Raw genomic sequence first — 72089 nt, forward strand, 5'->3', positions numbered from 1 at the left:
CCGTATTACTTTGCTATATGAGGATCGTAATTTTGGCCAGACGAAGTTGCTCTTGAAGCTAATATTAAGAAAAGCGACAAAAACCAGAATCGTGTAGCGGGCAGACACTTATTAAGTCTGGTATATACGACACTTTTAAAATAAAAGATGAAGAAATAGAAATAAGAGTTTGCAAGCTATAAAATTTTAAACCCGTAGTTACGACACTTTATTACTTTCACCAAAATGAACAAGATAAGTTCCACAACTATACAAAATGGACAGGATGTTGCTTTATTTTTATATAGTCTACATCATATTAGAAAAATATAAAGATTACGACTCATCAAGGTAAAAGCGAAAAAGTACTTCACTTCATGCTTTATGAATACTGTGACTTATTATAACACAATTACATTGTTAGTTACACCTATTACAAATATAATGGATTTAGAGTCTTAGAGATTATTACTATTCACCAGATTCTCTGTAAGGTTAGTAAACCTTCTATATCTGAATTGACCATCTAGTCATGGGCTAACAGTTTTAGAAGTTTTGGTTTACCTACGACATTTTCTATCAAAGGAAGACAGCAACTCAGATAGGAGTCATTTGGCAATTAAAACAGGAACAAAAATTCACAGATTTTGCAACATGCGCAACCATCATAGGCGTATTGAAAATACCAGACACAAGTCGGCGGTTGTCGGCTATCACCTGTTTTTTTTACATTTCATATTAATTTGTGACGTCATTTGGAAGAGCTCAATAGAAATATAAAAGAACTAAACCTTGTTTGAAAAGCAATTTGACATTCGTGACGTCAGCACTCCGGCAGTCTATGGTGCGTCCAGACCTGACGAGCCGAGCGCGAGACGAGAGCAAGACAAGAGCTAGACAAGAGCGAGACGAGAGCGAGACATTTTCTATCCATTTTTTACGCAAACCTGCCACGAGACAAGCCGAGTGGGATCATAGTGAAAGGAAGCCAAACACATATTAAATTGTAATTGAATATAACAAACGATGGCCAAATAATAACGCATACAGTAATAAATTTTTGTATCTTTAATATGGTATTCGGTCTTTAACATGGTATTCATCGTCAGTTTTCCCCCTTTTGGCTGTTTTCCCCTTTATCCCTTACACGACGTTTTTTACATAATACGTTTTTTAATGTTTTTAGAACAAAATGTTAAATAGAAAAGTTATTGGTAAGGTTAAGTAGCACATTTTAACATTACTATAGAGTATACAGGGTACTTCAAAAAAGTGTTGCGGATATATAATATATTTTCTACTGGGAATACCCTATTTTTTATTTTATTATTGGGTTATACATACGTACAATTCGGTAACTTTTCTTGCATTTTTTGATATTATATATCTCAAATTAATAGATGTTGTAATAATTCTATTTGTTTAAAGAAATGTTGGATTTCGGTAGGGTAAAAATTATCAGTGACGCAAAATTTGTAAATTCTATCAGAGAAAATGATAATACATACGGTGTACGATTTAAAAATTTGAGATTACTTAATTTTAAACAGTCGAAATTTATAAATCAGACCTAATATCTCGCAGTCGGGCGAGCTTACCAAAAACACGTCCAGACTTTCGAGCTTTCTTTGATCGGCCGTTGAAAAATCGACAGGGGACGGATAGCAACGAGGCTCTGTAGGTTGACTCGCGAGGCTCTCGCGAGACTCGTCCACACAGCGAATTTGGATGCCTCCATAGGTCTGGATGCACCATCGTATCGCTGATCGCCATTCGCAAATATATTCCAGATACGTATAGTGAACAAGTTCGCAACGTTAAATAATTTTGATATTTAATTTTTATCGTGATGGCTTTTTATGAAAGTGTATACTTAGAATTAATTGCATTAATTTGCAATAGCACCTCGAACCCACAGTTTTGTTATGGAGCCAGATTAAACCAATCAGAATGAGTATTATGTTACCGTAAATGCCCGAATATTGGTTAAACGTAGAGTTGCCCACGTAGGAGCCCGAAATATACCAAAAAGTGGGTCAGTTTCGGTTAAGTTTAGACTAGGTCTATATTTTTATTAATTCAAAACCAACTAAACCTAATTCTACTCTAACATAAACTCACCCCTTCTTTTGCATATTTCCGGCTATTACCTGGGTATTCCTAGGTTTAACTAATGTTCGAACTTCCGGTGTAAATTTATTGAGGGCCCATAAATTTAAATTCGCCGTACAACAAAATTTCACCATTTTTCTCAATAAAAATTAAAAGTTGTAAATCATACTATTTTTATAGAAATGATGGAGTAAGGGTGAACGGGGTGTCGGTAGACCAAGAAGATACTTGGAACGTAAGTGTTAATTTATACTTGAATTGAGTTGCCTCACAGTATAGGCATATTTTGAACCCTTACCGTGCATAGTTACTGTAGATAAAAATAAATTAAAATATTGTTGGCTCCAACGATAATTTAGTTTGCAGCTTCTTTTCATCATACCTAATAAAAAAACCGTGACAACCACTATTTATAGTATGTACCTACATATGTATTTTTAAAAATCATTATGAGATTTAAGTATAAAAAGGTGCCCATAATGTGAGTAGCGGTATTGACGGGGTTTTGTTATGAGTAAAATAAGCAGCAAAATATATTATCGATTGCAGCAACTATGTATACCTAGTTTACATTCAGTATGTCCAATTAACATTTTCTACCATTATATTTTGATAGTTGAGTTTTGAAATTATTTATTAGCTTCTTAAACAAAACAGACCCATAATACTTAAAATCTTTATCATCCAAGGCTTTCAAGAATTATTAAGTAATCTCACGTCAATTTTTTTTAAATTATTGCATGCCTTAAGTATTTGCAAAATTAACAAAAATATTTCTTTGCATACCTTGCAATTAATATATTTGGTCTAATTTATCAGTTCTGCATCATATCCGAAATTAGATTGTGTGTGACACAACGAAGAGTCAACGTGCAATGTAAAAGACAAGAAAAATGGCAAGTAAAAAAAATGTAAAGTTTTAATTACTAATTACACAGTCCTTCCCTTGAGTTCTTCTGCCTAAAATCTGTATTGCCTCCCTAAGATTTTAAATATAAATGATTGAAACTCATAACAAGTTTACCACAATTTAAACTTAAGATAATTATTTAATTATTAAATCCATAATTATATTAAAATAAAAAAAAAACGGCGTCCAGTTGGCTTGGAAATGATGATCGATGACATTTCCCATATAATTTCACATATAAAATGACAGCGATCTTCATTTCATAGCCATCGCTGACGCCGTTGTTATTCGATCATACGGTATTAAAATGTAACACTTACGAAGTTAATAAATATTAACTATTTCTATTTAATCATTTAATAATTATTCTGATAAAAGCACGCTTGATTTTTTATTTTAGAAATCATACAGGCTATAATCATTAATATGACTATATTAACAATACTTAAATTAAAATTTATTTGAAGGAATGCTACTTGAAGTATTAACTCCAAATAATTATTAAAAACTGCTCATTGCGTTATCGATGTCGGCGTCTTGTCACTGTTATCTGGCTGATTGGCCGTTTAGGTACCTATAGTTTGATTTCAGATAATGCAGATTTTAATGTGCCATTTGTGGTTTTTTTATTGGATTTTTTTTACATATTTGGTATACTCTATGAAGTGCTCATGTCCATTTTTCAATTATTAAAGTGCCTATTTAGATACATTTAAAATTAATTAATTAATGTATAGTAATTGAATTATGGGTTTGTTTATTTTTTATGAAATGTATTTTTTTCTATTAAAATAAACATAGCTTTACTTACAACATCCGTAGCTAGCCATTTTTAAATACAGCTGTTAATTAAGTATCTGGCCAACTTCAGAAGGTGATTTTTTGTGTTTTTAAGGTAAAAAGTTAATATAAACATGTGTCCGGAAATGCGTAATTTTAAAGATACAGGGTGTCAGGTCCTAATAGACATTTCTTTATTAATATCTCAAAGATCCGTTGGCCGATTTTGTTGAAATTTCGCCGTGTTGTGAATTTTGATAAGTTAGCACTAATTAAATGATAATAATTATTATTTACAACAATATTCAAAAACGTATCAATTTATCCCAATAAATATTTGACAACGCTTTGGATTCATTTGTTTTAACGCCTGTTGGCGGTGGAAACCATGCAAGCTTTTTCTTTGTCCTAAGTTGTTAATTAGAAAAATAATAATCATATAAAAAAATATGGTAATTAGTCTAAATTTATTATTTATGTGATTCTGCTCTTTCTCGTATAATTTGCTCCTTGTTTGTCATAGGGAAATAGTTCGATTAAAATAGCCAAACTGTACCTAACAACCCATGCCTTGACATATTTTCTTTTAAAATAATATCGCTTTCTTTATCCGCCGGTCAAGATTTGAACGGCCTTGCCCTGTTCGCTCATCAATGCAGGCTCTATCGACATAAGTACGTGTTGACAGGCAGGTTATTGAACCCATGTTGTTTCTAGCATGTCGTTTTTTCAAAGATGGGTCCCATATAAACGCGGCCAGAAGTATTTTCAATACTAAAACGAGAAATGAGTCAATAAAAGTTATAAAAGGAGGACAAAAAAAGAAATGTAATGTTCCGATATCACCTCGAAGGGAATCTTAAAATTCAAATATTCTTAAATTGTTTTTCTCAAAGCCCGAGACTGCATCATTATTCCGCACATATTAAAAATGGAAAGCGAAGCATATGTCTTATGATGGAGACTGGGAAAACCTCTAAGCATCAAGATGAAAAAGTCGTTTTTCGCGTCTAAGGAAAGTCATATTACTTTGTTATATTATGATCGTAATTTTCCCCAGACGCTGCTACTCTCGAAACTAATGTAAGATTTTTTTTTTGTTTACTTTCTTTATAAAATAATAAACAATCTAAACAACTTGGAGGCGTACTTTAATACCTGTCATAATTAAAAGTAAGGATAAGTGTCCAGTTCCATAATTCCGACCTATTTAACTGCTATATGCCGATATTGTTTTTGCCTCTTAACTACCTATTATTTATTTTCTATTTATCTTTTACTTTAGATGGACTAATTTATCTCTGTCTCTCCAATACAAGATTTTACAAACATATTTTCCAAATGCATTCGTTTTGGCCTTCCGCCCACGCAATTTCTGGATGGCGCGGACTCAGAGGCAATCAGCCGCACGGGCAACAGAATAAACACAACATATCGATCCCGAGATTCGAGGGACCCTGGGGCCTGTTCCCGCCGCTGAAGACCCGGAGGTACTGTCCCAGACATAATAATATCGTCTGTTGTCACACGGCGTACGGAATCCCAGATCCCTGCCGTGTGCGACGTTGCGACATTGAGGATTCGCGTCCCTGCTTACTATGACATTACGGATCCAGATCCTGCCAAGCAACATTAATGGGCCTTATCCTTGCGCTTCCTCAAGCTAAGCAGTACTAACTCTACTGAGAACAGAAATTACTAATCCACCTAAAGCTTACATGGCTATCATATTAATCTACACTAGGTACTTTATAAAAAAGAACTATCCAATCTCTCTCTTTGATTACAAATTGATTTATCTCATCAAATACTAACGTACTGTCTTTGCCCCCTGTCCACGCCCCCCGTGGCACGGTCTAGACGAACCAGAAGACCTCGATACAGCGGCTGAATCTCGGGGTCCCGCTCCCGCAGTATCTGGTTACGCCCAGAGGCACAATAATATAAAAACCGGTGATAACCAGGATTTTACTCCCTACACCGTTGCGACATTACGAGGAATCGCGTCCGCTACTATGACATTACGGGATCCCAGATCCCGCTTTCAAGCAACATTAACGGGCCTATCCTTGCGCTCCTCCCGACTAGACAGCACCGACTCTTACAGAGTAAAGATTCAATAGCCTATCTAAACAAAGCTCACGTATTGCCGCATCGGTATACCGCCGCATTACTTAATTATCCCTATCTAACTTCATATTCTATATTTTGACTCAGCATGTATACGGCGCAGTTATTTAATGTAATATTTAATAATATGTACGCAAATTATATCTAACAAAAACGGTCAATATATTTATCAAAAATATTCATGATCTAATTAATTAATAAACTACGACACTTAGTGAGATGTGTACTCTCACCCCTGCTTTCTGCTTATATTTCCACTAACTAACTAATTAACTTTACTTTAACTGACACATTATTCACGCCACCGCACTCAAAACTGTACTGTGCGTCGGAATATGTGTGTGTATTTTTCTGCATTAGGTAATATTCTCAAACTCTCTTTTTCGAAACAGAATTGCTTCGACCAATCATCGTTCGGATTTTTTGAACGCTTTTCTAGGAATACTTTTACCCCTAAATCGGAGCGCAGGACGCCCATAAAATCAGATATGGCGTGACATGCTTGAGACGCAGAAATACTTAGCAGGCACAAACTCTTAATATGTGTCGTTTTAAAACCTATGTTAAAAGAAATATTATTGGGAAAATAAACTCACGTTATATTCGGCCATCCTGCAACGGACTCGCCCCGAGTCTCCCGCAGGACACTCAGCAGTCGTCGCTGCTATCGCTGACGTCGTCAACCGGTACGCCATCTGAGCCGCTACCTGCGTCGGTATCGTCTGATACGCCGCCTGGTTGCTGCCATGGCTTAATGTGATCCACAGCGACTACATTCTCATATGTCCGTTTATTACGTGTGCGGTGCGAATTTGACATATCACAAACTACGTATCTATCATTAGGCAATACTTTCTTAATGACCATTGGTCCACTATACGGTAAATTCATTTTACGCGACCCTAACACAAAGTCTTGTTTTTGTATCACAACTAAGTCACCTTCATTATAGTTTTTCGGCTTTTTACGCGTCTTATCGTACCTTAACTTTTGCTTACTAGCTTCTGTCTCTATTCTGTTACCGATTTTCTCTCGAATAGTCACTATATTTTTTAACACTCTCGGTAATTGTCTGACTTCGTCTATTAACTCAGAGTCTATTCCGCTCCTAGGACGAACCTATGTAATAGTTCACTTGCAGTTAGTCCCGTAACTTCATTTCTTTTTACATTGTTCATCGCAAACTGAATTTTTAGATAAATATTCGTCCCATTTTATCTTCCTCGCAACAACTCGTCAATAGCGCAGATTTAAGAGTTCGATTAAACCCGCCTACTTGGCCATTAGCCCTAGGTGTGCATGCTACCGCATTAAGAATGTGTTTTAACTGTAACTGTTTACAATAGTGAACAAACTTTTCGATGTAAACGCACTTCCTCTATCAGAAATCAACACTGAGGTTTTCCGTATATCGTAAAAATTTCCTCTAAAAATCGTATCACATACTTTGTATTTGTAGATCGCACTGCCTTTTAGAAAAGTAAACTTTGTAAAGGATTCTATTTGGCTACAATTATATGCACATTACCTTTTCTAGTCTTAGGTAGAGGTCCATAATGGTCTATATGTAATGTGTCAAAAGGCTCAGACTTTTTAGGTATAGGATTAAGAAACCCCTCTTTCTTTCCACTGGGCTTTTTGCCAAGTAAATGCACGGCAAACAACAACTTATGTATTTTTCAACATTAACTTTCATACGTGGAAACCAGTAGTGTTCACACAATCTAAGTAGTGCCTTTTCCGCAGCAAATGCTGCCCTAGATCATCATGTGCTGCTCTTACTACCTGTTGTCGCATTCTTTGGAACAACCCACTGTATTCCTTTTACAGTTATTCTATAAATACGCCCATCTCGTAACGTGTAATTTTTATAGATTAATTTGTCCTCATCTGACTCGGGTGGCTTTGATAAAACTTCACGGATTTTCTGTATCTTTTCGTCCGTTAGTTGTGCAGATAACACCCAATCTGCCTGCTCTATTCTCATTACAATCTCTTCAGCAGGTTTCTCAGATATAGATGGATTTCTACTGAGTGCATCTACGTGTTTCATTCGATCGCCGGGTCTATACTGAACTGTAAATGTATACTCTAAGAGTTGTAACCACCATCGCGCAATTCGCGGTATTAATTGTTTCTTATTGCTACTGGCTTTCAATGCATTGCAATCAGTGACTACCACACAATCACGGCCCACTAAATATGCTCTATACTTTTTAAGAGTCTCCACTACAGCTAGCGTTTCTAATTCATAAGAGTGATATTTTGCCTCTGTCGGGCATGTCTTTCTACTAAAATATGCTACTGGGTGTAATTTGTCGTCATTTTGTCTTTGTAGGAGTATACCTCCAAGTCCTATAATAGCGCTTGCATCTGTATGTACCTCGGTATATGCTTCTTGATTAAAAATATGTAATATAGGGCGCTCTACGAGCATTCTCTTTAACCTTTCAAATGCGTTATTCTCTTTTTCACCCCAAACCCACTCTTTATTCTTTTTCGTTAGCTCTGTAAGCGGTTTCGCAATAATAGAATAGTTTTTTTTACAAAGTGTCTAAAATATCCAGTTAAACCTAAAAATTGGCGAATGTTATGAACACTTTTGGGAGTAGGAAATTCTTCGACTGCTCCCGTTTTAGCCTTCCTGGGTTTTACTGTACTGTCACTTATTTCAAAACCTAAATATTCTACGGATGTCATTAAAAATTTGCATTTTTCGGGATTAAGAGTCAAGCCTTCTCTCTCTAGTAAAACTAAAACTTGTTCTAAATTATTTAGAGCTTGCTCACATGTTTTAGAATATATTAAAATGTCATCTAGATAGATCGCAGCTATATCTCGTGCTGGTCTTAGAATTTTATTCATTAAGCGCTGAAAAGCACTAGGTGCGTTTGTTAAGCCAAAGGGAAGTCTGTTATATTCATATTGAGATTCGGATGTTACGAAAGCAGTGTATTTCCTAGAATTTTCCTCTATAGGTATCTGATGATAACCTGATCTTAAATCTAATGTGGTATAATAAACACTACCTTGTAATTTATCAAGTTGATCATCAATTCTAGGTAGTGGGTACCTATCTTTTACAGTTAAGTGGTTTAATTTCCTATAATCTATGCACATTCGGTTTTCACCATTCTTTTTCTTTACTAATAACACTGGCGATGAATAGGGTGAGCTCGATTCACGAATGATATTATTTTTAAGTAAATCAGCAACGATTACACTTACTTCCTGTTGTTCGCTTTTAGACATGTGGTATGGTCTATAAACGAATGGGGTATCTTGTTGTAATTCAATAGATATTTCCGCAGATCTTGCACACCCTAGTTCGTCAGTGGTCTTAGCAAAACACCCTCTATATCTATTTAATAATTCTAGTAATCTATTTTTATTCTGATCTTGACCGTGACCTATAGTGATGTCATCAAAGGTCAACGGTGACAGATTCATAATATCTACACGCTGTACTGTAGCTTTAGAGTCATTTACCTCTTTTATGCACGGCCAGCCTCTAGCAATAGGTCTCTTTTTGCTTATCTCTACGCTACGATTAGACAAATTTGTAACAGGAATAACCGTGGATTGATCACTACTAACTCTTAGTATAGTATGCGGTATACAATATTATTGCCCTTCGTTCATACGGATACTAGCCTCTATGTATAGATCTCCGACAAAGTCAGTGCTAACAGGAATATGCGCCCAGAACCCTGGTGGAATTTCGATGTTAGATTTGGGCCATATTTTAATTTTTTGTAAAGTTTCGCCAAACTGTTCAATATCGGGTAATTTTGAAAATAATTTTAAAGTTTCGGCATCTTTAAAAATAGCAATGTTTTTATCTTCTGAAACTGGATGACCAATTAAAAGTGGGGTCGACTGAACAAAATCGGGCACTACAAAGGCCATTGTTTTTAATTTTATATTATCTATATCAAGATTAAATTCAACTGTTCCTTGAGATGTAACAATTCCCCCTCCAAAGCCACGAACTGATGTAGCCTGGGACTTATCACATCTCAAACCTAACTCTTTTGCATCAGTCGCCCTGATTGTATTGCATGTACTACCAAGGTCTATAAAAGCACGTAAAGTGCGGTTGTTTACAGTGACATATTTATAATATTTTTCACCGCTGGTAGTACTATGCACTGTGTCCTTAACTAGTCATTTTGTCTCGTGATATTTACGACGTTTTGGGCAAAAACGCGCGTAATGACCTGTTTCTCTACACAAATAGCACTCGCCAGATGTTTCACGCCCCCGATTATTATCGGTCTTATTGTTGGGGCAATCCCGTCTTAAGTGACCGTACTTTTCACAGTTATGGCAGTAAATTTTGTTTACATTTTTGCCTACAATAAATTTACGTTTTCTAGTTAGATTTTGATCAAAATTTTTCTTAAAAGGTGGTTTAAATTTAATCGTGCTATCATCATTTAAATTACGTAAATATTCAAACAAGCTTTCTGGGTCGTTACAGTTAGCAGCTTTAGCCCCTATACGAATTTGTGTATCAAGTATCCCGCCTATAATACATGATACAGCCTCTCGCCCTGTAATATTGCAAGCATTTAAGAGAGCCTGCTTTTCATAGAAATACTGTGAGAAAGTTTCGTCAAACTTTTTCTTACGTTTCATCATTTCCTCTAGGAGGTCATGATAGTCTCGCTGAGAGGGAAACGCACGACGAAGTTTTTGTTTCCACTCCTCCCACGTAAAGTTTATAGAGCGTAGACCTTTATACCATACGGACGCTAACCCTTCAAGCTTAGAAATGGCATTAAATATTGTGATTTCTTCAGACCAACCGAACATATTTCTAATTTCGTCGACCTTTACGCACCACGCATTAATGTCTTGGTTAACGTCTTTCGGGTTAAACGGCGGCACCACGTCACCCCGTGTCATCGACGGCCTCCCCGCAGGGGTCGATGGTAAGTTACGCAGGGCCGTACTTAGCGCGCTCGCTAGGCGATCTACTACGTCATCGCTGCTTGTACTAAGATCGGGCGACACTATAGTTTCACTATGTCTTTCGTCTTTTTCTGATAACCGCGACATTTCCCAGCCGGAGCTACCCGCTTCGTTTGCCCTACTCGGTTTCATTTTGTTAGTGATATGTCACGCAACACGTTCTGGACACTATCCGCAGATTTTTTTTGAGAAGTTTTAGATTTGTTAACTTGAGTCTGATGAGTCTGAATCTTGAATCTGAATTATTAGTTTGAATCCTAATTTCTGAAATTTAGCTAAAGATTTTTTTTTGTTTACTTTCTTTTATAAAAATAATAAACAATCTAAACAACTAACAAAACCATAACTCGTGACAGGATAATTAAAATGTTTTAAAGTATTATATTGTCAGAAAACAACATATAATAAACCAAGACTCACCAAATAATCCCTGAAGCATTGACCCTGAGCGGAGGCGTACTTAATACCTGTCACAATTAAAAGTAAGTGGATAAGTGTCCAGTTCATAATCTGACCTACTTAACTGCTATATGCCGATATTGTTTTGCCCTAACTACCTATTATTTATTTTCTATTTATCTTACTGATGGACTAATTTATCTCTGTCTCTCTCAATACAAGATTTACAAACATATCTATGCAAATGCACTGCTTGGCCTTCCGCCCACGCACCCCCTGATGGCGCGGACTCCAGAGTAATCAGCCGCACGGGCAACAGAATAAACACAACATATCGATCCCGAGATTCGAGGACCCTGGGGGCCTGTTCCCGCCGCTGAAGACCCGGAGGTACCGTCCCAGACATAATAATAATGTCCGTTGACACCCGGCGTACGGAATCCCAGATCCCTGCCGTGTGCGACGTTGCGACATTACGAGGATTCGCGTCCCTGCTACTATGACATTACGGGATCCCAGATCCTGCCAAGCAACATTAACGGGCCTATCTTGCGCTTCCTCAAGCTAAGCAGTACTAACTCTACTGAGAACAGAAATTCACTAATCCACCTAAAGCTTACGTGGCTATCATATTAACTAATTAGGTACTTTATAAAAGAACTATCCAATCTCTCTCTCTCTCTTGATTACAAATTTACTTATCTCATCAAATACTAACGTACTGTCTTGCCCCCGTCCACGCCCCCCCGTGGCACGGTCTAGACGAACCAGAAGACCCGGATACAGCGGCTGAATCTCTCGGGGTCCCGCTCCCGCATCTGGTTACGCCCAGAGGCACAATATAAAAACCGGTGATAACCAGGATTTTACTCCCTACACCGTTGCGACATTACGAGGAATCGCGTCCCTGCTACTATGACATTACGGGATCCCAGATCCTGCCAAGCAACATTAACGGGCCTATCCTTGCGCTCCTCCTGACTAGACAGCACCGACTCTACAGAGTAAAGAGATTCAATAGCCTATCTAAACAAAGCTCACGTAGCTGCCGCATCGGCATACCGCCGCATTACTTAATAGCTAACCCTATCTAACTTTCATGTTCTATATTTTGACCTAGCATGTATACGGCGCAGTTATTTAATGTAATATTTATTAATATGTGTACGCAAATGATATCTATCTAAAACGTATCAATATATTTATCAAAATATGCATGATCTAATTAATTAATAAACTACGACACTTGGTGAGATGTACTCACCCTGCTTTCTGCTTATATCACTGCACTAACTAACTAATTAACTTTACTTTAACTGATACACTATTCACGCCACCGCACTCAAAACTATACTGTGCGTCGGAATATGTGTATTTTTCTGCATTAGGTAATATTCTCAAACTTTCTTTTTCGAAACAGAATTGTTTCGACCAATCATCGTTCGATTTTGAACGCTTTTCTAGGAATACTTTTACCCCTAAATCGGGCGCAGTATCTATAAATCAGATAGGGCGTGACATGCTTGAGACGCAGAAATACTTAGCAGGCACAAACTCTTATCAATATGTGTCGTTTTAAAAACCTATGTTAAAAAGAAATATTATTGGAAAATAAACTCAATGTTATATTTCCGCCATCCTGCAACGGACTCGCCCCCGAGTCTCCCGCAGGACACTCAGCAGTCGTCGTGCTGCTATCGCTGACGTCGTCAACCGGTACGCCATCTGAGCCGCTACCTGCGTCGGTATCGTCTGATACGCCGCCTGGCTGGGCGCCATGGCTTAATGTATCCACAGCGACTGGGCATTCTCATATGTCCGTTTAATACGTGTGCGGTGCGACTTGACATATCACAAACTACGGCATCTATCATTAGGCAATTTCTTTAATGACCATTAGTCCACTATATTGTAAACTCATTTTACGCGACCCTAACACAAAATCTTGTTTTTGTATCACCAAGTCACCTTCATTATAGTTTTTCGGCTTTTTACGCGTCTTATCGTACCTTAACTTTTGCTTACTAGCTTCTGTCTCTATTCTGTTACCTTTTCTCTCGAATAGTCACTATATTTTCTAACACTCTCGGTAATTGTCTGACTTCGTCTGTTTAACCAGAGTCTATTCTGGCTCCTAGGACGAAACCCATGTAATAGTTCATTTGCAGTTAGTCCTGCAACTTCATTTCTTTTTACATTGTTCATCGCAAACTGAATTTTACAAATATTCGTCCCATTTATCTTCCTCGCAACAACTCGTCAATAGCGCGCAGATTTAAGAGTTCGATTAAACCGCCTCTACTTGGCCATTAGCCCTAGGTGTACATTACCGCATTAAGAATGTGTTTTTAACTGTAACTGCTTACAATAGTGAACAAACTTTTTCGATGTAAACGCACTTCCTCTATCAGAAATCAACACTCGAGGTTTTCCGTATATCGTAAAAATTTCCTAAAAATCGTATCATACTTTGTATTTGTAGATCGCACTGCCTTTAGAAAAGTAAACTGTAAAGGATCTCTACGGCTACAATTATATGCACATTACCTTTCTAGTCTTAGGTAGAGGTCCATAATGGTCTATATGTAATGTGTCAAAAGGCTCAGACTTTTAGGCATAGGATTAAGAAACCCCTCTTTCTTTCCACTGGGCTTTTGCCATAAATGCACGGCAAACAACAACTTATGTATTTTTCAACATATTGTCCTTCAGTGGAAACCAGTAGTGTTCACACAATCTAAGTAGTGCCTTTTTCCGCAGCAAAAATGCCCTAGATCATCATGTGCTGCTCTTACTACCTGTTGTCGCATTCCTTTGGAACAACCCACTGTATTCCTTTTTACAGTTATTCTATAAATGTCGTATCTCGTAATGTGTAATTTTTATAGATTAATTTGTCCTCATCTGACTCGGGTGGCTTTGATAAACTTCACGGATTTTCTGTATCTTTCGTCCGTTAGTTGTGCAGATAACACCCAATCTGCCTGCTCTATTCTCATTACAATCTCTTCAGCAGGTTTCTCAGATGGATTTCTACCGGAGTGTCTACGTGTTTCATTCGATCGCCGGGTTTATACTGAACTGTAAATGTATACTCTAAGAGTTGTAACTACCATCGCGCAATTCGCGGTATTAATTGCTTTATTGCTACTGGCTTTCAATGCATTAAAATCAGTGACTACCACAAAATCACGGCCCACTAAATATGCTCTATACTTTTAAGAGTCTCACTACAGCTAGCGTTTCTAATTCATAAGAGTGATATTTGCCTCTGTCGGGCTTGTCTTTCTACCAAAATATGCTACTGGGTGTAATTTTGTCGTCATTTTGTCTTTGTAGCAGTATACCCAAGCCCTATAGAGCCTTTCGCATCTGTATGTACTCAGTATATGCTTCTCTTGATTAAAAAAAAATATGTAATATAGTGCTCTACGAGCATTCTCTTTAACCTTTCAAATGCGTTATTCTTCTTTTTCACCCCAAACCCACTCTTTGCCCTTTTTCGTTAGCTCTGTAAGCGGTTTCTGCAATAATAGAATAGTTTTTAACAAAGTGTCTAAAATATCCAGTTAAACCTAAAAATTGGCGAATGTTATGCACACTTTGGGAGTAGGGAAATTCTTCGACTGCTCCTGTTTTAGCCTTCCCGGGTTTTGCCTGTACTGTTACTTATTTCAAAACCTAAATATTCTATTGATGTCATTAAAAATTTGCATTTTTTCGGGATTAAGAGTCAAGCCTTCTCTCTCTAGTAAAATTAAACTTGTTCTAAATTATTTAGAGCTTGCTCACATGTTTTAGAATATATTAAAATGTCATCTTAGATAGATCGCAGCTATATCTCAGCTGGTCTTAGAATTTTATTCATTAAGCGCTGAAAGCACTAGGTGTTTGTTGCTCAAAGGGAAGTCTGTTATATTCATATTGAGATTCGGATGTTACGCAAAGCAGTGTATTTTGTAATTCTTTCCTCTATAGGTATCTGATGATAACCTGATCTAAATCTAATGTGGTATAATAAACACTACTCCTTGTAATTTATCAAGTTGATCATCAATTCTAGGTAGTGGGTACCTATCTTTTACAGTTAAGTGGTTTAATTTCCTATAATCTATGCACATTCGCTTTCACCATTCTTTTTCTTTACTAATAACACTGGCGATGAATAGGGTGAGCTCGATTCACGAATGATATTATTTTGGGCAACCAGCAACGATTACACTTATTTCCTGTTGTTCGCTTTGTGACATGTGGTATGGTCTATAAACGAATGGGGTATCTGGTTGTAATTCAATAGATATTTCCGCAGATCTTGCACACCCTAGTTCGTCAGTGGTCTTAGCAAACACCCCTATATCATTTAATAATTCTAGTAATCTATTTTTATTCTGATCTTGACCGTGACCTATAGTGATGTCATCAGTATTAACGACAGATTCATAATATCTACACGCTGTACTGTAGCTTTAGAATCATTTACTCCTTTTATGCACGGCCAGCCTCTAGCAATAGGTCTCTTTTTGCTTATCTCGCTACGATTAGACAAATTTATAACAGGAATAACTGTGGAATGATCACTACTAAATCTTAGTATAGTATGCGGTATACAATATTCTTGCCCTCTGTTCATACGGATACTAGCCTCTATGTATAGATCTCCGACAAAGTCAGTGCTAACAGGAATATGCGCCCAAACCCAGTGGAATTTCGATGTTAGATTTGGGGCCATATTTTAATTTTCTGTGAACTTTCGCCGAACTGTTCAATATCGGGTAATTTTGAAAATAATTTTAAAGTTTCGGCATCTTTAAATATAGCAACAAAGTGATCTTCTGAAACTGGATGACTAATTAAAAGTGGGGTCGACTGAACAAAAACGGGCACTACAAAGGCCATTTTTAATTTTTATATTATCTATATCAAGATTAAATTGTCCATGTCTCCTTGGAGATGTAACAATTCCCTCCAGCCACGAACCATGGCCTGGGACTTATCATGACCTAACTCTTTGCATCAGTCGCCCTGATTGTATTGCATGTACTACTGTCTATAAAAAGCACGTGTAAAGTGTGTTGTTACAGTGACATATTTATAATATTTTTCACTGCTGGTAGTACTATGCACTGTGTTCTTGGAATTCAATGGCTTGTCTCGTGATATTTACGACGTTTAAAACGCGCGTAATGACTCTGTTTCTCTACACAAATAAATAGCACTCGCCAGATGTTTCACGCCCCGATTATTATCGGTCTTATTGTTGGGGCAATCCTGTCTTGTGACCGTACTTTTCACAGTTATGGGTAGTAAATTTTGTTTACATTTTTGCCTACACAAATTTTACGTTTTCTAGTTAGATTGTGATCAAAAAATTTTTCTTAAAAAAGGTGGTTTAAATTTAATCGTGCTATCATCATTTAAATTACGTAAATATTCAAAACAAGCTTTCTGGGTCGTTACAGTTAGCAGCTTTAGCCCCTATACGAATTTGTGTATCAAGTATCCTGCCTATAATACATGATACAGCCTCTCTGCCCTGTAATAAGCCAGGCAAAAGCATTTAAGAGAGCCTGCTTTTCATAGAAATACTGTGAGAAAGTTTCACAAACTTTTTCTTACGTTTCATCATTTCCTCTAGGAGGTCATGATAGTCTGCTGAGAGGGAAACGCACGACGAAGCTTTGTTTCCACTCCTCCCACGTAAAGTTTATAGAGCGTAGGCCTTATACCATACGTGACGCTAACCCTTCAAGCTTGTAAAATGGCATTAAATATTGCGGATTTCTTCAGACCAACCGAACATATTTCTAATTTCGTCACCTGCCGCACCACGCATTAATGTCTTGGTTAACGTCTTTCGGGTTAAACGGCGCACCACGTCACCCCGTGTCATCGACGGCCCCCGCAGTGGGGTCGATGGTAAGTTACGCAGGGCCGTACTTAGCGGCGCTCGCCAGGGCGATCCAATTACGTCATCGCTACTTGTACTAAGATCAAGGACACTATAGTTTCACTATGTCTTTCGTCTTTCGATAACCGCGACATTTCCCAGCTGGAGCTACTCCGCTTCTGCTCGCCCTACTCGGTTTCATTTTTAGTGAGTGTCACGCAACACGTTCTGACACTATCCGCAGATTTTTTTGAGAAGTTTGTAGGATTTGTTATCTGAATGAATTGAATCTTGAATCTGAATTAGTTTGAATCCTACCTCTGAAATTTAGCTGTAAGATTTTTTTTTTTGTTTACTTTCTTTATAAAATAATAAACAATCTAAACAACTAACAAAAAACCATAACTCGTGACAGGATAATTAAAATGTTTTAAAGCATTATTTATATTGTCAGGAAAACAAATATATAATAAAATCACAGACTCCACCAAATAATCCCTGGAAGCATTGACCCTGAGCGGAGGCGTGTACTTTAATACCTGTCACAATTAAAAGTAAGGATAAGTGTCCAGTTCATAATTCCGACCTTACTTAACTGCCATATATATGCCGATATTGTTTTACCCTAACTACCTATTATTTATTTTCTATTTATCTTACTAGATGGACTAATTTATCTCTGTCTCTCTCAATACAAGATTTACAAACATATCTATGCAAATGCACTGCTTGGCCTTCCGCCCACGCACCCCTGATGGCGCGGGACTCCAGAGTAATCACCAGCCGCACGGGCAACAGAATAACACAACATATCGATCCCGAGATTCGAGTACCCTGGGGCCTGTTCCCTGGCCGCTGAAGACCCGGAGGTACTGTCCCAGACATAATAATAATGTTGTCACACGGCGTACGGAATCCCAGATCCCGCCGTGTGCGACGTTGCGACATTACGAGGATTCGCGTCCCCTGCTACTATGACATTACGGGATCCCAGATCCTGCCAAGCAACATTAACGGGCTCTTAACTTTGCGCTTCCTCAAGCTAAGCAGAAAATTAACTCTGAGAACAGAAATTCACTAATCCACCTAAAGCTTACGTGGCTATCATATTAACTAATTAGGTACTTTATAAAAGAACTATCCAATTCCTCCTCTCTCTCTCTTGATTACAAATTGATTAACAAATACTAACGTACTGTCTTTGCCCCCGTCCACGCCTCCCCCCGTGGCACGGTCTAGACGAAATCCAGGAAGACCTTCGGATACAGCGGCTGAATCTCTCGGGGTCCTGCTCCCGCATCTGGTTACGCCCAGAGTAGCACAATATAAAACCGGTGATAACCAGGATTTTACTCCTACACCGTTGCGACATTACGAGGAATCGCGTCCCTGCTACTATGACACATGGATCCCAGATCCGCCAAGCAACATTAACGGGCCTATCCCCAGGCCTCCTCCTGACTAGACACCGCATTCCCCTACAGAGTAAAGAGATTCAATAGCCTATCTAAACAAAGCTCACGTAGCTGCCGCATCGGTATACCGCCGCATTACTTAATTACTAACCCTATCTAACTTTCATATTCTATATTTTTGACCTAGCGCTGCATATTTATGCAAAGTTATTTAATGTAATATTTAATAATATGTGTACGCAAATTATATCTAACAAAACGTATCAATATATTTATCAAAATATTCATGATCTAATTAATTAATAAACTACGACACTTAGTGAGATGTACTCACCCTGCTTTCTGCTTATATCGCTGCACTAACTAACTAATTAACTTTACTTTAACTGACACACTATTCACGCCACCGCACTCAAAACTGTACTGTGCGTCGGAATATGTGTATTTTTCTGCATTAGGTAATATTCTCAAACTCTCTTTTTCGAAACAGAATTGTTTCGACCAATCATCGTTCGATTTTGAACGCTTTTCTAGGAATACTTTTACCCCTAAATCGGAGCGCAGGACGCCCATAAAATCAGATAGGGCGTGACATGCTTGAGACGCAGAAATACTTAGCAGGCACAAACTCTTAATATGTGTCGTTTTAAAACCTATGTTAAAAGAAATATTATTGGGAAAATAAACTCACGTTATACTAATATTAAGAAAAGCGACAAAAATTTATGATTTATAAATATTTTGACTTATTATACACAATTACATTGTTAGTTACACCTTGGACAAATTTAATAGACTTAGAAATTATTACTATTGAGTAGATTCTATATCAGATTAGTAAACCTGATATATCTGAATTGAACATCTAGTTATGGGTTAACAGCTTTAGAAGTTTTGGTTTGCCTACGATATTCTCTATAGCGCAGCTCGGACGGGAGTCATTTTACCAATGAACAGAAATGAGTCAATAAAAGCTATAAAAGGAGGACTTTGTAAAGAGGAATGCAAATGTAATGTTCGGATATCACCTCGAAGGGAAAAATTTAAATCTTCTAAAACTTCTTTTCTCAGGGCTCGAGATTGGTCCATTATTCCGCACACATTAAAAACGAAAAATGAAAAATATTTCTTATGTTGTAGACGGGGGGAAAACGTCCAAGGAAAGTCGTTTTACTTTGCTATATGATGATCGTAATATTCCCCAGACTCTGCTACTCTTGAAGATGATATTAAGAAAAGTGCCAAAAACCAGATCCGTGTTGCAGACACATACTTGTTAAGTCTCCTATATATGACACTTGTTAAATAAAAGACGGAAGTATAGGAAGAGTTTGCGAACTATAAAAATTTAAATTGGTAGTTGCGAGAGTTTATTTATGTAGCCAAGGTGAACTAAGCTGGTTCAAAATCTAAGCAAAATGATCAAGATGTCAAGAATTATTATATTCTTTTATTCTTCCACTTTAAGAGAAATACAAAGCTTCACAACTACTAAAATAATAGACTTAGGGAGTTAGGTTTAGTTTGGTTAATTATTACTATTTGCCAGAATCTATAGTATATGGTTATTAAACCAGCTATATCTGAACTAAACAACTAGTGGGCAAACCGCTTTAGAACGATTGATTTGTCTATAATATTCTTTATAACACAACTTACACGGAATACATTTTGCCAAAGGAAACAGAAACAGGAATGGAAAGAACAAGAGTCAATAAAAGCCACAAAAGGCAAAATTTATAAAGAGAAATGCAAATGTAATGTTCCTATATCACCTAGAAGGGAATCTTAAAATTTAAATATTCTAAAACTTCTTTTTCTTGTAGCCAAATATTTCTCCATTATTCCGCACATATTAAAAATGGAACGCGAGGCATATCTCTTATGTTGGAGACTGGGAAAACCCTTAAGCATCTAGATAAAAAAGTTTTTTTTCCCGTCCAAGAAAAAGCGTATTACTTTGCTATATGATGATCGTAATTTTCCCCAGACGCTGCTACTTGTGAAGTTAATATTAAGGAAAGCGACAAAAACCAGATTCGTGTTGCGGACAGATAATTATTAAGCCTCGTATATACGACACTTGTAAAATAAAAGACGGATGAATAGAAAGAGTTTGCCAGCTATAAAATTTTAAATTGCTAGTTACGAGACTTTATTTCTGTAGCTAAGCTGAACAAAACATGTTAAAAAAACAAACAAAATGATTTATATGTTTCCTTATTTTTATCTAGTCTATTAATTTCCAGAGAAACATAAGGCATACCACATCAAGATAAAAGCATATAGGGAACTCATGTTTATGATTTCTGAATAGTTTAGCTTACTTTAGAGTAGGCAAAAATACATCTTTAGTTACATCTACTATGAGACATAAATGTTATTACTATTGACCAGAATCTGTATATGGCTAGTAAACAAGCTATATCTTAACTGGATAAATACTCGGCAAACAGCTTTAGAAGGTTTCATTTGTCTATAATATTCTTTATAGCGCAACTTAGTCGGGAGACATTCTGCCAAAGAAAACAGAAACAGGAACGAAAGGAAGTTAATAAAAGCCATAAAAGACGAAGTTTATAAAGAGGAATGCAAATGTAATGTTCCGATGTCACCTCGAAGGGAATCTTAAAATTTAAATATTGTAAAACTTCTTTTCTCGAAGCCCGAGATTGCTCCATTATTCCGCACATATTAAAAATGGAAAGTTAAGAATATCTCTTATGTCGGAGACTGGGAAAACCTCTAAGCGTCGAGATGAAAAAGTCGTTTTTCCCGTCTAAGGAAAATCGTACTAGTTTGCTATATGATGATCGTAATTTTCCCCAGACGCTGCTACTGTTGAAGTTAATATTAAGAAGAGCGACACAAAAACTAGATCCGTGTTGCGGACAGATACTTATTAAGTCTCGTATATAGGACACTCGTAAAATAAAAGACGGAAGAATAAGAAGAGTTTGCGAACTATAAAATTTTAAATTGCTAGTTATGGGATTTTATTTCTGTAACCAAGGTGCAACAAAACATGCTCAGAAACTAAACAAAATTACCAAGATGTTTATTTTTATCTAATCTACTAGTTTTCGAAGAAATATAAAAACTTACGATTCGTCAAGATAAAAACATAAGGAACTCTATTAACATAAGCTACATAAGCTACTATTTATGATTTCTTAATATTGAGACTTATTATACACAATTACAATGTTAATTACACCTAGTACAAATGTAATTGACTTAGAGACCTAGAGATTATTATTATTGACTAGATTCTATATCAGGTTAGTAAACCTGAAATTGAACCATCTAGTTATGGACTAACAGCTTAAGAAGTCTTGGTTTGTCTACGATATTCTCTATGGCGAGACTCAGGCGGGAGACATTTTGCCAATGAACAGAAATGAGTCAATAATAGCTACACTCAAGTGTTATATTTCTGTTATTTTTAGCCCTATTTTTATGAATTTTTTAGCAAGCTCTACATAATTATATCAACTTTAATTCGTGAACTAAGTTTGTTATAAACTTTAGTATTTGGCATATTATACAGGGATAATCGAGGGGTTGTTTTTTTATCCTAGCTTTAAAACACCCTGTGCAGTAATTCCGTGTGTGAATTTTCCTAAAATATAATTTCACGGTCAGAACCATGACTTCTGAGCATTTTGGTTTTTGGATCATGTCAATACATGCCTTGGTTAATTTTTAAGAGCGAAATGAATTTTTGATAAATTTATAATTTTTTCAATTATTATTATTTTTTGATGTAACTTTTTAATATGATGTGATGGTTTTGGTGACTATTGCCATAACTTCTTATTACGCTGCATTGGATGCTGTATACTAAATTAAAAATAAACGTTAAATACTAAAGATATAGTCTTGGTTTTAACAAACATTAATAACGATAACAGAACTAACGATATTAAAGAAAATATCTGTAATAATCAAATATACAAACAGAAAAAAAAATTGTAAAAAATAACCTAATACATTGTATTGCCACCCTTGGCTGTTCGAGGCCGGATGAGATCGGATATCTCGTGAGTAAGTGTTAATTTAGACACTTCCTAAGTTGGTAGGCAACTGTTCGGTTCAGATTCCGCGTAAACAAAGTAGGCCTCATCCAGATTAGCCCTGGCAGCAAAAAGGAGACGTTAACTGAAATCTTTACTTTACTTTACTTTTCTGTAATACTGAAGTATACAAACAGAAAAAAAATGTAAAAAATACCATAATACTTTGTATTGCCTCCCCTGGCTGCTATAACTGTCTGTATACGTGTGTTCATGCTGTCATTGAGGTTGTATATTATATCATATTGCGATACGTTTCCTCCTTCTTTTAAGGACTTCTTCGGATTCTTTTCCTCATTTTAAGGATCAAGCGAAATTCATTTAATGAAGCTGCTAGCGTTTCGCGACCTCTAACCCTCCTGCCAAGCATTTCCCAAATGTCGAACATGATGAACATTTCATAGTGGTTTATAGTTCACAATAACCTCCAAACCCGCCTTATCATATTGAAAAACAACTTCAAAAAGAAATGATAATTGAAAAAAATGCAAGTTGTTGATGGCGAGTTCATTTCGCCCTTAAAAATTAACTATGGCATGTATTGACATGATCCAAGAAACAAAATGCTCAGGAGACATGGTTCTGACCGCAAAATTATATTTTAGGAAAATTCACACACGAAATTATTGCACAGGGTGTTTTAAAGCTAGGGTAAAAAAACAACACCTCTATTAACCCTGGATAATATGCCAAATACTGAAGTTTGTAAAAAACTGAGTTTACGAATTGAAGTTGATGTAATTATATACAGCTTGCTAAAAAATTCATGAAAATAGGGCTAAAAATAAGGAAAATATAACCCTTTAAATTTGACCAAAAATGTCTCCGTTGCTTTTTTTGCATCTGAGTGTATAAAAGGCGGACTTTGTAAAGAGATATGCAAATGTAATGTTCCGATATCCACCTCCAAGGGAATCTTAATATTTAAACATTCTAAAACTTCTTTTTTCGAATCCAAGATTACTCCATTATTCCGCACATATTAAAAGTGAAAAGCGAAGAATATCTATTATGCGTCTAGATGAAAAAGTCCTTTTTCCCGTCTAAGGAAAGTCTTATTATTTTGTTATATGATGATCGTAATTTTCCCCAGACGCTGCTACTCTTGAAGTTAATATTAAGAAAAGTGGCAAAAACAGAGCCGTGATGCGGACAGATACTTATTAAGTCTCGTGTATACGACACTTGTAAAATAAAAGACGGAAAAACAGGTAGAGTTAGCAAACTATAAAATGTTAAACTAGTAGTTTATGACACTTTATTTGTGTGGTCAAAATGAAAAAGACATGTTTTAAAACTATATAAATTAGGTAAGTTTCTTTAATTCATCTAAGCAAGGTAAAAGCAAATAAAGAATACTATAATGTAACTTTTTTAATATAACAAAGAAATGTTGATGTGTACTTACTAGAAATGCATAGATATATCATAGACATATAATTATATATCGAAATACTAATTATGAGGATCAAATTGTGTATTTCCTACAGTAGTTCTCCAAAATGAATAGGTATTTTTTTGAGAAATAAATAGGAGGGGGGAATAAAATTGTTATTTAAGTTCAAAAAAATGACATTTCATTACTAGCACCATTCTTGCATAGATTGTCAGTTTTTTTTATTAAATCAGGATTTATACTAGCTAATTTTTTTCTACTTATTAGAGAATTAGGGTTTCGTACCTCAAAAGGAATAAACGAAACTTTTATAATATAGTTTTGTCGTTCGTCCATCCGTCAGTCTGTGGGTTAAGACCCTTTATCTTGGGAACGTGTGGAGTTATGGAGTTGGAACTAAAATCATAGACTCTACAGTCCCTTGAAGCTATGAAATTCAAACTTTTAATTTAACGTAAAAAAAGATACGGCTTTTTATGCCGCAAAAAATTTATATTTCAACGCTCTCAAGGGAATCAAAATTTTATTTGGCAACACTTTTATCATAATTTTTTCGAAGAAAAATTTATGATTAATTTTAAATATAAAATGTTCCCAAATTTATCATTTGAGTCAAATAACTATCTGCTCAACATTTTTATTTTTTGTTAATATTGACATACAATGATTCCCAAGTAGCATTTTCACGACTTGCGACCACATGTTTACTAAACACAACGTTGGATTAGTTACAAAAAATAGTTAGCTCCCTACCTTGGGTATTAAAATAAATTTAAACGTTTTTATAACATTGTGCCGATGTTGGACTAGTACTAAAGCAAAGTAGAAGCTTCTGCGACGTCGAATAAACGTTGTCTTGTAACCTTTTTGCTAAGTGATCTTTAGGTGATTCGCACAACATAGTTACAACGTTGGACAATATAGAGTTTTCCTACGTCAGTTTCAGGACCTATTCCAACGTTATGCAAAGGTCGTGAGCATGGAGGGACGATGTAGGGCTGTAATGAACAGTAGAGGAGGTTATACCTTTTATTAAGTAAAAATGGTTTTATCTTCTTTTTTTTTTTAATTCACAGTTTAGAATAAAAAATATTTTGGGTGTTTATCTGAGCTCAATAAAAATCAAGGTAAATTTGAAAATTTCGGTAATTTTCGAATTTTTATTTTCAAAACGTCCTTTAAACCATTTGTTTATTTTAATTTTACTATATCAGAAATACAAAAAATAACATTACTGACGATGGCTGGATGAAATTGTGATATCCCTAGACTTTTCCGGTGTGTTTAATAGTATTAGAGTATTAAAACCAATGTAGACCCGCCAATAGGTTTGAAAAAATACTCTGCACATTTAGAAATAGGGTTAGAGAGCTTACATAGAAAACCATGTCGTACCTCCCCCCTCTTTCCCTTTTCCAGAAAAGTTCATCCAGGTAATCCCACCCCCGCCTGACTCAAAGCCGGCGTCGCGGCGCTAAGCGTCGGCACATGGTCGCGCGACGCCACACAGACCGGTCGACGCTGCCGACGCTTCTCTCGCATTCCGACGCCGAGCGTCGTCGCAGGCATCGTCGCGTATTTCACGTTGGTTTTGTTTACATTCGTTCTCGCGAGAACTTTTCGCTTTGGAGAAATTTTCTTTTAATCACTTTTAAATATAAAAACTGTTTTATGCTCTAAATTCTGTCGGGTTGTAATGGTGGATTTAGAGTGGGTTAGAGATAAGGCGTCGATGAGTTTCGAGGTACTTAATTATATTACAATAATTTTTTTTCTTGAATTTCACAATAAAATCTTTAAAAAAAACAGTGTTTTTTATATTCTCTTCTTGAGAGACATAATAATAACAAAAATGAATAATAATTTTATTATAAACGAACTTTTAGGACGGGATTGACTAATATTTTTCTTTCTAAAAAAGATTTGAATAAAAAAAGGAAAAATACATTTGGTTTTACCAAACAGTAGATAAGTAAACAAATATCGAGATATATCGTAAAACTATAGTTACGCTCCTTGAATTTGACACTTTATGTCAGTGTAATAATAGATTTTAATTTATTATTTCATTGCTTTTTTTTATTTTAATTATTATTTTAACAATAAATAACCTTAAATAAAGAAAAAGTGCCGGTTGTGTTGTTTTTTTACCTTTTATTTAATGTCGTTTCATTTATCTATATTTTCCCCACAAAGAGATATAAATAAATTAAAACCATAAAAAATACAACCATCAGTCAATGTCGAAGTATATATGTATATAAGTTATATTTTACTTTAGTTTCAGGAACTTTCTTTGATCATTTCCACATTAATGAATAAATAAAATTCCGGAAATAGATTACCAAAAAAACTGAAGTACTAACCTGTAAATACATACATTTACGAAAAGTTATCAACAAATGGAACATTTTTTTCTTAATAGACAAAATAAAAAATTACTTCTCTTGCTGGCAAATATTCTGTTACTAGACAAATTATACCAGCAAATCAATATCATAAAGAATCAATCATAATAATAAATACCGTTTAATTAATAATCAAATTAGTCTTGAAATATTTTCATATGAATTATTTTGCAAGTAAATTTATCTTTTATTCAAAATATTTCGAATACGCCAAAATGCGTTAAGCTTTGTCAAGGTGACTTCACGTTATATTATAAGAAATAAAGTGAATAGAGGGGAGAGTGGGGAACAAGGGGGACACGGCACATTTACAAGCATTTAAGTAGTCTGAGTACTAAAATATCTCGTCGTGGATTATTAATATTCGCTTCATAAACAAGGTTTTAATAATGAAGCAGCCAGGATTCTGGAAGTAATTCTGCTGCTGTTCTATCTCGTTTTATTTCGACTTATTCTGTATTTATCTGTCTATGTCTGTTTCTAGGTTTTATCTAGGTTTTTGTCTTTTTTCTAAGACCTTTTTAATATCAAATTGTTTTGTAAAACTCGAAATTACTTATTTAGAGATGACCCAGTATCCCGAAAAACTTTATAAGGTATTAAAGAAAAATTTACGGAAGAAATTTATACAGAAAATTATAAATTTTAAACCCTTTTAGGGCAGTACTAATTATTTTCTAATTTGATCAAATTCACTTCAAAAATATATAAACCAGCACAGAGAGAGGGAGCATATATTCTTAATAACATTAAGAAAAAGTTAACAAATAAGGGAGTGGGGGGGGGGTCGATTTTTCAACCAGAGACTGTTAAAGCAAATAGATAATTTGTAATGATCTAATATATATGTATAATGTATAAACCCTATGTATCATCATGTAAGAAAAAAGAGTAAGTTAATTTTGATTATCTCTGTTAGCTCTGTTCTCAAAAATATGGCCATATCAAACAAATCAAATTTTGTTTTTCGAGAAACTCGCATTTTATGAGAAATGATCGAAAATATACAGGATATGTTAACGATTTTAGAACATATCATCCGAGCCGTAAATTTGGTGCACTAAATAAAAAGAAATGCACGTCACAGATACATTTGTTTCTATATTTTTAAATTTTTATCACACGAAATTTGGATAGAAAATGCTTAGACGACAATTTTGTCAATCAATGTCATTCGTCATCGTACCAGTCATCCGTACCACATGATTAATAAAATAAACTCACAGATATCCGTTCACACTTCATTTAATTTCATTGTTTGTTAGGCGGTACGGAGTTGGCCGTTCACCTAGCAATCTTAATATAAAATAAAATAATTTTAAATATGTGTTTTATGATTGTTGCCAATAAAAATATATTTTGTTACTTATACAGATTTATGTTGCAGGCCTGGGCTTTTTAAATAATTAAAAATACCACACTCACATTGCCAACACCTACAAATAATGCCTACGCAATACATTCATTCAAATTAATTTACAGTAAAAATACTTCTTAATTTTTGTTTTTAGAGTTATTATTATTTTTTATTATTATTATTTTTGCATTCTTTCAAATCTGCTTTCTGATTTGAACCCCCCCCAAAAAAAATAACTCTACTCCTACGGCGTTAATACAATACGATCGAAAAAAAAACGGCGTCCAAGACGGCTGTGGAATAAAAATCCGCGGTAATTTTGGCGTGGTCAAGCCCTAGACGCCATTTACTTGGCCCGTACTTTATTTTTTAATGGTCCTTCTTGCCAATATTCTTCGTTGATTTTGAAATGGTGTAGTTTAAGATTTGATAAAAAATAGTTTTTTAGAAATAGATTTGTGTCTATTTTACGTTCTATCCTTATGTATAAGTTTTATGTCAAGTTTTAATGAATGGCATCTAGGGATAAATCAAAATCATTATCGATTCTCATTACTCAGCTGTCTTCGACGCGTTTTTTTCGATCATGCGGTACAATACAATACTAATTCTGTATTTTCGTCTTTCAGATAAGATTGTTTCTCAGTTAATCCCGAGTAATGAAAAAGAACAAACTCCTATCTCCCCTTCAGCACTTATTTTATAGACTGACGTGCTGAGAATGCTGATCATGCTTCGGTACATGCTTCTAGGCATCGTTGTCCAGATATTTCTCAGCAAGATGGTAAGTACCCATTTCTAAAAATGTTTTATTTACAATATGTTATTACCGTCATTGTCTCTTTTAGTTAATAAGTATACAGGGTTGTTCACCACATACGACACGGAGTATTGTAGCTAAACGGCTAGATTTTTACAAATTGTAAGTTTTGGGTTCGTTGAAGGACTATTAGAGCTACAATTTAAAACTATTTTTACAAGATACAGAGTGTCCCAAATAAATAAAAAATATCAAAGTTTTATTTTTTTAAATGGAACACCCTATATATTATTACATTTTTAGTTTCTACGATTAAAATAAAGGTAAATTTGATTAAGGTTTATTACACTTAAACCTTACCGTTTTTGAAATATCTTCAATTTTGTGAAATTGCAGTATAAATTTTAAGGCTTCATTTCTCCGAGGGTATCAAAGTTTTTAATACTAAATATTTACTGAAATTTATTTATTGATCAGTTATTGTATTGCAATAATAAAAACTTTACTACCTTATACAGAGTGTCTAAAAATTTATTTTAAATAATTACTAGCTTTAAACGGCAATAACTTGTTTAATTTAAATAGAACACCCTGTATATTTTATGCGAATCAGATGCATAATTTAATTGTCTATCAAATTGTATTACACCGTTTTTTACCTATCTCTTCAAGTTTCCGTAGAAAAGTATTAAAAGCATTTTCTTGTAATTTAGAACTCATTTATAAATATACCCATGGAATACTGACTCTTTAGATTATTTTTAAAGATGTACCAAATTTTTAAAGAGTACAGATACTAATATTGTCGATATAGTTCGTTTATTTCATTAAAAAATAAAAAAAAACTGTTTAAATATTTGTTAAAGAGGACCAATTAATATGATTTCAGTATTCAAACTACATTAATTGACTGTTTGCGTTGATTAATAATAATTGCTCCAAATACTAAAAAACTGAATTATGTATGTGTATTAGACAGTGTGGTAAAAAGTAACACCTTAAAAATTATATTTAATTTGTTAACAAATGCTTATTTATAACAACAGAGACGTTCATTTTTATAACTTATTATTATATTGATTTCTGATTCAAATCCATATTTATTTAGAATAATTTATTAACGAACATAATTAAGTATGTAATTAATTAGTATTTGGGCGGAAATACTGGTGGTATATTTAATTAATGGTATACTCTTTTATAAAGATTTAAATAGTTTTCTTTTAGCATACAAATGGGCTAGTAATATTATCGTTTTAGTAAAAACGATAATATTACTAGTCTGTACATTTTGTACATTTCTTGTTATAAAAACAATCTAAAATGTCAATATTCCATGGGTATATTGATAAATGAGGTCTAAATTATAAGAAAATGCATTTTCTACGAAAACTTGAAGGTATAGGTAAGAAATGGTATAACACAATTTGATAGACAATTAAATTGTGCATTTGATTCGTTTAAAGCTAGTAGATAGTAGATCCGTTTAAAGCTAGTAATTATTTAAAATAAATTTTTAGACACTCTGTATAAGGTAGTATAATTTTATTATTGCAACACAATAACTGATCAATAAATAAACTTCAGTAAATATTTAGTATTAAAAACTTTGATATCCTCGGAGAAATGAAGCCTTAAAATTTATACTGCAATTTCGTAAAATTGAAAATATTTCAAAAACGGTAAGGTTTAAGTGTAATAAACCTTAATCAAATTTACCTTTATTTTAATCGTAGAAACTAAAAATGCAATAATATACAGGGTGTTCCATTTAAAAAATACAACTTTGATATTTTTTATTTATTTGGGACACTCTGTATCTTGTAAAAATATTTTTAAATTGTAGCTCTAATAGCCCTTCAACGAACCCAAAACTTACAATTTGTAAAAATCTAATCGTTTAGCGACAGTACTCCGTTTCGTATGTGTTGAACAACCCTGTATAATTAATCAATAATATTCAATTTCAAAATTATGACGTAGCGTTTAGTTGTGTAGAAAATTTATCTAAAACTGATAATTCCATTAATATTTAATCTCTTTTGGGGAGATTCCTCAAATAAAAATAACATTTATTTTTCATATCAACATATAGGTCCGATTCGGCTTTGTTTCGTAGCTACAGGGTGTTAAAATGTTAATAATCTTTCGATTTATTATAATTTTCCTCCAAGAAATTTTAGTGATTCAAATGAAATTTTGAGAGGAAAAGTTACTATAAGTGCTGCATTTTTTAATGCTAAAAAGTGTCGATAAATTCATCAGGGACTTGCCTATGGGTTATCACTGAAATATTTTTCAAAAAAAACCTGTGCGCCACTGACTTTTTTGTTTTGGTATCAAAATTGTGTAGGCCGTTTAATGCCAATTAGAAGTTAAAATCTCTTGATATTTTGTTGAATTCGGTCTGCTTGATGAGATAAACGCAATTTTATTAATCACAATCATTAATAAAATTATAATAAAAATAAAATTAATAAATTATATATTTTACCTAATTTATTATTAAATATTATTACTACTAGTTAACACCTACAGTAATTTCAAATAAAAAAATAATGATATTTATAATAATTAAAGAAATTAATTTAAAAAACAACATCTGGTAACTCTAAAACTATGCATTTCCATACCCATGTTTATAGGAACCTTTTTTTATATTTTTTGATGAGGAATCAATGAGTCCTTATTTAAAACGTTCACAAATTAATAATATTACTTTTTTTTAAACGTTGCTATTAGACTTGGATCAAGGCAAACTAATAAAATTGCGTTTATCTCATCAATGAGGCCGAAATCAACAAAATCTCGAGATATATCTTTTAATCGGCATTAAACTGCTTATACTATTTCGCTAACAAGAGAAAAAAAGTCAGTGGCTTACATGCTTTTTTTAGAAAAATATTCCAGTGATAACTTATATGCATATTGAACTGATCATCTAAAAGTACCTACCTTCAAAAATCTTTAAAATTTATCTTACAAAAAACGTTATATTTCTGGGTTTGCCTTTACTTCACCTCTATTATTTGACATAATTAAACTAAACCGTGCAATGTAATCTCCGCTTTACGACAGACTTACCCCGCTCCATTCCCAACAAACCGACTGCGTATCGTCACAATTTATCTGGCGCACGTCACAGCTAGAGCGCAGTCACACGGCGCTTAATCTAGCGAGTCTATAATTTCGGAATTGACACGAAGATATTACCAAGTGTTTATTTACGACAACGGTAGCTTTAATTGGCTCCCACTGGGCAAATATAAAGAGCGCCGGAGATAGAGTCAGGGCTGGTCTGAAATTAAACTGGCCAGTTTAATACCGCTTTGAATGATTTAGAGCGGGATATATTCCGGAATAATAGTCGTGGGATACATAAATATATGCGTGTGTATAAATTCAGGTATATTAAAAGTTAGAGGCAATAATAGAAGCCCCCGCGAAACGAGGTATTGACAGGCCTCATACAGGGTTGTCCGAACTGTATTCCGGAAACTTCGGCAGCATATTCTGCAGATAAAAATAAGTAAAAAAGTTCGTATAAATGTATGTCCTAAAATGCTACTTATTTTTATCTGCAAAATATGCTGCCTGAGTTTCCGGAATTCAGTTCGGACCACCCTGTATAGAGTGAGTGTTCCATTTAAAATAACAAAGATGCTAACAGTTTTTAAATGATCCGGCAACGCTGTAAGGATGATAATATTTTAGATAGATGGAGCAGGTGCCTTTGTATTCAAATCAAAATTTTCAAATCAATCCTATCACAGCACAGTGATGCCGAAAACGCGAAAAGTGACAAAAAATAATTTCTCAACTTACTACTACATTTTTTTTAAATTATTTTTGTTAAATGTGGTTTTCTAAGTGTATAAGTGATGTTTTGAATTCAGAAAATTGAATTATATATACAGAGTCTACTTAAATTGGCTGTAAAAAATAAAAAATGGGTTTGTAAAAAATTTAATTATATTATTTTGTCTTTAATAGCATATTAATTTAATACTCTATTCTTTGTAAAGTTTAAAAAATCAAAAAAAGTTTGCGGAAACACATAAATAAATATACAGGGTTTTATTTTCAGCCCCTTACAATAGAATTAGCATTTCGTTTTTAATATAATTAATCCTTTTTTCGGAACTAGTTACCAATAAGTATTAATTAAATTCAAGATATTGACATTCATATCCACGAGAAAAAAAAAATAAAAAAAAATAAACTAAATACATCTGTATATTTTATGTAGTTAGCTATTAACGAAAGTAACACCAAAACATCTAAAAGATTGAGCGCTCTTTTCGCATTAGATGTAAGCAGTTGTTCACTTACAACCATTTAATTTTAGTTATATTTTTAAATGTTCTATAATTTAGAAATATCTGTAATTACCTGTGGTAAAAATATTATACTTAGATTATAATTAGAACTTAGTTACAAGAATTTAATACACAAGAAAAAGAAACTAAAAATTATCCTAAAGCTTCTAGATAAGATGGATAATATATTTAAGATAGATTTAGGAAAGGGATAAAAAAATAGAATAATTTAATCTATAATAAGTTTTGGAGCCTTAGGATGCTGTTCTATTTTACTTGACAGGAGAAGTCTTGGTGATCTCTTACTATATCCGAGAAAATTAGTATCTAGAAGGTGCATGACATTCTTGATAAAAGTTGTTGACTGAATATTGACGCATCATAGACACATTGACACGTCTTTGTAGTTTATATTAACAATAGATTATTCAAAATTAATGATATTTCTAATAATATTAAATATAATGTCATATAAGCACAAAACGAATAAAAACTTAGGCTTAATAGTGAAAAGCTAGTTAAAATTACACATTAAAAATTATTTTTAAATTTGAATACTTTGTATATCGAAAATTAAATTGAATAAGAGAAAATATATTACAGTTTCCTTTCTAAAATTAATTAAAACTAACCAACAACAATATTTTACAGCATCTAAGAAACACAGTAATATACTGTCATACATAATTTATTTTGGAAAACTAAATCATGGTTTTCAGGAGAGTTAGGCAACCTAAAGGGTATTTGTGGGCTAATGTTGGTCATGAAACTTTGTAGTTATGAAGAAAAAAGGCTAATAACTGTAACCTACATAATATTTTTTTGTAGCAATTTGGAGCATTTTGTATTAGCTTACATAAAATGTGATTTTAGATTAAGCAGTTCTTAATTACATCAAGGTCTTTATTGATTTTTTTTATGGTACCAGGAAAGTTAAAACTAGAATTACCATGAGGAAAAACATTTGAAAGCATTGTACTTTCTCGGAGTACCATCAGTTTTTAGCTAATTTATCACCAACGTTAAACGCACTAATTTTATTTAATCAAAATTTAATCAAATTATTTTAGCTTCAGCTAATAATCCTATAAGCTCGAACATTTATTATCAGGGATCAATAATGGGCCCGTTTTTATTCAAAAATCTTTACGATTCTGAAAATATGGACTATTAGGAACTATACGAGTGAAATTATAATTAAAAAAAATACTTTTGATATTTTGATTTTCTGCCGCTATTGGGAACTTCTGCATCACTGTGCACCGGTCCAGATCGGGGAAGTTAGCAACTCATTGAAAGCAGGAATTATAAAATACGATCCTGCTTGGGCTGGTAAAATCCTGCTTTATCCTGCTTTAAATTCCAACCTAGCCACACCTACCGATTTTGAGCTATAGTTACTTTTATTATGGTTGCTAACTTCCCAGTTGGTAACACATGAGAAGCACTATACGCCTGTTGCATCCTGCTTTAAATTTCATCCCAGCAACATTTGCTGTTTTTAAGGTACAGCAAGTTTAAGTCTGATTGGTGACGTCACACATAGCAACACAATAAAAGCAGGATGGCTGAAACAAGTTCCTGCTTTGGCTGCTACCGGTAGCGGCTAGACAGCTAACTTTTGATCCATAAGGATATTTCGGGACTTTTCATTTTTTACTTCCATTATAAGCTTAAGAATTGAAACAAGAATTGAAGTTTGTGACACTTCTAGAAGTCGCTTGAGAATTTTGATGACGATGAGTGAGTCGCTGGCGAAGTTAAAGAAAAATCGCAATCCTTGAATTATTTATTATCAGAAGACACCGCTTTGATTATTTCCATTTTTATTACTCCAGTCTACCTACCTAGCTTCTTTCTTTTTTTAGCTAACTTTTAATCCATAAGGATATTTCGAGATTTTTAATTTTTTCCTTTGTTTACAAGCTTAAAGCTACCTAAAATTCAAAATTTAAAGTTTGTAACTCTTAAGCACTTAGAATTCTGAATGATTGTCAGTGAGTGAATGTCGAAATTATAAATTTGACGAGCGATAATTCATAAACTATGAGGTATAATTACTAGATATTTTGGTAATCTAGCCAGCTATAGTATGTCCTCATGTGTAGTGAACATTAATATTCTTGCTTTATCCAGAACGAAGTTACAGGGTGGTCAAAAGTGCAGCTAATACCTTCGAGAAAAAGATTGTACGGCTCTGCTTGACTTGGCGATTTGGGATAGCTAGTACACAGCTCGGGATTTCTACTACCAGAGATCAACAGAAGAAATAAAATAGAGTGGAGTACTTATGAAAGAAACTCCATAAATCAAGAAATTTAAATCAAGGCAACATACGCAACTACTTTTATGATTTTCATCTATCTAAATAAATAATTTTATTTTAAAAAAGCTTCTTAATGCTTGTAATTTTCTTAAAATCTCGATTTAAACATACCTCTCTATTCTAAATTGACGAAAAACGTTTCAGCAACTTGTCACTACGGTTTACAAATGAGCGTCATTCGTTCAAGTTCGGTGTTAAGCCTCATCCAGACGAGATCCGACAAATTATCTCTTCTTTACCTCAGCGTTTCCGGTGCATCCGTTTATTAACATTCATCCTCAGGACTTGTGAAAATAGAAGAAGACTATTACCTCATTACTTACCTCCAAAGAAAAATCAGTCTCTTAAAAGGCATGTTTCTAAACTTTTTCTTTCACGTGAATGTGAAATATTTTGCTCTTTTTTAGGGTTCCGTACCCAAATGGTAAAAACAGGAACCCTATTACTAAGAATTCGCTATCCGTCCGTCTGTCTATCACAAAGGTCTATCTTATAAACCGTTATAGCTAGACAGTTCAAATTTTTACAGATAATGTATCTATGTTGCCGCTATAAGAACAAATAGTAAAACAAAATTAAATAAATGTTTATAAATAAAAAGTACTTTCACTAAACATTATCTTTTAAGTAAGAATTTTACATGGAATCCTTCAAGTCCTCGGTGGCCGCGTGGTTAAAGCGTTTGGACTTTACGCTGCTATGACGTTGGAGCCGCAGTAAGGCAGGTTCGAATCCTATTCAAGGCGACTTTTTTAATCGTTTTTTTTATTTTTGCATATTTTTATTATACAATTTTACAATTAACCAAACCAAACCAAATTAAACTCTGTCAAACGTCTTTATTCATAGACTATCACTTAAAACTAGACCCATGTAATAGGTACTTTCAAATATGGCCACTAGGTGCCATAATAAATATTACATTTTAAATTAATAAAATTCGATTTTTTTAAATTTAATTTTTCTGTCGTTACTTTTTAGAAACTGAAAAAACTAATTACATATTCTTATAGCCACTTTATTAGGGCTATGTGATAGTACTATTAGATTTCAAATTAGCTGATAATTTGTGAGATACAGAGGCCAACTTAATTTTTTTAAACACGGACCTGCATTTTTTATTTCAGGTTTTGAAAGAACTCGGTCTCCTGAGTATAATGATATGATACTTGTTTTACTTAATATTACCACACTTGATACGTATTTTTTGTTTTGGGTATTATTAATTTTCTGGATTACTGTATTTGGGCTCTCAGGTAGTACCAGTTCCGGACGAGATAAAGGTCTGAAATTTGTAGGGTAGTATCAGTGACCCCCCTGGAATCTGGAAACCAAATTTCAGCCTTCTAAGTTTTAATTTTCTCGATTACTGTATTTGAGCTCTCTGGTAGTACCAGTTCCGGACCAGATACAAGTTTGAAAAATGTAGGGTAGTATCAGTGACCCCCTGGAGCCTCGAAACCAAATTTCAGCCTTCTAGGTTAAGTTTTAATTTTCTCGATTACTGTATTTGGGCTCTCTGGTAGTACGTTTACCAATGCTCCTCGTACCTCGAATTTCTAGCACCTTGTATTATGGCAAAAATAAATGCACAAATTGTATCGTAAACAGCGTTTGGTTTAAGGTGTCATCATAGATTTAACTTTAAACGGCACGTTGCATATTTAAAGAGAATGAAACGTCTCTCTCTATAAATTATGGCGGATCGTTTTGAGAACGCTCAGATCGGCGCCATTTTATTGACAGCAGCGGAAATTGAAATCGCGATTTATTCATGATTGATTGATAAAAATGAACGAGAATATTCGGCGGTTTGGTTTTCGAAATTGTATTGTTTGTTCTGTACCAAATAGATGTAAAAATATAATGATAAAAACTAAGAAATAGTGTTTTTTCTGGTCTAATTTAAGTACTTTTTCTGAACAGTATTCTCCAATGGAAATGTTATTTACTATATATATATATATATATATATATATAAACGGGATTTGGTTTAAGTATTTAATACTCATTTCCAACTACAGCCTATTGCTGCCTTCCCGTTACCCTACGCCACACATCTCGATTTAGAGCGTCATCAGCTTCTAGGTTACGAGCTTCCATTGCTTCCGTAACCTTTCCGTTTCAGGATTTTCTAGGTCTACCTCTCTTTCTTCTGCCCTGGGGAGCCCATTCAAAAACTCTTTTTGATCACCTGTTCTCCGGCATACGCAGAACATGTCCAAACCATTTTAAGCTGGATTTTTCGATTCGATCTAGTACTGTTTCCTCCGATGCATTCATGATACGCCTGACCTCGATGTTTGTCTTTTTTCCATCCTAAATATACCTGCGCTTCTTCTAATGTAGTCCATTTCAACAACATGGATTTTGCGCTTTGCGTCTGCACTCAGAGTCCATAGCTCTGAACCATAGCAAAGAACTGACTCCACCAATGTTCTTCCAAGTCTCTTTTTAGTTGTTGCAGACAAGTTTCGGTCCCAACAAAGGCTGTTAAGACATCCAATAACTTGTTTGCTCTTCTGAATTTGGGTTTGTATTTCTACTTTGCCCAAACTCTCGTTGTTGATAGTAGCACCCAGATATTTAAATTTGTCTACTTGTTGAATCTGGACGTTATCATTAATGAAGACTTCAAAACAAGCGTTGGAATTGACAGCTAAGTATTCGGTCTTCTTTAGACTAACCTGAAGTCCCCATTTGTTGTATTCTTGATAAAGCCTCTTAGTCATGAACGTCTACAAAGCTCTGGTAAATAGTGTGTTGTCCCCAATGGATATTCCCATACCTTGACATTTCGTCTTCCATTCCCTAAGGGCTACTTCGACGTAAGCGTTGAAGATCAAAGGAGATAAGCTGCATCCTTGTCGCAACCCTTTTGTGGTGTTAATGGGATTAGATAGCCTGTGTCCTATCTTAACGTACGATTAATTTTCTTTATATAGCTCTTTTATTATCTTAAGCAAAGGTCTATCTACTTCTAAGATATTCAAGATTTCCCATATCTTGCTGCGGGGAATAGAGTCGTACGCTTTCTCCAAATCAATAAATGCTAGATGGACTTCTTGATCTACTGCTATCTTTTTTTCCATCACCTGCTGCAGGACAAAAAGGTTATCTGTGCAAGATTTCCCCGGTGTGAATCCGCTTTGGTCTTCCGAGATTTTGTCACCAATACTGTCCCTGAGCCTACCCTGTAGCACCTTTCCAAAAAGTCTGCTGACCGAACTGTTAATGCTTAGGCCTTCATAACAAGCGGGGTCGTTACGATTTCCCTCTTTAAAGATGGACACTATGTGAGCCACTCGCCATTCTCGGGGTAGTTTACTTTGCAGGCAGCACTCGTTAAATAGCTCTGCCAGACGCCAGCGCAGTCTTTGGGTTCCACACTTTAACAATTCCGCTACAATATTACCAGGACCTGGTGACCGCCCAGTTTTCATTCTTTTGAGACTATGATGTACTTCTCTTTCGCTTATCATTAAAGTGCCTGCAAGGTTGTTCTCATCTTCTACTGCTTGGAATCCTGGTCGGTTTTCTGTCAGCAATTCTGCAGAGTAGTTGCGCCATTTTTCTATATCCATTCTATTCAAGAGCTTGTCCGTTTGATTGGTTTTCATTTGTCGGATTGTTCTCCATACCTCAGTACTACCTTCTTTCCCAAATATATTCTATTTTTCCTCTATTTTTTTGCTTGTAATTACTCCAGTTAGTATCTGTTGGATCTGAGAACCATCTTTGATAGAATTTTTGTTTGTCATTGATTAAGGCCTTTATGCTGTGTGCCTTTATGCTGGTTCATCTTTTTTTTTCTGCGTGTTCTGTTCACCTAAAACTTCCAAAGCTACTTTTTTAATTAGGGTTTTTAGGTTGGTATACTCTAGTTCTACATCGTTACAGGATTTCACTTCCTCTAGGGCTACATCTAATCTTCTCTGGTACAACCATTTAATACTGGCATCGTGTAGTAAATGAAGCTTGTAGTTAATACGCTCAGATTCTTCAAATTGAAGCAATGTAAGTTACTAATAATTCTAATTCTAACCTGATAATTGAGCTAGATGCATTACTAGACCGGTATTCAGAAGCTACAAACCTATGGATGAAAAAACAGGGTAGCTGTGGCAACACTACCTTTACCACTTTTTCTGACGCTAGCTCGTATGTCACGGCCTGGATTTTTACTCCCAACGGTTAATCATAAATCTAATCCAATATAGCGTTTCAAAAATTGAGTTAAAAAATATTAATCACTAATGGCTGTATAATCCCACCAAAAAATGACTTTTTCAGTGTAAACAATCATCGGTCACTGCTCTCATGAAACGGATTACGAAAATTCGTACAAATTTCCGAAAAAAAACGTCGCGATTGTACCGGTCCGTTTTTATGTATGTGTGCGTGGGTCGGATTGATAATAAAATTAACCGCCGAAATAAACCCGCTTTAAACATTTTCATTTTTACAATTTCCGCCGGAAAATGAAGTGTGGAAAATTCGTGAAATTGTCCCGGGAATCGAAAGCGTACCAGTTTTTTTCGTGGCACAGAAAAAGTTTTTAAAACTGGTCTTTTTTATTGTTGTCGAGTTTTTTTTGGGAAGAGAAAAAAGCGATTGTGTAAAGCAAGCTGTTAAATGAACAATTAAGATAAAATATGATATTTACAGTATATTTATACGGGGTGGTCCCAACTGTATATGTATATATCTTATTACTGAGTAAATTAATAAATATAGTACAAGACTTCCAGACACCCACCTATAAAATTGAAAATAAAACATTCATTTTAAGTCCATTCCTCCTTAAAATCGAAGTGCTCTAGCTCCATTTTCCCCTTTAAGTCTGTTGGTTTCCGATCGCGATAAACCTTTAGATTTCTGGACACCCCTAGGGGGTGAAAAAAGGGGGAGGGAGAATTTCCGGTCCCTAAGGGAAGTGGGGCAGAGATAGCGATAAGGAAAGAGCTACCAACGTATACCGTATGTCGTGCTTGGATTGATGTGTGTAAATCAGAGAATGAAACTATACTGATCCCGATAATGCTTTTATAAATGAGGTAAAGACTGCTTTATGTATTTTTTCATAATAAAAAGAAAATGTTTCTCCTGGCAAGATGAATTATGATAACCATATTTAATTTCCTTCACCTACTAAGCACAATTCAGGTCTGTTAGTGGTGTTTTGTATTACCTATCGTAATCACCACCATTTTTTACAGCTTATTTAACGATCTTTAATTATGGTACCAAACCTAGCCATTGTCACTTCAGCGATTTGATTCTGTCGATGTAGTTTTAATTAAATCTGTCTTTAATAGCAACAGCAATAATAATAAATAAATAATAAATAACGCTTTATTGTAGAAAAAGCCAAAATAGCTTCATCGACAAAGCATTTAAAAAACAAACAAAAGCACCAAAAATATACAAATAATAAAATATATCATACAAATCATACCATTCAAAAAAAATTACGTCATTAAAATTACAAATAGAATATACATGGACATTGCAGAACACAAAACAGATGTATCAATAAAATTTTACAATTGGAAAATTGCAAATGGATATAATCGTTTAAGAGTTATAAAATATTAAATACTAGATTTTTAACCAGTGTGTGAGATGATCAGAATTTTAAAATTCAAAATTGTTCAAGATTATAAACATCAATAAAAAAGTCGTTTAAGGCATATAGAGCTCCCTGCAGTAAGTATGATTTCGGAGCTTTGCGAAATGCGGGAAAGAATGAAAGCGACTTTGATTTCCAAAGGCAGATGATTGTACATTTTTTTGGCATTCTACAGTATTGGGCATTTAACTAGTTCTGAGCTCGGGGATGGCAGATAAAGATCGTGCTCCGGATTCCTAAGTGGATAGTTGTGTGTTGGCAACCGGATTTATTAAGCAAACGGATTCAAAACTGATTGAAGAAGGAAGGGTCAGTATTTTGAAATTTTTAAAGAAATTCTAGCAGTGAGTTCTACTGTTCAGTCCCAATAAATATCGAACTGGTCTCTTTTGAAGTTTGAAAATACGATCAAATTTTGTCGCGCAGCAAATACCCCAGAATGGAAGGGCATAACGAAGATGCGAATTTTAAGCGAATGCGATGCAAAGTTTAATAATAAGAAATTACATAACTTGCAGTGTAAATCTTACGATTATCTAAGCATCAATTAAGAATACAGTAGATTGATAATATAATCAATTATTCCAAATCTGCAATCACACACATTCACAATCAAAGAAAAAAAACCGAACAAACAAAAAGAACTAAACTAACCAGCGAACAAAAATCGAAAAAAGAAAGAAAACGCACGATCTATTGCGCGAAAGCAAGAGAAGAACTAACGATTTCTGCATTTCGATGTGATTGATGTTATTTTTCAAATTGGATTAGGCCGAATCGTTTCTCTCAGCTTGGCGGCGTCAAAATTCTGCTTCGCTGTGAGTGTATTATCGATTGAATCGCTCTGTGTCTCGCTTAGAGCTGCTGGATAGAGGCCCTGATTACACTATTTGCTCAATCGGAGGACCGTTCTATCAATTGGCATTTCAACATTCCCTAAACCGGCGAAACGTTCTAGCCTCTATTGGAAGCTTTAAAGAAATGTCTTTTTATTTGATTATAAATACTGCAAGTATGTATTATTATGGCTTGCTCAATTCTTGAAAATATTTCTCTTTTCGGGTCGCACTGACTATTGATGTTAGCTCCTAAATACTTTAGTGAGGTCACTTGTTCGATTGTTTGTCTCTTGACACGCAGGTGTGCATTTATTGGAGTCTCAGAAAAGACCAATAGTTTGGTCTTGGAGACATTGAGATGCAGTCCAAACATCTCACTATATGCTTTGCAGTTCTTGTATGTATATCTGATATTGTTTATTGGGATTCCATTGAACTTGATTCCGCCCTGGATTCGATCCAGTGCTTCTCTAAATATAGTCTCCGAGTACAGGTTAAACAGGAGCGGAGACAAGACGCAACCCTGCCGAACACCCCGTCTGATTTGTATATCTTCCGATGTTGACTGCTTCATCACAACTACCGCCGTTTGATGCCAATAAAGTTCTGATATGAAACGTAGGTCTTGTTCGTCAACTCCGATTGTTCTTAGAATTTTGATCATCTTCTAATGATTAACACAGTCGAACGCCTTACGATAGTCTATGAAGCATGCAAATACATTCACATTCATGTCTCTACACCTCTGTGTCATTACATTTAGGGAGAAGAGTGCTTCACGCGTTCCGAGTCCGTTTCTGAAGCCAAACTGGATGTTGTCCATCTGATTTTCGCACTTCTTGTAGATTCGAGTGTGGATGATTCTAAGAAAGGTTTTGAGGACATGGGACATAAGACTTATCATCCGATAGTCATCACATTGTGAGACTTTGGCAGGGTTTCGAATGTTGATTTAAGTCAATCTGACGGAATTTTGCATACGGCCTATTATATAGATAATAAATATAGTTCAAGTATTTTCTGTTGGAAATATGTTTCTTACAGCTGTGAGAACAAACCTTTAGTTGTCAGTTTTGAATCAATATTTTTTAATTTTCTTTGGTGTCGATTGCTGATTGAATTGGAACCAGAAATGGCTCAAAACGAAATAAGTAAATTACCAACATATATCCAGGCTGAGGCGACAAACAACATATCCAAACTACTTCCATTTATTCCCGAATAACTTATGAAAAGGAATACAAAAATTTTCAAAAATTGAAGCAATTAAAAAACGCGAGAAGAAATAAAGTTTTTAACCTATCCTAGCTTTTAAAGTATCATTTCATCTGCCCTTGTGGTTAAAGTACTATTTTATCTACTATTTTTTTATAGATATACGGCAATTTTAACTGTTGCCATGGAAAAATATATTATTTTTATTTAACTAGGAACTTTTTGTTCTATTTTTATTTGTAGAATCACCCGCCAAATTTAGACACACTCTTTTTTGACACCCTGTATATTTGTAGTGAGTTTATTTCTCAAAAAAATTAGGTATTTCCTCACTAAAACAGAAAACTAAAATTTTTTTTAAAAAAACTAAAAATAGCATTTTGCACAATTTAACGAAAAACATTATTATTTATAAAAAATGTATTAATATAACACATCATCTAAAAAAATAGAACATCATTAATATCATAAGATTAAAGGTAAACCTATTTCAATGTATAATCCTCTTAAACAAGTATAGCCAATATATACCCTAGAGATGAAACGAAAATATGGAATAGAGCAGTTCCGGTAATGGAAAAATTAATAAAAGCTCAATTTCAGCCCCGATCTATGCATGATTGATAATTATAAAGTGTCGATATTTTTGCCTGTTATACAGACATTAATAATGTATCAATCTGTAGAGCAAAACTAGGACTAGCGTACATGTGCCGTATGTTTTTAACTGAAAAATTATTTGAGCAGTTGACAACTGGCCACGATTCAATTGAGATAAATAGGATCATTTGTCATCGATTGTTTTTCAAGCGAGACAGTCTGAAAATAGTATCTATACGATTTTATAGATATATACAAAAAAATAGTGTGTGCACTATGTGCGCATATTTTATTAACAGCTATTAAATTGAAGGATTTGACGGTCATGTTTGAAAAAGTGACTTATAATGCTGTTTTTATATATAAATATTATGGCTCAACTTTCGTTTAGCTGAAATCTGTTATATAAAAAATGACTTTTTACACGTGTGGCAAAATTTCATTAGCAATAGGAGCTTTTCAATGCGATAAAAAAAGATGGTAAGGCTGCAAAATACACTGCAGTACAACAGAGACGGATAAAGTGTCTTTTCCCTACCATTGTATAGGGGAAGTGATCATAGAAGTGATACGACGAGAGAGTTTCTGCGTGAGGGGGCGGGTCTTTAAGACGCTTGTGTGGGGGCTACCGGCTACTAATAGAATAGAATGGAAAAAATAGAAAGACGAAGGACAGTGTTGCAATTCTGTTAAATAAAAATTATGTTGGCTTATCCTAAATCCCGAATCTTCTAATCCCATTATCTTGCCTACTTAATGAAATATTAAATAAAATACAAAACAATTTTAAGAATGTTTTCTCTAGGCACATAACAACTTCTTTCTAAAACAAAAAGTAACATGCAGAACTTTGAAATCATTTCTAAAATAGCAAGTGCAATTCTATGAAATGGCAATACTGTACGATCTTCCTTCCAGTCGCCCCGACACCGACCGATCGGTCGGCGGCGGCGACAAAGGAAGGCTGCGACAAAGGAAGGCCGAAAAAACTTTATAAAGGAGTAGCCGAACAGGGTTGCCGGGTTTGTTAGATTATAATTCCATACGAGAACAAAATTCTCGGTAGATCTGTAAAGTACAGAAACAAAATAAAATATAATATTTAAGTCCAAAATTAGCATTCCTATGTGTCGTAATACTAGATCACTCAAATAAAATACAAATATAGTAAATATAACAAGAATTAGAAATAGGTAGGTATATTATATTCAGTGCGAGATTCTGAATCATACGTTCTACTCGCCTGGGGTAGTTTTGTTTTAAGGTCCGACATTTCGTGGTTTAGAGGTTTGGTAATTTCAAGGCCACGCTTTTGATTAGAAAATTTTGAGGTTTGGATATGAGAATGGGATGGGACAGTGATTTCCCCAGTATGGTCTTGGGAGATAAGCTATAAGGCTCGCGTGGGCAGGGGCACGTCCCTGCGTGACATTAAGGAAGTGGCAGGTAAACGGTGGTTAAATATAGCACAAAACAAGGATTCATGGAAAAGGATAGGAGAGACCTATATCCAGGAGTGGATGAATCCGGGTTGAGGTAGAGGTATATTATTTAATATTAAAAAAAATATATTGAAATAAACAATATTAATATATTAATAAAAACTATAACAAGTAGTGATAGCAGTCACTTTTTACCTTTGTACAAATTTTGATCAGTGATATCTAAAATTAATTTCATTTCAATGGGAAAGCTGTAGCAACTCTCAACTATTTTTTCATATTAATATATTTTTTTTGACAGGAAAAGCACTAAAATATTTATCCGTATTCAGTTTGTTTCTTAACTTAGATTTTGTTTTTTGTTTATATTTTTTGGGGGGAAAATATGGGTTTAACTTTAGTAGATGAATGAAACAAAATCTTTTCAAAAGGTATCAACTTCTTCGAGCATATCGCCAATACCGCGCCTAATAAAGAGTAATAAGGATTTGTAGGAATATATTTGTCACTCTGCAACCTATGATTACTAAATAAAATTTAATAAACAATAATAAAGTCAGATTAGACTAAAGACGCAGTTGAACATATCCTTGAGATTTTGTTTAAATCGGTAGATCGGTAGCTTACAGACAAAACCGGTAGACCTGGCAACTCTGTGATGGACTGAGGTGATGGCGTTTTGCGGAGGCGCGGGAAGGGAAATAAAATAATGGCGATAAAGGGCAGGTGGATGGGTATCATGGGTGGATGGGAGGCGGCGGAATTTCCAAAATTTGTTATCTTATTGGAGTTTGTCTAACTCGACAGTCGTAGTGGACGTGGAAACGGGGAAGTTGTTGTCCATCTCTGTTTAAGCTTAGACTTTTTATAGGCGTTTCATTCCAATGCATGTAATTCCTATGCCTAGATATCCTATTACCGGACCTGTATATGCGTTTTAGAAGGCGTTAGGAGTACAGATATACAAAAAGTTTCCTGCGGAAATGCGTCATTTTTATTTTTCGAACTTTAGTATAGCCGAAATCTGTTACATCAAAACTAGCCTTCGGGGTGTGTTTTAGACATTTTTCTAAACATAAAAACACAAAAAAGTGTCTGCGGAAATATTTTATTTTTATTCTACATAAAAAAATACTTTGATTTTAGAATAGCCGAAATCAGTTATATGAAAAATGAACTTATATTTGTTTTATACGAGCCTTTACGAGCAAAGGAATACAAATAATTTTTGTGCACTTTGTTTTTCATACATTTTTCAGTTTAGAAGCTTACGGGGCCCGGGAGCGAATAGGGGTGCTGGGTGGGGTAAAACATCTTTTGGAGGAATAACAATTCTTATAGAATAGATAATATAGGTTCTTGTAAACTATAAGTACCTCGGAATGTGGCACTTATTCTTGTTTTTTATTAAAGCTTTAAGTAAATAGGGCTGATTCAAAACAAAAAATCATTGGATCATGCATTTTTCTTTTATATTTTAATAATTAACTGTGATTTTGCAAAAATATTAGATTAGTTAGCATTTGGGTTGCTTTGGTTAGCTTTTCTTTGTGGAGGGTGTTAAGCTGTGGTTTTTATATTTAATTAACTGTGATTTTGTAAAAATATTATTAGATTTATTATTAGATTGGTTCGCATTTTAGACGCTTAAAGGATTTTTTTTTGTTCAAAAGTGATAAAAAGATAAATTTTTATGTATTTATGCTTACAAAAATGGAAAATGAAAATCAAGCATTTCCGCAGTAAATTTTATATTTTCCTGAGTTTGTAAACGCTTCTAAAAGGCAAAAATATATTTATATTTTATATAACTGATTTCAGCTATTCTAAAGTCTATTAAATTTCCTCAGAAAATGGATACAGCTTATTTCCGCAGGAAAATTTTTGTGTTTATTATTTTCAGAAAAATACTAAAAATAAAACGCAAAATGTATTTCTTTTATAGCAGATTTCAGTTATTCTAAAGTGCGAAATTCGGAAATTACGTATTTCCGCAGGAAAATTTGTGTTTTCCGTGGTTCGCAGTAGCTTTTTAAATACAAAAATTTATTATTTTTCTAATAACTGATTTCAGCTAAACGAAAGTTTACCCAATATTATTTTCAATTTATTTCTGTAATATGTATATTTTCTGTTTTACTTCCTAGCACACAGCTAGAGGATATTGGTGCAAAGGCACAATCTCAAGTTTATTTTAGTGATTTTCTTAGCCGCGTATGGCATAGATCCTTACCCAGAACGAGTTAAATTGATTTACAAAGGGGTAAACCTACCCCTAACCTAACCTGACGCTGGCTCGTGTGTCTCAGCTTTGAATTTTTACTCCCATTGCGCGTAAAGAAGTTTCACTTTGTACAGTAGTCATTTTGTTTACAAAATTTAATAACATAAGAACTATCTCCAACATATCTCCGTTCTTAAAGTTGGCGGATTTGATAAGCAGCAATTTTTCACGTTTCAGTAAATACAATTCCTGCATAAACTATGTAGATTTTCGAGTCTACTGAATGAAGGAGTCTACAGCTATGAAGAACAATATAACAATACGAAACATCTAAATTGTGTAAATCTTAAAATAAATAAAATAAAGACAATAAAACTACGATGAAATTTTTTTTACGTATCCAAAAAAAAATATCTTGTTCAGAATAGTACGTGTCCCACATACAAATGGCTACAAATTTATACAGATGCTAAACTACAGAAATTACCCCTTTTATTGGCGAAAAAGTTCAGTTTCATCTGCCGTCATTTTTCTTTTTGCAAGAATAAAAAGTTTCTCCTGCGGCAAAACGCGTTAACTGTTGAAACTGGCGTTGGGTGGGTTAAACCGCTGCCACAACAAACTCGATTTGCATCGATGAGCCTTCTCGCTGCATCCCAGCGACATTCTTTTAAATATTAACACGCACATCTACTGGTTTTTATGCTCGATAGGATGTACGTGGTATTTGGGCTTTTTACAGAATCTCGCTTTTAATCTATACTAATCTATACTAATATATAAAATCCTTAAGTGACTGACTCACTGATTAATCACGATCCTGCTCAACCCACTCAACGTAAGAAGCTCAATTTTGGCATACAGGTTGATTCTAGGGTGTAGAGGTTCGATAAGAAGGGATTTTTCAAAATTCCGGTTCCAAGAGGCTGAAACAACTCCTCAAATATTACAATATTTTTTATTTAAAAAACGGTCAGGTGTCTGTCTCTATGTACTGTTTCAATAATTTTTGCATTAATTTTATTTATTACAATTTCAATTTTATTTTCAAAAATCCTATATCCAAGCTTGGTATTATAAAATATATACACAACCAAACCATGCTAATGATATTCATGTTTCATCTAAACTACAACTTTTTCTATTAAAATAACAAAGGCAGGATATTTTGTAATAAAGATACACTCTATTGTTACAACGAAAAACGTAGATTAAAAACAGGGAGGAATAAAAGTTTTTAATTTTTGTTTTAGAATCTTAACCATACATAATACCACGAGAAGTTATATTCTAGTAAACAGGGTGGTCCGAACTGTAGTCCGAAAACTTTGACAGGCCTATTTTGGAGATAAAAATAAGTAAAAAAGTTCGTATTAATGTATGTCCGGAAATGCTCAGTTTCGGAGATACAGGGTGAAGAGGCTTCATTTTTATTTCGATTTTTTCCAAATAATTTCTGAAGTAACGTCAATATTTGGATGAAAATTAGTGTCTGGGGGATATTTGACATGATAAATTTGATTTTGATGTCAATATAACTCCTATTTGTAGGGGGCGCCACTTACATGTGTTTGAACTGCTTTGAAAAGTAATTACTTTTCGTCCGTACCTGTATAAAACTACTGAGTGAAAAAATATACAATTTCGTGATTTTTTACGTAAAAAATATCTCTTGATATCTCTAAAATAAACATGTTGAGTAGATAGTTATTTGACTGAAATGATAAATTTGGAATTTTTATATTTTTTTAAATTAATCATAAATTTTTCTTCGAAAAAATGATGGTAAAATAGTTTCGGTTGAACTTTTGGCACAATATTTCAAATTTATGATTTCACTCCAATAATTAATTGAGTCAACATTAGGGATGTCAATCCCGAAATGTTTTCAAAATCCCGGGATTTTCGAAATTTGAACTACAAATCCCGGGATCCCGGGATTTAATCCCGAGTTTAAAATTATCAATGAAATACCTAATATCATAAAAAAAATTAATATAAATATAAAAAAACACGAAAATTAATAAAAAATTCTTTAAAAAAATCATACGAACACCAAACAAATTTTAGCAAACAAATTATAGCTATAAATTTTTAAAAAAATAGCCCAAAAATATTAATGCGTCCAAAGTTTCATCCCCCAGTCTTGAACCTATCTTATTACACAAAATCCCTGCCGAAGTAAAACATCTTTCAGATTCCACGCTAGTGGCCTGAATGGTTGATAAAAATTCAAAAGCTTTTTGGAAGATTACGTCCCAGACTACCACCATTTGAAAATAATTCAATTTCTTGGGTAATAATGTCGGACAATCGCGTCTTATTCTTATTACTTCTTTTGGTTTATATCGGCTTTGAAGATTGTTGTAATTCTTTCTGCAATTTAACCTTTAAAGATTCATTATCTTCTCTTCTCAGAAGTTCGGCAATGGGAAGAAGCTCATCCTTCGCTGTCGTTGCTGGTTTCTCTTCTAGAAGTATCTGATGAATTGTCGAGCTCTAGTCTGATTAAAAGCTTTTCTATCTCTGATTTAATTAGGGAAATATTAAGTTATTTATACTCTGTTTTTTTTCTCAGGTAAGATTTCGACAGACGATGACAGAAGAAAAGCAGATGACGTCCCATACCAATCTATTTATTTTACTAAAAAAAGTTTCTAATCATTTTTAAGTTATCTATGGATGGGTTTAAATATAAATCCGTCATACGTCGTGTCTTGTTGTTTTTAACCAGTTTTATTGGTTTATTTAAAAATGACAGATCGTATTTCAATTTTATTGGTTTGACGGAACGATGAACGACAAACGGACGCCGATGCGTATGAACTCGCCTTTAGATTTTTGTCATTTTTGACGCTTGTCAAAGTCTTGCCAAGTTATAGGTTATAATTTTGTGTCAACTTTTGTTAAATACCCTGCGTTTTGGAAGATGATGCATTTTGATTCGTATTATTACGTGTGTTTTGTGTCTTTTGAAGTCAAGTGGAAAAAAAATCGAGTGAAAATTAACTGTAGAGCCAGAGCACAGTTTATGGTTAATACTCGCTGCCCAGGCAGAAAGTCTTATACACCATTATACACCAATGAAGTTGCCATCGATAAAGTTTGTATACCATTTCGTCGTAGATAAGTGCATCTCGTATATGGTAGAAGGATCAAACTAAACACATACTAAAAACTGAGTAGCTGTAAAATATCGACATCACACGATAGGTAAATAATGGATTTTAGTACTGCAGAAAAATAATGTCAAAAGGTACTGGTTTAAAAATTAAGATTAAAGTTAATTAATCAACCTTTAAGGTATAAAATTTGGTAGGTGTTATTATTAATAAAATAGTTTGTTTTATTTACCTATGTTGTTTTATTTATTCCTGTGGAATATTACAAATTTGTATTTGTACATAAGTTATATTGATAAATATAATCATAAATGCAGGTAGTTTCATAAAGCTTGAAAGTAAATAATAGTTCATTTTTATATTTTTTTGGTATGTAGTGTCTTGTTCTTGTTTCTTTTGTATTAACACATACCGTTTTTATTAAATAAAATAACTCGATTACATTTTTTCAGTTTTATATAGTTTTTTTCACAATATTTTGAAGTAATCACTTGTCATCTTGTCAATCAAATTTTAAATATATCCTGCTATGCGTTACAGTTGTACCAACTTATTTCTTTGTAAAATAAAATAAACCACTTTGAAATTAAAATGACAGACACATCTATCCCTGTCAAGGATCTTCTCGTTGGACAGACTATAGTTCCGAAATTAAGCAATTTACTCTATGGTATGAAAAATCGGTATTTATATAATCCAATCCCGGGATTTTTCGAGGCCAATTTTCTTCCGGGATCCCGGGATTGACATCCCTAGTCAACATGTTTAATTTAAGTTAATAATGACAGGTATCAATAATTCCGATTTCAAATATCTCGAGAATCATTACTCGTAACGATTTTATATTTTTTTACTCTGTAGTTCTATACAGGTACCGACGAAAAGTTATTACTCTTCAAATCAGTTAAAAAATATGCAGGTGGCGCCCTATATAAGGAGGAATCATATTGACATCAAAATCAAATTTCTCGTGTCAAAAAACTCCCAAACATCAATTTTCATTCAAATATTGACGTTACTTCAGAAATTATTTGAACAAATCTATATATATAAATCTGACTGTCCTGACTGATACTGACTCATCAACGCCCAGACCAAACCCTTGACCCTAGAAAGCTGAAATTTTGCACAGGGGTTCCTTTTATAATGTTTACGTAAGATAAGAAAGGATTTTTAAAAATTCATCCCCTAAGGGGGTAAAAGGGGTGGAATATTACAATATTTTTTATTTAAAAACGGTCAAGTTTCCGAAAAAACGCTGAAACACGTATATTTTATTTTCTTTTTTACATATTTTCAGATTTTTTAAAAAATGTATACAGGGTGTTTCGAAAAATCTGGTCATTGATTAATCACGATCCTGCTTAAAGCACTTGACGTAAAAAGCTGATTTTTGGAAAACGGATTGACTTTAGGGTGTAGAGGTTCGATAAGAAGGATTTTTCGAAACTCGAATTCTAAGGGGTGAAACCGCCCCTCAAATATTAGAATATTTTTATTTAAAAACGGTCAAGTTTCCGAAAAAACGCTTGAACACGTATATTTTATTTTCTTTTTTACATATTTTAAGATTTTTTAAAAATGTATACAGGGTGTTTCGAAAAATTGATTAATTGGTCATTGATTAATCACGATCCTGCTTAAAGCGCTTGACGTAAAAAGCTGATTTTGGAAAACGGATTGACTTTAGGGTGTAGAGGTTCGATAAGAAGGATTTTCGAAACTCGAATTCTAAGGGAGTGAAACCGCCCCTCAAATATTAGAATATTTTTATTTAAAAACGGTCAAGTTTCCGAAAAAACGCTTGAACACGTATATTTAATTTTCTTTTTTACATATTTTAAGATTTTTAAAAATGTATACAGGGTGTTTCGAAAAATTGATTAATTGGTCATTGATTAATCACGATCCTGCTTAAAGCGCTTGACGTAAAAAGCTGATTTTTGGAAAACGGATTGACTTTAGGGTGTAGAGGTTCGATAAGAAGGGATTTTTCGAAACTCGAATTCTAAGGGGATGAAACCACCCCTCAAATATTAGAATATTTTTTATTTAAAAACCGGTGAATTTTTCGGAAAAACTCTTAAACATGTATATTTTATTTTGTTGTTTTACATATTTTAAGGTTTTTAAAAAATTTATACAGGGTGTTTCATAAAATGTAACCATTGAGTAATCACGATTCTACTTAAACTGCTTGACGTTTAAAGCTGATTTTTGGCAAACGGATTGACTGTGGGGTGTAGAGGTTCGATAAAGATGGGGTTTTCGAATTTCAAATTCCAAGCGGGTGAAAACGACCCACAAATATTACAATATTTGTTTTTTAAATACGGCGAGCCTTTCGGGAAAACACTTGGACACGCATAATTGATTTTGTTTTTTTACATATTTTGAAATTTTTTAAAAAATCATACAGGGTGTTCCAAAAGTTGGGTAATTGATTAATCACGATTCTGCTTAAACTGCTTGACGTAAAAAGCTTATTTTTTGGCAAACGGATTTTCGAAAGTCAAATTCCAACGAGATGAAACTATCCCTCAAATATTATACCAAGTTATATAATAATATCGCCATATTGTTTTTCTCATGCTGACATAAATGTAAGAAAATTTTATCTTAGTTTGTATGTTAATGGAAATTCTTGCTTTGCTTGATCATCACCATTACAAATTTTCATCCAAATATTGACGTTACTTCAGAAATTATTTGAACAAATTTGAAATAAAAATGAAACTTCTACATCTTTTATCTCAGAAACTAAGCGTTTTAGGACATTTGCAGAATATGCTGCCGAAGTTTCGGGAATACAGTTCGGACCACCCTGTATATTAAAATATCGAAGTGATAAAAATTTATATACTAAAAAAAATTGATCTTAGTATAAATGCACTTCATGTAGTATTACTTAATAATATGTCTATGGTAAGGGTTCATTTCCCCACTCCTCTAATATCTTCACCCTCTCTAAATCCCCTCCTCCTCTTAAAATGCTGTACCTTCTGTTCCTCCGTCGCATCCATAGCGCGTTCCACAATAAACTGCTTAAAAAGTCGTGCATTATGGAACAGGTGTTACGACTTCTTTACAAATACCCTTGGCCGCTTTTTGTCTGGCGAATTTATAAAGCACTTAAGATTTTAGTACGTAATTTTTGCGTTAGGATCGCGCCCTGTTTTAACGGCGCAGCGAGTCGCTGTAGAAGGAATTTTGTGGTATAATGGACTGTTGGCTAATTCTTTTGTAAAGTGCGTCTTTATATAAGTTTATAACGTGTTTTGACAACTGTTTAAAAAGGATTTTTTTTCCCGTCAAGTGTAGTGTTATACAGGGTGGTCAGAAATAAATGTATGTCCTAAAATGCTTAGTTTCGGATATACAGGGTAAAGACATTTCATTTTTATTTCGATTTTTTCTAAATAATTTCTGCAGTAACGTCAATATTTGGATGAGAACTGGTGTCTGGGAGTTTTTTGATATGAGAAATTTGATTTTGATGTCAATATGACTCCTACTAGTACAGGGCGCCACCTACATATTTTTTAACTGGTTTGAACAGTAATAACTTTTCGTCCGTACCTGTATAAAACTACTGAGTCAAAAAATATACATTTACGACATTTTTTACGTAAAAAATGTCTTTTGGTAAAAATCGCTACAAGTATTGGTTTTTGAGATATTTGAAATCGAAATTATCAATACCAGTCATCATTGACATAAATTAAACATGTTGACTAATACCGTATGATCGAATAAAAACGGCGTCAGCGATGGCTATGAAATGAAGATCGCTGTCATTTTATATGTAAAAGTATATTGGAAATGTCATCGATCGTTATTTCCAAGCCACGCCATTTTTTTTTTCGATCATACGGTAGTTATTAGACTGAGATCATAAATTTGAAAGTTTTTGTTCCAAAAGTTCAACAGAAATTGTTTTATCATTTTTGGCAGAAAAATTTATGATTAATTTAAAAAAATAAAAATGTCTAAAAAATTATTTCAGTGAAATAACTGTCTACTCAACGTGTTTATTTTTCGTCAATAATTCCATATAATGACTATTTCCATTGTAAATATCTTGAAAACGGTTGCTCGTAGCGATTTTTACAAAGATATATTTTTTACGTAAAAAATCACAGAGATGTATATTTTTCCCTCGGTAGTTTTATACAGGTACGGACAAAAAGCTATTTTGCTTCAAAACAATTAAAACACATGTAGGTGACGCCCTCTACCAGTAGGAGTCATATTGACATCAAAATCAAATTTCTCATGTCAAAAAACTCCAAGACACAAATTTTCATCCAAATATTGACGTTACTTCAGAAATTATTTGGAAAAAATGGAAATAAAAATGAAACTTCTACACCCTGTATCTCTGAAACTAAGCATTTTAGGACATATATTTATACAAACTTTTTTACTTATTTTTATGTACATAATATGCTGCCGAAGTTCCCGGAATACAGTTCGGACCACCCTGTATATCGTCGGTGAAATGTAATAAACTGCTAACTTCATTATTCCTAATTTTACAGGAGAACAAAAAAAAAGGTACATAAAATATGTACACAATGTAGGAAGTATTTTCATGCGTTAATACGATAAAGAGATAAGAGTATTATTGGCTATATTTTTTCAGACACAATAGGGAGATAGCAGATATTCGTCTTGCAGAAATAAGAAATAAAAATATACTTCTGGAGATCGCCGCCTTTATTGTTTGAAATTTTGAAAATGGAATTACATATTACCCAAACAGATTTAGAAATAATCAATAAAATTTAAAAAATATGATATTCATAACTCTATATTTATAATATCGTCGGTCTAGAAGCAAAACATACAAGTCCAAAAACGAAAAAAAATTTTAATGTTTATTTTGTTCTTAAAAATTAACCAAGGTATGTATTGACAGGATTCAAAAAATCAAAATACTCAAAAGACATGGTTCTGACCGTAAAATTATATTTTGGGAAAATTTACACAAGAAATTATTACACAGGGCGTTTTAAAGTTAAGGGTAAAAACAACCCCTCGATTAACTCTGTATAATATTCCAAATACTAAAATTTATAAAAAACTGAGTTTAAGAATTAATATTGACATAATTATATACAGCTTGCTAAAAAATTCATGAAAATAGGGCTAAAAATAACAAAAATATAACACTTTAAATTTGATCAAAATTTTCTCCGTTGCTTTTTTTTTGCATCGGAGTGTAAAATTGAATATGCAATTTTTCCACCAATTTCTATCGAATTTATATTCTATAATGCCACTGATTTGCAGCGGATATCAATTATTACAAACATGCTCAACTGCGGACATTTCAATATTTATACTGCTATTCGGATAGGAGAGAATCTTTATTTAAACTTTTTATTGGGTTAATTCTCAATGCCTTAAATTATTTTTTTATACATTCTTAATATAATTTTATATTAAACAAAAATAAAAAATCAAATAACGACAAAATTTCTTTCGGCCCTTCTCATAATCTTAAAAGTTACGATTAACCTTTTATGAAATTAAAACGGAGTGCTTTTATAAAAAGGTAATAAGGCGTGTAGCATTTTCCCTTTCAGTAAGAAACACAGGCACTTAACTGGAGTCCGTTTAGGTTAATAGAAGGACGTTTTTGACGGATAAAATTAGCCCGTCCTTTTTGCTCGCCTGTCTTGCCATTTGCCCTCTGTTTAATGCCCTTACGGGGACTGACCCGAATATCTCGTGAACTTCATACTTACTACCACACCTGACCGGAATGAGATCAGTGGCATAATATAGACCGATTCATGCCTAAGTTGGAAATAGTTAGCACGGTTAATAGAGATCCCTACGCTAGATTACCTAAGTTAGTTGAAGCCTTAATTATATACACACATGGCCAAAATTATTGCATATATCGTTTAAAAATATACGGAAAAGAATTTAATGAATATTTTTTTATACATAGTTTTGATAATCTGTAATAAACATTTTTTTGTTAAAATATATTTGGTAAACAATGCTTATCGTTCAGACCCAATATTATTAATTTGTGGTCTCTTGGGTTTTAGAAGAAATTTGACCATTGTTTTGGCCTTAAAATGCCTAGAAACATTGTTTCATAGTTTAATAGAGTCAGAATAGTAACACTGTCTCAACTGGGCTACCGGCAAGTAGCAATAGTTGAAATTGTAGGAGTTAACCAAACCGACGTTTCGCGAATATTAAAAAAAATTAAGGAGACAAACGAGGTTACAGACCGGCCTGGAAGAGGTAGAAAGAGAGTTACTATTGCAGTGCAAGACCGTCAAATATCCCTAATTTCACAACGCAATCTCAGCTTTCCAGTACTGCTATTAAAAATGAGTTAGCTCGCCCTGAAGGAATAAATGTTTCAAGAAAGACCATAGCAAGAAGACTCCATGATAGAGGATTATATTTAAGGAGGCCTCTACGTGTTCCGAAGCTTAATTTACGGCACAAAATTACGCGACTACAATGGGCTGAAGAGATGACAGCAAATGGACCTAATTGAAATTTTGGTCATGTTTAGTGATGAAACAAGAATAGGCCTAGTGTCAGACTCACGACGAACTTTGGTCTGGAGAAGATCTGGAAAACGAGCACGCTTGAATACAGCTTAACCCCGTGTCCCCTTTCAAGGGGAAAGCATTATAAGGCACGAGCAGGTATAATACACGGAGTTCGAACTCCTCTGGTTTTCATTGATGGCACATTGACAGGTGCATCATATCTTAGAGACGTTTTAGAGCGTGCGTCCATTTCGAAGGGCAGTGGGGGATGAATTTGTTTACATGGACGATAATGCTCCTCCCCATCGCACTTTAGTGGTTCGCGAATTTTGTGAGGAAGATGGTATAAGAAAACTCTGGTGGCTAGATATGAATGTGATCATGCATGCTTGGGACATGCTGAAACGCCATATTGCCAAAAGGAATGATCCCCCCGTACCTTAAATGAATTGAAAATTGCTGCGCCTGAAACATGGGATGCCATTCCTCAACATCTTCTGGACAACTTAATTGAGAGCATGCCACGTCGTCTCACAGCTTGCATTGAGGCTCGAGGAGGCAATACACACTATTAGTTGTGAGAAATAATTAAAATTGTTTTCAATATTTTTTGTTTAAAATGAAATTTGTTTTTGTTGATTTTCACTCATTATAAAATAAAATTATAATAACAGCTTAGTTGCACTTAGATTTTTAATTTTATATTAGTTAGTCGTGTAGTAAGCCAATATGTCCAAAAATATAAAAAGAATCATATTAGGTCCAAAATAAGGTCCTTCTTAGACTTTACTTAATAAATGAGCTGTTATTTTGGAAAATGGTATAAGTCCAATTTTTAAAAAATGAGTTGATGGTAATTTCAGTAAGATATAGACACAATATAAAATATTTTTGAATTGAAACTTCTTTACTCCCATTTAATAATCTTGTACTAGGAATTAGATTTTCATGCATATTTTCATCGATACGTTTGGAGCTTCGCAATAAAAATGTAGGTAAAGCATCTAGCTCATTGACCAGCTCAGAATTAAAATTTAGAGTTAGTAACTCGCATTTTCATTGGCGGACGCTTAAGGTTTCATCCTTGTGAAAATAAGTTATGTCAGATCGCTCTGGGATCTTGGACTATCATTAGTAACATTCGTTTTAAAATTATCACACATGGTAAATAGAGTTTTATCTATTGTGTCTTTAAAATAATCTGACGCTGAACTAAACCACACTTCCAACTTTGAAGGAAGTTTTCGTTTAATATAATTTATTACTACACTCCAAAAATATATAATTCATCGGACCCAAGGCGCTTTACTGACCTCGATCTTTCAACGCTTTATTTCAAATTAATTTTAATTTAAAGTTTAACTCAAAGCCCTTGACGTATAAACGTAGTTGAGGGTGTAGTTCATTCAACTTTTACTATAATTCAATTAAAAATATAATTAATTACATCTATAATATTTGACAAAAAATATCATGTTGAAGAAATGTTATTGATTTTATATGTTCTGCTTTACCACAATATACAGGGTGTCCTAGAGATAAGTGCAAGTATTTTAAGGGGTGGTAGATCTCGATAAAAGAAACATATTTTTTCTTTATCGTTTTTCAAATAAGTCCAAAATAACGAAGTTATTTTACTTTGAAAATTTCCAAAAAAAATGATTTTTTTCTAAAATTCTGAGAACAACTGGATCTTTTCTGGATTTTCTTTCTTGTAAATTTAATCTAATACCTATGTTGACTATGTTGACATATTATCAAGAAATAATGTTTTTTTAACTAAAATCTAAAAAAAATTCCAAATTTTTTTTCAAAAAATTTCGATTTTTTAAATTTTTTTTTCGCTTAAAAAACCTCATAGGCGTGTTTCTGGGGTCGAACTATACTACCAGTTAAAATACTTGCACTTTCTTCTGGGACACCCTGTATAAAATTATATACTTTCCTGTTATCAAGAATATACCTAAATATTCTCTATGAGAAGTTGCAAAAAATACACTGTAAATACAGGGTTGTTCACCACATACGACACGGAGTATTGTAGCTAAACGGCTAGATTTTTACAAATTGTAAGTTTTGGGTTCGTTGAAGGACTATTAGAGCTACAATTTAAAAATATTTTTACAAGATACAGAGTGTCCCAAATAAATAAAAAATATCAAAGTTTTATTTTTTTAAATGGAACACCCTATATATTATTACATTTTTAGTTTCTACGATTAAAATAAAGGTAAATTTGATTAAGGTTTATTACACTTAAAGCTTACCGTTTTTGAAATATCTTCAATTTTGTGAAATTGCAGTATAAATTTTAAGGCTTCATTTCTCCAAGGGTATCAAAGTTTTTAATACTAAATATTTACTGAAATTTATTTATTGATCAGTTATTGTATTGCAATAATAAAAACTTTACTACCTTATACAGAGTGTCTAAAAATTTATTTTAAATAATTACTAGCTTTAAACGGCAATAACTTGTTTAATTTAAATGGAACATCCTGTATATTTTATGCGAATCAGATGCACAATTTAATTGTCTATCAAATTATATTATAGCATTTTTTACCTATGTCTTTAGGTTTTCGTAGAAAATGCATTTTCTTATAATTTAGACCGCAACTATCAATATACCTATGGAATATTGACATTTTAGATTATTTTTAAAGATGTGACAAATTTTTAAAGGGTATAGATACTAATATAGTCGATATAGATCGTTTATGTCATTAAAAAATAATAAAAAAATGTTTAAATATTTGTAAAAAGGACCAATTAATATGATTCCATTATTCAAACTACATTAATGGACTGCCTTGAATTGATTAATAATAATTGCTCCAAATACTAAAAACTGAATTTTGTATGTGTATTAGACAGTGTGGTAAAAAGTAACACCTTAAAAAAATTAATAACTTGTTTAATTTAAATGGAACACTCTGTATATTTTACGAGAATCAGATGCACAATTTAATTGTCTATCAAATTGTATTATACCATTTTTTACCTATCTCTTCAAGTTTCCGTAAAAAATGCATTTTCTTGTAATTTAGAACTCATTTATCAATATACCCATGACATGACATTTTAGATTATTTTTAAAGATGTACCAAATTTTTAAAGAGTACAGATACTAATATTGTCGATATAGTTCGTTTATTTCATTAAAAAATAAAAAAAACTGTTTAAATATTTGTTAAAGAGGACCAATTAATATGATTTCAGTATTCAAACTACATTAATTGACTGTTTGCGTTGATTAATAATAATTGCTCCAAATACTAAAAACTGAATTATGTATGTGTATTAGACAGTGTGGTAAAAGTAACACCTTAAAAATTATATTTAATTTTTTGACAAATGCTTATTTATAACAACAGAGACGTTCATTTTCATAAATTATTATTATATTGATTTCTGATTCAAATCCACATTTATTTAGAATAATTTATTAACGAACACAATTAAGTATGTAGTTAATTAGTATTTGGGCGGAAATACTGGTGGTATATTTAATTAATGGTATACTCTTTATAAAGATTTAAATAGTTTTCTTTTAGCATACAAATGGGCTAGTAATATTATCGTTTTAGTAAAAACGATAATATTACTAGTCTGTACATTTTGTACATTTGTTGTTATAAAAACAATCTAAAATGTCAATATTCCATGGGTATATTGATAAATCAGGTCTAAATTATAAGAAAATGCATTTTCTTCGAAAACTTGAAGGTATAGGTAAGAAATGGTCTAATACAATTTGATAGACAATTAAATTGTGCATTTGATTCTCATAAAATATACAGGGTGTTCTATTTAAAGTAAATAAGTTATTGCCGTTTAAAGCTAGTAATTATTTAAAATAAATTTTTAGACACTCTGTATAAGGTAGTATAATTTTTATTATTGCAACACAATAACTGATCAATAAATAAACTTCAGTAAATATTTAGTATTAAAAACTTTGATATCCTCGGAAAAATGAAGCCTTAAAATTTATACTCCAATTTCGTAAAATTGAAAATATTTCAAAAACGGTAAGGTTTAAGTGTAATAAACCTTAATCAAATTTACCTTTATTTTAATCGTAGAAACTAAAAATGCGATAATATACAGGGTGTTCCATTTAAAAAAAAACAACTTTGATATTTTTTATTTATTTGGGACACTCTGTATCTTGTAAAAATATTTTTAAATTGTAGCTCTAATAGTCCTTCAACGAACCTAAAACTTACAATTTGTAAAAATCTAATCGTTTAGCTACAATACTCCGTGTCGTATGTGGTGAACAACCCTGTATAATACCTAAATTGTTCTACGTTTTTTACCCCCTTCAAATAATTCTGAAGTACTTAAGTGACCTAAAATTATGCTTCTTCAAAAATCGCCAAGCATTGGTAAGATGTTTTCCGTTAAATATAGTTATACTAAAGAAATTTTCTTCCTCTACAGAATTTAAGATAGACGATCTAATTGCTACTCAAAAATCTGCAGTCCTATCGTTCTCCCTTGTTCTCAATATTTATTTTTAATTATCCTAACTTCCTGCTAGTTTAATAAATTTTTCTCGGATGATTTGTTGGAGGGCAGGCGAATTAATTTTGAACACAATCGGGAGAGAGATTGGAGAGGTCAGCGGCGTCCGTGTCTTGGGACCCATAAATAATATCTTTTGCGGAGTGGGCTTATAAATTATTTTTATGTAAAGCCAGTTTCGATTAACTACAGTTTATTCAAGGGTTTGGTTACTTTGTTCGAGGGAGAGAGATTATATACAGGGTATTCCGAACAGTATTCCGGAAACTTCGGCAGCATATTTTGCATATAAAAGTTAAAAAAAAAATAATTTAAATAAGTAAATAAAATTATTAGGAAAAAATCGATACAAAAATGAAATTTCTACACCCTGTATCTGTTAATTTTGATGGTACGGATGACTGATGGACCTAATTACCTGTAAATTTTTTTCTATATTTTCGTTTACATTTTGTTTTAAGTATATCACAAACAACATGAAACAAAAAAATGCACTTACGTAAACTGTCAATTGCAAAGGATGAAGGAGTTCGAAACATACTTTATTCAAATATTAAATCAGTTATAAATGGTGTAGCTAACTCGACTTTGTTTCATTTAGTTAGATTATATCATAATCTTACAGTATATGAGACACATTTTTTATTAATTTTATAAAAACATTAGCGATAATTTAAATGCTATTCTCACTAAAATTTACGCCGTGTAAACAACAATTTTTAATTTTCTTTACTGCGTAGAGCATTAAGTTTCATTTAAACGAGAGACGTTGTTTTGCCTCGGCAACAATTTTTCTTAAATAATGTAAAGAAGCTATTTCGTTCCCGCGCGCGAGACTTAATAATTAAAATATTTTAGGACAGAATTTCTCTCTGTGCCGCCGGGCTCCAGCTGGCCGCTTACCTACTTTTATACTTTTTACGGCTTATGCGATATTAAAACGACGCCGACGGCCGGCGTCCCGACGCCTCCGTCTTAATTCCGCCTCTTGTACTCACTTAAGTGCGTTTATAATTTAGAAAGGGACAGAAACGGGTTTATTTTGGCTTTAAAACTTTAAAAGTATTAACAGGAGGACGGTCCGCGTCAAAATTAGCCCAGATATACAGGGTTATTCACCACATACGCCACGAAGTATTGTAGCTAAACGATTAGATTTTTACAAATTGTAAGTTTTGGGTTCGTTAAAGGACTATTAGAGCTACAATTTAAAAATGTTTTTACAAGATACAGAGTGTCCCAAATAAATAAAAATATCAAAGATATATTTTTTTAATTATGAGAAAAAATTAATTAAAAATTTTATTTAATTTTATTTAAAAAAAGAAATTTTAATTAAGAATTAAAATAATAATAAATTTGATTAGAGTTTATCACACTTAAACATTACCGTTTTTGTAATATTTTGAATTTTGTAAAATTGCAGTAAAAAGTTTAAGGTAAATTGTAAAATTGCAGTAAAAAATTTAATTTTAATTTCATTTGTCCAAGGATGTCAAAGTTTTTAGCAGTAAATATTTACTGAGATTTATTTATTGATCAGTTACTGCGTTGCGATAATAAAAATATTACTACCTTATACAGAGTGTCTAAAAATTTATTTTAAATAATTTCTAGCTATAAACAACAAAAAGTTGTTCAGAAAACAGGGTTTTTCTCAAAAATATGCGTCAACAGGTATTTTAAATATTACTATTATAATCATCGAGAAATTTGTAATTTTTTTGATATAGAATATTTTGCGCTATCTCATAAAATTAAGTGGTGGGGGAAGGTTAAACTTGCTTTTATTAAAATAAGGATAACTCTGGTTTGGATTACCCGATTTAAACAAACTAGCTCGTTTAAAAGAGCTTTTCTTCCTTAACGATCTCCAGTATAAATTTAGAGTCCATATTTTTTTCGTGATAGCTAGAGGGCGCTGTTTGATATCATGAATAGATATTGCGCTTTTGCATAAAAAAATTAAGTATGAGGCTATATTTCTCTTTGCACAGTTAAATAGAGCACAAAATTTCCAAAATATTAGCTCAAACGGCAACTTTCTATCTTCTCTCTAACCGGAGATATTAAGAGTTATAGTTAGATATTAAGTTTATTAATAATAAGAATTATAGTAGTAGGCTAGGAAACAAAAAGAGATAAATTAGTTACGTCAAAATATCAAAACGTTTATTTAACTTTCAGTTTTTATGCATCCGAATTTCGGGCGGTTTCTCAAAAAAAATTACGTCATAAATATTTAAACCTGTTTATATAACATTATCATCCATCCATATAATTTTTACGAATTTTTTGGTTAATTATACGTAGGTAGTTCTCAGATTAAAATGTCCGAAAGTCGGACAATCAATAATTTGTGTAATTATAAAATATATAGTCCTCCAACAAACCCAATACGTACAATTTGCTAAAATTTAATCGTTTAACTATACAATACGCCGTGTCGTATGTGCTAAACAACCCTGTATATAGAGACATATACAGAGTCAGTCTAATATAAGTGCAAATATTTTCAAGGCTGGGAGATCTAGATAAAAGAAACGTATTTTTTCATTGCCGTTTTTCAAATAAATCCAAAATAGCTTGATAGTTGCAACGAGTTAAGAAACAGAAGTCTAATTCACGTCGATTCGAGGCCGAATGAAATGGGATAACTCGTTAGCAAGAGTCATTTTAGACACAAGCTAAGTCGGTATAACGTTAACAATAGTATGGCTTAAGACCGCGGTTCGGATTCTGCGTAAATAAAGCAGGCCCAGTTCAGATTAGCTTTAGCAGCAAGAAAAGGACGTTAACTTAAAATACTTTATTAATCTCTATGACGCGCACGAAGCTTAATGTAAAAAATGTTTTTTATAAAACGGAGCAGTAATTAATATTGACTGAAAGTTTATTTTTTAATATTGTATCCGGCACGACTGCGTCAAAATTCAAATTGAGTTCCTGTCCGATTTTTAAGACGGCAAGGAATTAAGTCGATAAAGTTATATCGAGAAGAGGCAGCCCGGGCTGGCCGGGGCACTATACATAATTCATCGACTGTGACGCGAGAAATTTTTAATTTACTTAAGCATTTTTTAATTTTAACGTGGCCGCCGCCAGTCGAGACATATTTGCAAAACAAATTTCTGAGAAGGAGGACGACGGTGTTATGAGGCTAGTTAGGCGGCGATTTAAATTTAAATTAATATCGAAGAGGTGGGATGGTTCCTTTGTCAAAACTGTCACTCTGAAATTAAACGGTTGATCTATCAAATTATTTTGAATGTAAAATAAAAAAAAACATCAAAGCTAGTATGTATTTTTTAGAAGATAGATTTATCAAATTTTTGATATGATTATTTGAGCTAAAAGACTACCGTGATATCTGTTAATATTCTTTCTAAAATCTTTTACATTGCAGAGACCTAGTGATTTTCCCACTGCAAAGACCTAGTGATTTTCACACTGCGGAACCTAGTGATTTTCCCTCTGCAGGGACCTAGTGATTTCCTCACTGCAGGGTGGTTTTCACCATCATGTTTTTGACAAAAATTGAGCTCCATACACAGATATTGGTGTTCGTCTATCTCCTATAGAAAGGGTGTTTTCGTTTAAAAGCGTCCAATTTGGTCCACCCTGTACAGAATTAAAGGCAACACAAAATTCTAAAAAAAAACTGACATAAACCCAGTAAAAATATTTGCGGTAAAATGTATGTAAATCATTTTGACATTGCTATAAATTGTAACTTTTGTTTAGTTATCTTTATTAAATAAACCTTCTAAGATGAGTTGTATATCGTTAAGTAATAAATGAAGAGGGTATAATACATTTTACAATATTAATTCAATTTGTCTTAAAAATGAGACACAAACTCAATTTAAACTTTGAAGCAGCCGTGACGGATAATACTAAAAAAAAACTTTAGTCAATATCAATTACTTTTGCATGTAATATCAACAATTTTTATATTAGGCTGTTTCGCGTCTGAGAGATTCGTCAGAAAGTTTTCTTTTCACAATTTTGGGTTTTCTTTTTTTAGGTTGATCTTAATATAATCCGAAAAGCAACAGAAGCGTAAAAAAATATTCCTTAAGTCATCAAATTTAATTTTTTTTAAATAAATATACATTAAGAAAGTAGAGGAAGGTTAACATAAAGTTTTTAATGATATGCGTATCCTAGACTCATAAATTATGAGCAATCTATTGAACAAATTGTATATTTATAGTAAGAAAAACACGTTTATGGTTTTGATTTACTTGATTTCGTAAAAAAATATGTCTGGGATACCAAACTCTGAACTACAGGGTGTCGTAAATGGTAATATAACAATATGAGATTAAGAATTAATGTTTTTGTTGTTAGTAATTTATTTATTAACTGACGGTGCAACGTTAAATCACCGGTTTCCGATAAATCACCAAAGTTAAACGACTTGAGACGATGAGAGTAGATGGACGGGTGGCCGTCTTGAAACTCTGTCGTGCTGTGGTTTTATAGCAAGAGTGTAAAATCTATGGATACACACTATGGATATCTCCTGACTAAATGTGCCCATTCACATACAGTTCGCCGGCAGTCCACAAGTCTGAATCTGCAGATCGCTTGTATCTCACGGCCGACGGAAGTGTATGGCGAAAAACCTGCAGTTCTAATCGTACGTTCCCATCTCTTGACAAGGTGGAAGCTTTGTACTATCAAGATGAGCTATTTAAGTAATAATACGACTTTTTTAACCGATTTTATTGATTTGTATAGGCACTTTCCCTGTCTGTAAAAAATTAACAGTAAAGTTTATTCAAACAGACAGGAAAAAACTAGAGCTTATGAAAAATTGTTGGAATTTTATAGAACTGTTGATACAAATGTGGATACAACTATTGATTCTGTAAAGAAAAGAATAAACAATTTGCGAAGTGCTTTCCGAAGGAACTTAAAAAGCGCGAAAATAAAAGCATTCAGATGAACCGTTTTTAGAATTTTTTTTATATATTAAGTGCTTAACCATCTTTAAAAGTTTATTAAAACATGTGTCATTCATTCTGAGGTAGTTTTTAAGGTCATCTGTTCCACTAGTTCTTAATTTTTGCACTTTATATTTGATAATCACGTTGTAATAACCAACCTTTCAACCAGAAATGCTTTTTGGTCTTTGTAATTGGCTCATGCAGTAACAAAAGCACGAGAAGTGAATGTTTTGTATTTAAAAACATTTTTTTCTTCAAGATCATTCGATTAAAACTGACGATATGTTTGTGTGTGTGGTGAAAGCACATTTTTCCTTCAGTTCAAAAACTGACAGTCCCAAAACTGAAGAACGCATCGTTCGACGTAACTGCATTGTGTGTGGCCTGACAAAGTTTACATCTTCAGTTCAGATCGTACAGTCCTAGAACTGCCGGCAGACTATATGTGAATGTGCACCTTAAGAGTCGATTTAGACACTCGCCAGGTTGATAGGCCATTGAAAATAATATGGCCAAGAGCCGTGGTTCGAATTCCGCCCAAACGAAGTAGACGCCGTTCTGATTAGCCATATCAGCAAAAAAATAATTTCATTTAAAATACTTTTTTCCATAGTAACTGATAAAATTGCCTTATATCTATCAAAAATAGTAGATAAAATAGTACTTTAACAGCGAGGATAGGTTAAAAACTTTATTTCTTCCTGCACTTTTTTTAATTGCTTTCATTTTTGATTTTTTTTTTATTTCTTTTCATAAGTTATTCGGGATCTAAATGGAAATATTTAGGATATGGCGTTTGTCGCCTCAGCCTGAATATCTGTTGGTATATTATATTTCGTATGGCGTATTAAGAGTACACATGATATCAAGAAATAAAAAAAAGAAATCAATACAATAATACAAACAATTCAAGATCAACAATCAGATGTGTAAGAGACATATCACAATGTTACAGTAAAAACGAACAACTATAAATTTATACTACAAGATTTAGCTCTGCGATCCATTCTATAGCATCCAGGTCAGCCTCATGAAGACGATTTAAAGAGAACTGCGCCTTTGTTAATGGGCACTCTGTTGCGATATGAAAAGGTGTATGTTCAGAATGTCCGCAATCGCAGTTAGGGCTGTCCGTTAGTCCCCATTTGTGTGTCCAGAAGCGGGTTCTGCCATGATTAGTTCTGAACCGATTGAGTGTTGTCCACGTTTCCCTTGGCAAATTGAATCCGGGAGGGCAGAGTACTGGGTCAGTTATCAAGTGATAAAGGTCAGGATTATTTTGTGATCATTCATCTCGCCAGCAGTGTTCAACCCGAAAGTTGGAATTTAGTAGCTACTGCCGTAATACCCATGGCGGTTTTCTGGACTTCAGGCGATTCAAGAAATTTTCGCAATCAGCATGGATGGGCAGATGAACATTGCTGGTGCAATTTTTCCACTCTCTGAGTAGGGCCGCTTGTCTTCTCAGATGAGGGGGAGTAATGTTTGATAATACAGAGAGCCACTGGATCGGAGTGCTTCTGATAATGCCCGTTATAATTCTCATCGCGCTGTTAAGACGAGTGTCAATAAGATGAATTCTGTTGGTAATTTACTTATTTCGTTTTGAGCCATTTCTGGCTCGAATTCAATCAGCAATCGACACGAAAGAGAATTAAAAAATATTGACTCAAATCGGACAACTAAAGAGACAGCTTTATTTATTTGTCAAATTGCATAGAAACCAACGCCAACCCAGCACAATATTTTTTCTACTCGTAATAAATTTCTAGAAATAATAATTGAATATTTCTTATTAAACGTAACTCGCTATGGAAAGAAATATTGTTTTGTACACGACGATAAAATTGCATTATCGTCTTGTATAAAAAATAACTATTACTTTACTGCAATCCGCACTATTAATAATATCTACATTTTAATACTTGCATTAATCTAAACCAATATAAACAGTGTCTACTACATTAGAAAACAATTTAAACTGTTTACGAATGCGTTTTTAATTTAAACCCATCATTTCCCCGAACTACACGTAGCGGCGACTACCCAATCGAAAATTACAAAATGAGATTACCATCTAATTTGGTCTCGCGTGTCTACATCGGGCGAGTAAAACTTAACATTGATCAATACCCGGTTTATTTCGCTCTTCCATTTTCTACCTGTTTATCTATTTGAAAGTTTTCTCTTAAAACCGAACCGTATATTATGTTATAGCTGCGGGAAGTTATAATGTTTCTTAATTATAACTATAACCCGGCTGGATGCGATGTTTACGGGCAATATCGCGTGATGATTTTCGATTTTATAAGGCGATATAAAGGCGAAATGGGGTGATATAAGTTTGATATTTGTTTAAATAATTTCAGAAAGTAAATAACGACTATCTTTATATCATCGCCATTATTATATTCAGCTTTATTCTTTAATTAATTGCGCTTGATACTTTATTTGCATAATTTATTTTTTCTGAATTAATAGACGCATTTTAAATCAGATAGTTTTTTTTCTTTTCTTATTCTTTTAGGATACCACTGTATGTTTTTTGGTTTGGGTCTTTGAATAAAAATATTAAGGAATGAGCATATTAAAAATCTTAAATGACTCTAAAATGGCCGATTTAAAGTCGGATTTATCAGTGCCGTTCTAATTTTATTCAAAACGTGTAAAAATATGATGTAGGGTAGACGTGGGGTAGACTCAATAATTTGTTGTTTTATTGTAAGTTGTGAATGAATGTTGGTAGTTATTAAAATTGTAATAAAAACATATAATTCTAAAGAAAATAGATAAGTTATAATAATTATTTATTAACACAAACATCGCATACGTTACTGAAGCAGGTAAATCAAATTGATGTTTAGATACGTCAATAGTTCAATAATTATTAATAGTCAATAGTCACTAGTTTGTGAAAAGTTTTTTTTTAATTTTTGTGAATCTTAAAATAACAAATCTTATACATAACTTTATTGTATATGAGTCTCATTTTATATGATGAACTAACTAAATTTCAGTCTAAATAGAACATATACTACATACTATTTTTTTAAATCATATACAGGGTGTCCCATTTTGGTTGAAAGCATACGGTATCTCCGTTATTAGTGAAGCTATAAGGATACCGTTTGCACAAACCTCTCCGACTATTTTGTCAGAGGATGCTGTAAACAAAATTTTTATAGCTCTCTTTGTTTCTGAGCTAGAGACCCTTTTTAATCTGTAAGACACCACCTGTATCACTGTTATTGTAAAAGGTATCAAGAAGGTGCAAACTGTTTCTTGCAAAACTTTTTACGTAGAATACAGTGGCGTCGTATATTTTTCTACGAAAAAAATAATTTTGAAGATATGAACTAAAGTTATGTTTTCTCAAATAGCTGTATATTTGTAAATTATATGATCTGACTTCTCAGAATTATACCAGAAATAAGTGCAAATATTTTAAAGAGTGGTAGATCTTTTCAAAAGAAACATTTTTTCTCTTTACCGTTTTTCAAATAAGTCCAAAAATAACGGAGTTATTTTAATTTGAAAATTTTAACAAAAAAATGCTTTTTGCTGAAATTTTGAGAACCACTGGACGTTTTCTGGATTTTCTTTCATGTAAATTTAATCTACTACCTACATATGTTGCCACATTATTAAGAAATTATGTTTTTTAACTTAAAACTAAAAAAAATTCCAAATTTTTAAAACATTTGAAAGAATTTTATAATTCTTTTCAGTTGGACATCTTTATTAGAGTACAAAAAAAAGATGGCCGAATCGTATTTTTAATCAAATCTTATTTTTTTTTCACATAGAACGGGGGTGACCCATTAGCATATTTGGAAAAAGCATTTTTTTACGAATAATTTGGTACCACATAATTGGTATTTCGAGTCTAATTGTCGTTATGAACCGCATGTTACAATTTTAAATAAACCATGCTTTGCGAAAATGTCAAAAGTTGACATGTCATTCTATTCAGAGTGTCATTTTCTATCGAATAAAGTAAAAAAATACCGAGAGTGCCATTTAAAAATCAAAAGTTGTAGTAATTTCCGGTGAAACAGGAAGTGACCAAAAACAATTGAATACTTTAATCAATCCTAATTTATATTATATACTAACATACCAAATCTTGTCTTTTTATCTGAAAAAATAAAAAAGTTATAGGGGATCAGCCAGTCTTGAGACGCACCCCGCATGCTGGTTGTTTACGATGTTCTCCGATGGTGGCAGCAGCAGCAAAGAATGCACCAAACCTATACAAGCTCTATTGGACTATACGCCACCTGTACTTTCCTGATAAATTCTTGCTTTGATGTCAACTAAAAGAACTAAAAACTTGTTTAAAATTTCCGAAAATTATTTTAAACTCTTATCTGTTCCAAAAGTTGTTAATTAGGAAAATCTAGTAAACCGGTGCCGGTGTAAGAACACGCACACACAAAGCGACCTCGCCAAGAAAGTGAGGAGGCTGCCTCCTCGCAGCGGCGGCAAAAATTTAATGAACAATCTTCGGGTTTGCATAGTTTTAGTAGAGTGAGAATAAAGCAGGCGGCAGGCGGCCTCGAACAAAGTAAGTTTAATTAACCCAGTTTAAGTGTTCGGTTAGTTTCGCTTTGGCGCAACAAATTTCGACAAGACTAATCTGCAACGAAAAACACGAATTTCATTTTGATTACGCCGCCAAGGGATACACACCGTCGATAACTTTGCTTTGAGCTTTGTTTATTAACAGGGAAAGTTTCACGTTTCTTTCCATTTTTGTAATTTTTAATTGTTTTGGTAGGTTTTAGTCAGAACAAAAAATATATACAGGGTGTCCCAGAAATGAGTGCAGATATTTTAACTGGTAGTATAGTTCAACCCCAGAAACACGCCTATGAGGTTTTTTTTGCGAAAAAAAAATGTTGAAAATTTTATATTTTTCTTGACATTTTCCGGAAAATGTTGAAAAACTTTTGAGTGCCACTGTTCACTCCCCGGAAATCTGTTTACCGGGCATAGAGAGTGTCGGAGAGAATGCAACGTTGCCACCTCCTACCATACCCACATTCTGCATGTTTATCTATAAATTCAATTATTTTAAGTTGCTACAGAAAAAAATACGAAAATTTATTTTATTCATATTAGTGTAGATTGCTCTAATAATTCTAGAGAAACGCGCAATATTTTAAATACTTTTTACAGTGGAGTAAACTGAAAAAATAAATCTTAACAATTATAGCTTCTTTTTTCCCCATATTAAGAAATAGTTTCAATCGTTTCAATAAACAATTATAACCTTTAATGTTTAGTTAGAGCTTACTCTTTTAATGAAAGTGTTTTTTATCCACACATACAAGGTGTCCCAGAAATAAGTGCAAATATTTTAACTGGTAGTATAGTTCAACCCCAGAAACACGCCTATGAGGTTTTTTTTGCGAAAAAAAAATGTTGAAAATTTAAAATTTTTCTTGACATTTTCCGGGAAATTTGAAAAAACTTTTTAGAGCCACTTGTTTATTCACCTGAGATTTCTCTACGGTGTATCTAAACCTTGCAGTGTTGTAACCTCCTATGTTATCCACATTCTACATAGTTCTACATTTATAAATTCATAGAAAAATTTCTACTCAAAAATTAAGAATGTTAAATTTTCATCAGTGCTCATTATTAATAATTATTATAGAAAAAAAAACACATTAATTATGTTTAGTACTTACCCTTTCAATGAAAACTTAACAAAAACCACCGAAAATTAACTAAAACATTACGTTTATGACGTTTACGAAAATG

At 33.3% G+C, this 72089-nt stretch overlaps 1 protein-coding gene across 1 annotated transcript; it reads right to left on the reverse strand.

Annotated features, from left to right (window-relative positions):
* Positions 1–9749: 9749 nt before the first annotated feature.
* On the reverse strand, positions 9750–11054 carry LOC115881047. The gene has a single exon (XM_030898409.1). It carries the CDS (start codon positions 11018–11020, stop codon positions 10079–10081), a length of 942 nt encoding a protein of 313 aa, XP_030754269.1. The 5' UTR covers positions 11021–11054; the 3' UTR covers positions 9750–10078.
* Positions 11055–72089: the final 61035 nt, after the last annotated feature.

This window comes from Sitophilus oryzae, unplaced genomic scaffold, assembly GCF_002938485.1.
Source record: "Sitophilus oryzae breed Bouriz unplaced genomic scaffold, Soryzae_2.0 scaffold_1693_pilon_pilon, whole genome shotgun sequence".
Classification (NCBI taxonomy): Eukaryota; Metazoa; Arthropoda; class Insecta; order Coleoptera; family Curculionidae; genus Sitophilus; species Sitophilus oryzae.

Excerpts from the sequence above, each read along its gene's own strand:
- LOC115881047 (XM_030898409.1), bottom strand. The coding sequence starts at position 11,020 with ATGAAACCGAGTAGGGCAAACGAAGCGGGTAGCTCCGGCTGGGAAATG.